The sequence below is a fragment of the Indicator indicator genome, chromosome 2 (genome assembly GCF_027791375.1).
Source record: "Indicator indicator isolate 239-I01 chromosome 2, UM_Iind_1.1, whole genome shotgun sequence".
NCBI lineage: Eukaryota > Metazoa > Chordata > Aves > Piciformes > Indicatoridae > Indicator > Indicator indicator.
The window spans coordinates 3,640,769-3,712,221 of NC_072011.1; the positions used below are offsets into that span (position 1 = coordinate 3,640,769).

The 71,453-nt window shown below is 46.8% G+C and overlaps 1 protein-coding gene across 1 annotated transcript; it reads left to right on the forward strand.

Moving 5' to 3' along the window:
- Window positions 1-14,292: 14,292 nt before the first annotated feature.
- On the forward strand, window positions 14,293-52,434 carry SH3BGRL2 (SH3 domain binding glutamate rich protein like 2). The gene is made up of 5 exons (XM_054393034.1): window positions 14,293-14,452; window positions 15,185-15,219; window positions 22,719-22,895; window positions 49,005-49,085; window positions 52,402-52,434. Exons 1-5 carry the CDS (start codon window positions 14,293-14,295, stop codon window positions 52,432-52,434), a joined length of 486 nt encoding a protein of 161 aa, XP_054249009.1.
- The last annotated feature ends 19,019 nt before the right edge of the window (window positions 52,435-71,453 follow it).

A 71,453-nucleotide genomic window follows, 5' to 3' on the forward strand; every position in this document is an offset into this window, starting at 1 on the left:
AAACAAGCTTATTTAGTCTAAATTTAATGTTGTACTTCACTATGAAAGAAATGAATTTGGCACAGAGGGAAGGGGAATAACTCTCTTGCTAGTTTATTTCTGAAGAGAAGCACTTAGGAGATGTATGGTGTTCAGTGACTCATGTTGCTCATCAATAACAGCATGCCCTTCTGTTGCTGCCCATCTCCCTTGGGTAGGACAGACCTTGTCTTGACAGTTAGGAGTTCCAGGAGTTGTTGCTGATGGTTTTGCTCTTTTACTTTTAGATAACTCATCCCCACCCTTCCTGTAAGACAATATGGAAAACTGCAATGAGATGTTTCTCATTTTACTGCAAGGAATTAATCTGCAGAAGTTAATGCCTGGGAGAGACCTTTGCATATGTATCAACCTACCTTTATGTTTGAATATGCATATGTAGATGTGTATTTTTGCATACACATATATTGATATATTTATGTATATAGTGCATGTATTATGTATATTATATCTGTACATATGTCACTGTGTGTATGTTTCTTAACCTTGGAATCACTGAGAGATGCTAATTATCACTTGGTAAAAATAAATCACTGAGTTTTGCATCTCCAGAAAAGAAATAAAGATAACATCCTGGTGCCTCACACTGGTTGCTCAAGATATGGCAGCATCTGTTGGGACCCTGTCAGAAACGACTGCTCCTACAGCAAGAGCTCCATTCACGCAATCACAGAATTGTCAGGGTTGGAAGGGACCTCAAGGATCATCCAGTTCCAACCCCCCTGCCATGGGCAGGGACACCTCACACTAGATCAGGTTGCCCAGAGCCACATCCAGCCTGTCCTTCAAAATTTCCAGGAATGAGGCCTCCACCACCTCCCTGGGCAACTTGTTCCAGTGTCTCACCACCCTTACGGTGAAGGACTTCCTAACATCCAAACTCAATCTCCCTCCTCTAGCTTGGATCCATTCCCCCTAGTCCTATCACTTCTGTGCATTACCACTGTCCTGAGAAGTCTACATTCCTATTTGACAAAATGCATGCTTGAAATGATGTTTCTGCTACAGATACAGGATCCTTCTTAGTCACAGGATTCTCTTGTGAGGACACTGGGAAGCTCTACTGGATTTTCGTCAGCTGTTTCTCTAACTAAAACAGAGGGCAGATTGGTAACCTGGTCTGTTTTAAAAACTAACAATGAGCCAAGAAGATTAAAAAATATTTGTTGGGACTTGTTTGAGATTTTTTTTCTTATTTTAAAGAAGTTTGGGGCCCCAGTGGCTAGCACAAAAGACAAGAAACGCTTTGGGCAGCCTGAAAGATCTCAGGTATTCACAAAGCATATTCTCAGCTACCAAAAACATTTGCTGATGGAACCATCCTGCAGAACCAGAATAATTCATTTCAAAACACTAACAATTCAAACCCAAGCTGGCAGCTAACTTCTTTCAATAGGTAGATGTCTTTGTTTGTAATTTACCACGTTTCAAGAGAGTGGTTAAAAAGAAAGTGTTATTTTCATGCATTTGTTTTTCCACAGGAAACTTCTCAAATATTTAAATCTCCTGTTTGGCATTCTACATTTAACTTCTCCTGATACTATTCTCTCTTTTGTCAAAGTGGCATATTTATAGCAAGTATTTTGCACGATGAAAGAAACCCTTTCAACAAGCAGCATCTATCTTTTTCAAAATGTATACCACACATAAAGACAAGTATGATAACTGCAACCCTTATTAATTCAGCTGCTTTTTAGTACCTCCTCATCAAATGCAGGTCATTCTCTGTTCTCCAGGCTGTGTTACAGTTATTCATATGTTTAATTATTTTGATTTCTCTGAGTTATTTAATTCTGAATAGTATCTTTTGCTTCCCAGTAAAACCCCAGTTCAGCAAGGTGGTTGAGAGCTGTCCAGTTCTAAACTATTGGAAACTCAGTACTCAGTCCTGCAGAGGTGATCAGAAAGTTGATCTTTGAATCAGAGATGGGAGAGCAGGAGATAGTTTATCTTGCACAGGGAAGTCTTATACTGCTGTAGCCAAAAAATTGTAGGAATTTAAGGATATCCCTTTGTTAGTATTGGTGAATCAGGCTTGCCTGGTAGAATTACGATTTTGTGGGGGGAAGAAAAACATGCTAACTATGTTTTGTTTCTTCAGAGGGCCATTGGCATCCTGGCCTGTATCAGGAATAGTGTGGCCAACAGGAGCAGGGAAGTCATGCTGCCCCTGTGATCTGCACTGGTTAGGCCACACCTTGAGTAGTGGAACCCTCAATTTGGGAAAGATGTTGAGATGCTGGAAGGTATCCAGAGAAGGGCACAAGGCTGAGGAGGGGTCTGGAGCACAGCCCTGGAGGAGAGGCTGAGGGAGCTGGGAGTGTTTAGCCTGGAGAAGAGGAGGCCCAGGGGAGACCTCATTGCTGTCTACAACTACCTGAAGGGAGGTTGTAGCCAGGTGGGGGTTGGTCTCTTCTCCCAGGCAACCAGCACCAGAACAAGAGGACACAGTCTCAAGCTGTGCAGGGGGAGGTCTAGGCTGGATGGTAGGAAGAAATTCTTCCCAGAAAGAGAGATTGCCCATTGGAATGTGCTGCCCAGGGAGGTGGTGGGGTCAACATCCCTGGAGGTGTTTAAGCAAAGCCTGGATGAGGCACTTGGAGACATGGTCTGGTTGATTAGTTAGGGTTGGGTGATCGGTTGGACTTGATGATGTTGGAGGTCTCTTCCAACCTGGTTGATTCTGTGGTTATCTTCAAATGTGTTAAACATTTGGTAATTGTTTAAACTTTACTGAAATAGCACTGAAGAGAGCAGTTTTAGAAGCAGATTCTGGAAAGCAAAGCAAATGCTGTAATACTTACATGAGTCAGCAGTGTGCCCTGGCAGCCAAGAGGGCAAAGAGCATCCTGGGATGCATGAAACACACCAGCTGGCCAGAAGAGGTGATTGTCCTGCTGTATTTAGTGCTGGTGTGGTCTCACCTTGGGTTGAGTACTGTGTGCGCTTCTGGGCCCCACAGTTGAAGAACGATGTGAAGGTCCTTGAATGTATTCAGAGGAGGGCAACAATGCTGGTGAAAGGGCTGGGAGGAATGTGCAGTGGGCAACAGCTGAGGAGTCTGGGCTTGTCTGGTTTGGAGAAAAGCCATCTGAGGGATGACCTCACTGCTCTCTGCAGCTTCCTCAGGAGGAGAAGTGGAGAGGGAGGTGCTGATCTCTTCTCCCTGTGTAGGGGAGGTTCAGACTTGGCGTTAAGGAAGTATTTCTTTAAAGGGTGGTCCCGCACTGGACTGGGCTTCCTAAAGAGGTGATTGATGTCCCAGGTCAGTCAGGTCATTTGGACAATGCCCTTAATAACATACTTGAACTTCTGGGGAGCCCTGAAGTGCTCAGGCAGTTAAACTAGATGATCATTGTAGGTTCCTTCCAAATGAAATATTGCATTCAAAATTCTGCAAAGAAAAAATAAAAACAACTTTAAATCCAAAACAGAACAAGAATCCCTAACAAAGTCACACAAATTTCCTATTATGTAACATGTTTATCACCTAAGCTTTTAAGATGATGCCACGCATCTTTTTTTTTGTGTGTGTGACACGGTGAGTTAGCAGAGCGCTGCAAGTGTTGTGAGCTAGTTCTGTGTGTTTATCATCACATTGTTTTGTCACAATGAATAAAGCATCCCTGGCTGCTTACTGCAAACAAGATATGAAAGCAGATTTCTTAATCACAGAATCAACCAGGTGGGAAAAGACCTCAGAGATCATCAAGTCCAACCTATTAGCTAATACCTAACACCTCCTGACAACTAAACCATGGCTCCAAGTGCCACATCCAAGCTTTTCCTGAACACCTCCAGGGACAGTGACTCCACCACCTCCCTGGGCAGCACATTCCAATGGCCAATCTCTCTTTCTGGGAAGAACTTTCTCCTCACCTTAGCCTAAACTTCCCCTGGCACAGCTTGAGACTGTGTCCTCTTGTTCTGTCCCTGGTTGCCTGAGTGAAGAGACCAATCCCCACCTGGCTACAACCTCCCTTCAGATAGTTGTAGAGAGCAATGAGGTCTCCCCTGAGCCTTCTCTTCTCCAGGCTAAACACCCCCAGCTCCCTCAGCCTCTCCTCACAGGGCTGTGCTCCAGACCCCTCCCCAGCCTTGTTGCCCTTCTCTGGACATGTTCAAGTATCTCAGTGTCCTTCTTAAATTGAGGAGGCCAGAACTGGACAATAATTTAAAAAACAAAAAAAAGTAGCTCATGTTTCTTCCTTCTCATTAGGTTTAAGCATCAAAACTCAGGGACACAGGAGTATTTATCTATTAGAATGGATAAAAACACCTAGCACAGGAAGTCATTAGCCTTATTTCGTCTGGGTGGGATCTCAGTTCTGTTACCTCAAGATGCTAAGTCCCACTGGCCACCTCCTACCTTTCATGGAGCTGCATCTCACTCAGGACCCAGTTACACCCAACTGGAGCTCCAGCTACTTGTGAAACAAGAGCTAGTTGATGGAGAATGTGGAGCCACAAGATGCCATGTGCAGCAGAGTCTTCTGACAGGACAAAGCTGGAAGTGGGTAGATTCAGGCTGGATGTAAGGAAAAAGTTCTTCACCATGAGGGTGGTGGTTGCCCGGAATGGTGGTTGAGGCCTCATCCCTGGAGGTGTTTAAGGCCAGGCTGGATGAGGCTCTGGCCAGCCTGATCTAGTGTGAGGTGTTCCTGCCCATGGCAGGGGGGTTGGAAATAGACGATCTTTGTGGTCCCTTCCAACCCTGATTCTATGACTCTAAGAGACATTAAGGCAAGCTCTAGGACTGCAGTTCTGCCTTGCCAAATAGTGGCATACTGTGTTTCATGGCGAGCCCTTTAGCCACACAGACACAAGGTCACATCCCTATTTCTCCCACACTGCCACTGATCCCTGTCCATGAATTTTAAGAGTAAAACCCCTTTGGACACTTGGAAAAAAGTTAATTTGACTTTACCCTAAGAAAGTCAATGCTTGCATTTATTTGTTTTCTCATCCTGAAGGATCAGAGATATTATGAGTCCAAAATGCTCCAAGGAATTTGAAAAAACAAGCTTGTGCAAAAAAAAAAAAAAAAAAAAAAAAAAAAAGTTGTCAATACTTTCATTATTTTCTCCTGACAGCTACTATCCACACAGCACAGATGTGTCATTCTGCCAGCTACAGATACACACATCTCCTGATAATGCCTTCTAAAATAACTGCAGTGACAGCCATGCCAGTCATTCAGAATCTGTTGTGATAAGTTTTTACAGATATTTACAGGTTTTCCCAGCAGTATAGGAAAGAACAACGGAAAAGTGCTTTTGTGGCTCTAGACAAATGTCATATTTGAGATAAAACTGGCCTGTATTACGGCAAAGTTCTGTCAGCATGTTTTTTTAAGGCTAGTGTGATGAATTTTGCTGTTCTCTAAACCAAGGCAAACTGCCACTGCTATTAGTCAGGTCAATAGCAAAATTACCTTGGACTCACCTGGGAGCAGAGCAAGGTTTCTAACTTTATTAACAAATGTCAACCTTACTTTTCTTTCAACAAATGCAACTACAGCCCCATAGTTCCTGTGAGAGTTGGGGTCATTTGGTCTGGAGAAGAGAAGGCTCCAAGGAGACCTTCTTGTGGCCTTCCAGGATCTGAAGGGGGCTACAAGAAAGCTGGGGAGGGACTTTTTAGGGTATCAGGGAGTGATAGGACTGGGGGGAATGGAACAAAACTAGAAATGGGTAGATTCAGATTGTATGTCAGGAAGAAATTCTTCCCCATGAGGGTGGTGAGACACTGGAACAGGTTGCCCAGGGAGGTGGTGGAAGCCTCATCCCTGGAGGTTTTTGCAGCCAGGCTGGATGTGGCTGTGAGCAACCTGCTGTAGTGTGAGGTGTCCCTGCCCATGGCAGGGGGTTTGGAACTGCATGATCTTTGAGGTCCCTTCCAGCTCTGACAGTTCTGTGATTCTTGCAACTTCCAAACAACCCTTTCTCTCCTGCAGGCCCGTTTCTGAGGGACTGGCTGCATCCCCAGGCAGCAGCCATCTCTTGTTGTCCCAGAAACTGCAGACTCATCTCCTGTAAGGTCAGAAGGAGTCACCTCCACATAGCCAAAGGCATTGCTGAATACCATGCTGAATCAAGCCAGGGATTTTCAGTCTCCCCTGAGGCCTGATGCTGGGAACCTTTACTAGAAAATAGAGCTTGCTGCAGGCAAGCCTGTTTCACTGAGTAGGAGAGGACTGCCTGCACATCAGGGCCTTCATGGCAGCTGTCTTCTCTGATCAAAGACTAGTTTTGTACCTCCTTTCTTACTAATTTTAGCTTCCTAGCAGGTTCCTACTGAAGAATGTGATGCTATCTAAATCCTTCAGATGCCAATCCTTTCTCTGCTTCTGTTTAAGCATATCAGATCACTCCATTAGAGATGCTTCAGGAAGATTGTGTGACCTTAGGAGATGCAGATCCAGATCAAAGGTTTCATGCATACTTGAATTGTGTTTCTTGAGATTAGACAGGGATGATAATTTCACTAACCCTGCAGCAAGGCAATGACAGGTTTCAGTTGCTGATGCTCTATTGTTTCTCAGATCAAAGGGAGCTTGCTTTCAACTGAAGACACAGAAAAATCCTCTTTGCTTTTCTCTGAAAAAATACAGACCCCAATTCCATGATTAAGAACCCAGTCTTTAATTGATTTGCAATGTTACTATTAAATTGTTCCAAACAATCACTCATAAAGGTTTTGATAGCCCTAATAATACTCAGTGTCATCCTCTGCAATATATGAATATGTCAGGAAAAGTTGTGATGGAATTTCCACCACTGAATTCTCTTTCCAGCTCACATTGTTCAACTCCCCAGTGAATTCAGGGGACTGGTGTTGCACAGCAGACAGGTGAAAAGGATCACAATGAGCCATATCTCCAAGCATGTGAAGAGAAACACCATTCTGTCTTTTTGTAAAAGCATGAACAGCCAGAAGTGAACCAGGAAAACATATCAGCTTGTGTGAAAGGAACATACACAAGCACGTTTTCACCTGCATTCAATCTGGAGCTCTAGTTCATGGTTGCAGGGCTCTGCCTACAAATAAAAAGCTCTGAGGGTAACCCTACTGATAGAATTTACAGCAGAACAGCCCCATAAGATGGCATGTTCAGAAAGACAGAAACTGTGGCTGTTCAAGGCCTTGTCACAAGCAGAAGTTTGCCAAAACTTAGTATCACCTCTGCAACAGTGGCAAAACTGGACATAGAGTCATAGAACAATAGAATGATAGAATCATAGAATGATAGAATGGTCCAGGCTGGAAGGGACCTCTGAAGGTCATCCAGTCCAACCTCCCTGCAGTCAGCAGGGACATCCCCAACTAGATCAGGCTGCCCAGGGCCTCATCGAGCCTCACCTGGAATATCTCCAGGGAAGGAGCCTCAACCACCTCCCTGGACAGCCTGTTCCAGTGTTCTGCCACCCTCATAGTGAAGAACTTCTTCCTGATATCCAATCTCAATCTGCTCTTCTCTAGTTTGAAGCCATTGTCCCTCATCCTGTCCCTGCAGCCCTTTGCAAACAGTCTCTCCCCATTCTTCTTGTAGCCCCCTTCAGGTCTTGGCAGGCTGCTCTTAGGTCTCCCCAGAGCCTTCTCTTCTCCAGGCTGAACACCCCCAGCTCCCTCAGCCTGTCCTCCTAGCAGAGCTGCTCCAACCCCCTGAGCATTTTCATGGCCCTCCTCTGGACCCTCTCCATCAGGTCCATATCCTCCCTGTATTGAGGACTCCAGAGCTGGAGACAGTACTCCAGGTGAGGTCTTTCCAGAGCAGATTAAAGTGGTAGAATCACCTCTCTGGACCTGCTGAGATCCATGTGCTAGTGCTGCAGATGCTGAGTTTCCCTGTGTAGTGTGTTACTGGCCCATCTTGCACCCACAAAGGCAAACACACAAGGCTGCAACCAAAAAGGCTAGAAGGCAACCATGCAGTGTCCTGAGGCTCTGCAACAGGCAGAAGAACAGCTTTGGAGTTAATAGCAGTAATGTCTTCAATTGCCATTGCTAGCCCTGTCAGAGCTCTCAGAGAAAAATCTTCATAACATCATTTATACACTGCTGTTATCATTTTCCTAGCAGAAAAGGAAATACTTGTGCCACTGTAAATCCCCACCAGCAAGCACAATTACATGGGTGGGTAACTTACATTGGGTTAACTATTTTTAACTTAACATCTTTGCTGGGAATGGAACAAAAATAGAATTGGGTAGATTCAGATTGGCTTTAGGAAGAAATTCTTCCCCATGAGGGTGGTGAGAGACTGGAAGAGGTTGCCCAGGGAGGTGATGGAAGCCTCATCCCTGGAGGCTTTTTAGACCAAGCTGGATGTGTCTCTGAGCAACCTGATCTAGTGTGATGTGTCACTGCCCATGGCAAGGGGGTTGGAACTGGATGATCCCTGAGGTCCCTTCCAACCCTAACAATTCTATGATTCTATGATTTTGAAGTTTAGAAGAGACATTAGGAAACATATTTTCACAGCAAGAGTGGTCAGGCTTTGGAATGTGCTTCCCAGCGAGGTGGTTGAGTCCCCAAGCCTGGCTGTGTTTAAAGGTGGTTTGGATGTAGTACTTGGGGATATGGTTTAGGGTTGAACTTTGTAGAGTAGGGTTGTGGGTTGGACTTGGTGCTCCTGAGGCTCTTTTCCAACCTGAGTGTTTCTGTGTGATTCTGTGTAAGCAGTTCGTTATCTGAAATCAGCTAAGGAAATAAAGTTCTTAAATACAGGCCAGACACCTGGGATAACTGAGCAAGCACCTTGGCTTTAACACTCTACCTTACACAGAGCTTACACATCCATGGTTACAGTTCCATAAGGTCCAGCCATTCAAACTGGCAGTAGGTTTTGCAAGCTCCCACAATCTAACAACCCACAGTGCATCCTGACCTTCAATCTGGCAGTCACCTGCTGCTTGCCAAGCAACGCTGAGAACTCTTTCTACGTTCCTCAGTCTGTACAGTCTGCTAGTCTGTCAAAGTGTCTCTGATTTGGAGCTGTCTGCCTATACACTCAGTGGGGCTTCCAAGTTCTGTTCCAGTTCCTGTTGCAAAGTGCTCAAGCTTCATTTAGTTGTAGCCATTTTTTATTTCCACAAGCAATGCTGGGTTTTTGTTTGTTTGTTTGTTTCACATTGATGCAATATAATGCAAATTCATGTCATTAGTTGGAAGATAGATACAGCTTCAGAGGTGTTCTTACTGTTCTGATGGGAAGTAATGAGCCAAAATCTGGATCTCACAACATCTGATTTCCTACAGTCCATCAGAGACTGAAGTGTAAGGAGACTCCACAACCTCTCTGGGCAGCCTGTTCCAGTGCTCTGTGACCCTCACAGTGAAGAAGTTCCTCCTCATGTTGAGGTGGAACATCCTGTGCTGCAGTTTCTATCCATTGCCCCTTGTCCTATCCCAGGGTGCAGCTGAACAGAGCCTGTCCCCTCCCTCTTGTCCCCCAGCCCTCAGATGTTTATAAACATTTATTAAATCCCCTCTCAGTCTTCTCTTTTCCAGACTTGTTACTTCACAGAGAACAATGGTTTCTTACAAAGCATCTTAAAAAGGAAGCTTTTCAGCTTGCAGTAATAGACAGACATACACAGAAACAGATTGAAATGCATTTTACTGTAGTGCTGCATCTGACAAGGAAAATACAAGGTTAGCAGGCAGTGGGCATGGAGCAGTTTTACTGTAGCTTTATAGAAAAATAAGAAATAAATATAGAATCATAGACCATAATATATATCTACAAAATATATATTAAAATATATAATATGGAATGTATATAGTATATGTATATAATATACATATATTATAATATATAATAAATACAGAAATACAGAAATGTATTTTCCTTTGCTGACTGCTTGTGACTGGGAGTTGTTACAGTGTGGGAGCTGAAATCCCTCTCCCACACCAACAATAACCAGGCTGGCTCAGTCTGGAAGCAAATGAAGCTGTATTTACAGGCAGAACTACAACCTAGGATGAAATGCACTGAATATGTACAAATAGACACAATTCACAACATTTACAAAGATGTACAGTCAACAGAAAGCACAACCAAGCCCCTTGGCTTCCCCCTAAGGGGCCAAGCCAGAAGGGCTCCCCCCAGCCCCCCTGGCAGAAGGCAGAGAGAGCCAAGAAGCAGAGAGGCTGTTAGCTTGTCAAGGTCAGTATGGGGGTGTGTGTTATCTTCAGCCAGAAAAGAAGCAGGCAGACTGAGAGAAGACTGAGAGACTGCCCCTCTGTCCTGTATCTTGTTTTGAGTACTGGCTCTTAAATGCTTCTCTCTCTCCAAAGGCAGTGTCTAGAATAATCATTATTTTGCTTTCTTACACCCAATAGTGGTTTATTTACATTCTTTCACTTTTCTGCTCGACCTTTGTGAGAAAAATTAATGACACAATCTTTAAAACCATCACAGGAGTCTTTTAAAAAACTCAAACCTGGCTCAGATTTATACTTGCATTTCTTAAATCCTGGGCTCTTTCACAGATACCAGACATACATATTGCACAGAGGGGGAAAGGTGTGCAGGCTGCCTGCCAAAGCAGTGTCTCAGCAGCATCCACGGAGCTGCAAACTTCTTTTAGATGAAGCTGAACAGATTGCCCTCCCAGTCCGATGGAGGATTGCATATGGCATGTCCTTAATTATATCTCTGTGTGCAAGCGGAAGGTTGCTGCTAGCAGGTGAGCAGGGCAGCACAGGCTGCCTGTGGCCTCTCTTCAGGGACTGTTCTGTTTCTTTTCAGGTGGAAAAGTTCTGTGGTCACGAAGCACTGCGTGGTAGTTTTAAGCTGTGCCTTTAAAAATTTTTTCACAGGTCCTGGACAGAAAAGAGTGAGGGGTAAACAAATCACTATTGTGTGTAAAAAGGAAAATAAAGATAGTTCTAACCAATCCCATTGGAATGATCACAGTCTCACAGTATATCAGAGGTTGGAAGGGACCTCCAGAGATCATCAGGTCCAATCCCCCTGCCAAAGCAGGATCACTTAGGGTAGTCTGCACAGGAATGTATGCAGGTGGGGTTTGGAAAGTCTCCAGAGAAGGAGACTCCACAACCCCCTGGGCAGCCGTTCCAGGGCTCTGTCACCTCACTGGAAAGAAGTTTCTCCTCATGTTGAGCTGAAATCTTCTCTGTTCAAGTTTGAACCAATTGTTCTTTGTCATTTTACTGTGAACCACTGAAAAGAGCCTGGCCCCCTCCACTTGACACCCACCCCTCAGCTATTGAGAGACATTGATCAGATCCCCTCTCAGTCTTCTCCACACTAAACAGCCCCAGGGCTCTCAGGCTCTCTTCACAGGGGAGATGCTCAAGTCCCCTAAGCATCTTCGTGGCTCTCCCTTGGATTCTCTCCAGCAGGTCTCTGTCTCTCTTGAGCTGGGGAGCCCCAAACTGGACACAGGATTGCAGCTGTGGTCTCAGCAGGGCAGAGTAGAGAGGTAGAACTTCCCTAGCCCTGCTGGACACACTTTTCTTGCTGCACCCCAGGATCCCATTGGCTTTCTTGGCCAGAAGAGCACATTGCTGTCCCATGCAGAACTTGCTGTCCACCAGCACTCCAAGGTCTTCACAAGAGACTTCAGCTAGTAATGTAAACAATTTCTTGCTCTTCTCGCTTCCTCGGGCTGGGAGATACTAACTTTGTGATTCTGCTGGCTTCTGCTTGACCATGGCTGCACTGTTTTGGCTAAGTCTAACATCCCTCTGCTCCTTTCTCTTGTGTACAGGAGGATAAGGGGGAGGCAGTGGGGGCAGAAGCTATTAGCTCCCCTGGTCTTTGGCCAGGGGGGGTCTTGTGCTGTTTATCAATCGTAAATACCTGTAAATATTGCACATATTGTATATTTTGTACATACTCGTTGCATCCCATTGTAGATTGTAGCTTTGCTTGTAAATACAGCTTTCATTTGCTTCCAACTGAGCTGGTCTGGCAAAGTTAATGTTGGGGGGGGGGGGAATTTTCAACCCACCGCACACTGAAGGTGTTTTTAGCTCTTTGGTTTTTTAGCTCTTTTTATTTTTAAAGTTTCCACTTTACTACTCTCCTTCACTTCACACAGCTTCTCATCTCCTTTTTCCCTAGGTGCATAGAATCATAGAACTGTCAGGGTTGGAAGGGACCTCAAGAATCATCCAGTTCCAACCCCCACTGCCATGGGTAGGGACACCTCACACTAGATCAGGTTGCCCAGAGCCACATCCAGCCTGGCCTTAAAAAACTTCAGGGATGAGGCTTTTACCACCTCCCCGGGCAACTTGTTCCAGTGTCTCACCACCCTCATTGTGTGTTTTCCAGCACCAAGAGCAATGACTTAACCTGAGGAGAAACTTCTTTACAGCGAGGGTGACAGATCAATGGAACAGGCTGCCCGGAGAGGGTGTGGAGTCTCCTTCTCTGGAGACTTTCCAAACCCACCTGGATGCATTCCTGTGCAGATTACCCTGGGTGATGCTGCTTTGGCAGGGGAGTTAGACTGAACGATCTCTTGAGGTCCCTTCACAACCTCTAATGTACTGTGAGACTGTGGTACTGTGATTTGAACCTTTGTAAAAGCCCTGCCGTGGCACTGCCACCTCTCTGCAGTAAAAGTTGCCAGAGTTCAGCTGTGCTTTCCTTCCCTAAACCAGGCAAAGAGAGAAATTTGGCAGAAAGTCTCTGTTGCTGCAGGTTGTCTATGTAACAAGACCTTGAGGGATTTGCATGTCAGCCTTGTGAAGGTGTGAGATTGTTTTTCATTGCTTCTGTGTGGAAGTACAAGCTCACTGGGAACAGAAGAATGCAGATGTTGCTTGGTGTGTTTGTAAGAGAGGTTGCCTCCTCCATGCTTCTCTAAGGCAGGCATGTGTGGGTTTGCAGTTAGCACTGTTTACATTTGATGTGGTTAGGGCTTGCATTCCTTTGTTAGAGCGTAGTATCTCATTTTCTGGGAGTGTGTTAAGCCTCATCTGTCTAAGAAGTCAAGATTAGTAATCCTCTGCAGTAACTATTTTACATCTGCCTTTTACACTGCAGAGTAAAAGCATCACCCTTTGGTGATGTTTGCATGACTGGTAAAGGCAGAGGCTCCCAGTTCATATTTTCAGCTGTGGGAGAGAGCTGAGCTTGTGCTGATGTAACACAAAGGCTGTTTGTGCAGTTCATACTTGAAATACCTGGAGCAGGTCATGCCTCTGCTTCTGCTGAGCCCTTTTCTTAGGGTGCGGTTTTGCTACTGATCGAAACTGATGTGGCTGTGGTGCTGGCATTACTGACGCTCTTTCCCTTGTTCCCCTAGTCCCTGCATGATGATTGTGCAAGGAAGGCTGCAGGAGCTGCTTGGCAGGAGGGAGGAACATTGTGTCATCTCAGAGACAGCCAGCAGTGAGATCTGCTTATCTGTATCTTCAAACTGCACTGTGAAGGTGTGCCCCTGCCAAGCGCAGTACATTCCGCTTTCAGCTGAGTCATCGAGTGGAGAGCCTGACTCCTGCAGTCCTGCAGACAGGGCACCTGTCAGGAGTAAGGAGGGCATCAGGGAAGAGTAACAGATTGAAAGGGAAGGGAGGGAACCAGCAATACCATCTCTGGCTTTAGGGGTGCAGGTCAGGACAGACATATGCCAGCCTCTGAAAAAAGTCTATGAGATGGCCTTAGACATGTGTTCTGTTTTGGTTTTTTAAATGTCAGACTTCTAAAATGTGTTTGTGGTCTGACTAGCCAGCCAAGAAGATGTTCATCATAGAACCATAGAATCATAGAATTGTTAGGGTTGGAAGGGACCTCAAGGATCATTGAGTTCCAACCCCTCTGCCAGGGGCAGGGACACCTCACACTAGATCAGGTTGCTCGGAGGCAGAAAAGATTTCATCTATAAACCAGGCTGTTGGGTAAGTGATTAGCTCATTTTAGCAGTTTTGGCTGTCAAAGTGGACACCCTATTTTTTTGCTGCTTTTTAATCCTTTTTTAATCCCAGCTCTAAATACTTCTTTCCTGTCTTGCTTTTGTGGATAGAAACATGGATTAAGAGCAAAACCATACCCAGAGAAATGATGGTCAGAAAACAATCACCCTGATAAAACTCTTGGGAGGCAAACACTGAATTACAGCAGCAGACTTTTAGCTCTGTTGGAGTTTTCTGCACCACAATAAAGATAGATTACGACCATATTATGTAAAGATTTTCCTCTGAAACTCCACAATGGGAATATTTTGATGGTGTGTCTCACAGTGCCTTCTGTATCTGGGGAGGAGTAACATCATGCACCAGTACAGACTGGGGGTGATCCTGCTGGAATACAGCTCCATGGAGAAAGACCTGGGAGTCCTGGTGGATTTCAAGTTCTCCATGAGACAGCAATGTCCCCTTGTGGCCAAGAGGGTCAATGGGATCCAGGGGTGCATTGAGAGGAGCGTGTCCAGCAGGTCTAGGGAGGTTCTCCTCCCCCTCTACTCTTCCTTGGTGAGACCTCACATGGAATGCCATGTCCAGTTTTGGGCTCCCCAATTCAAGAGAGACAGGAATCTGCTGGACAGAGTCCAATGGAGAGCTACAAGGATGACTGGGGGACTTGAAAATCTCTTCTGTGAAGAAAGACTGAGAGCTCTGGGGTTGTTTAGTCTGGAGAAGAGAAAGCTGAGATGGGATCTGATCAATGTCTAATAAATATCTGAGGGGTGGGAGTCAAAATGAAGGTGATGGTCTCTTTTCAGTGGTGCCCAGTGATAGGACAGGGAACAGTGGGTACAAGCTGGAACACCGGAGGTTCCGCCTCAACACGAGGAGACACTTCTTTATGGTGAGGGTCATGGAGTACTGGAACAGGCTGCCCAGGGAGGTTGTGGAGTCTCCTTCTCAGGAGACTTTCAAAATCCATCTGGATGCATTCCTGTGTGGCCTGCTCTAGGTGATCCTGCTTTGGCAGTGGGGTTGGACTTGATGGTCTGTGGAGGCCCCTTCCAACCCCTGACATTCTGTGATTCTGTGATTCTGGTGCGCTGAAATGTAATCAGAACAAAATGTTTTGGTGCTAAGGCAGTCAAGCCTGAAGGATACAGATGCTTTCCCAACATGGTGTGTGAATAGCCACAAACTCAGTTTCCTGGACACACTGCCTCTCATTATATGACTTCTCTTTTGAGGTTTCTTTCAGTTGCTTCAAGCTCTGGAAATCTTGGAAGCAGCAAGGTACAAGGCTAAGTTTCACAAATGGGTCTGAAGTGTCTACTACTCTGCATGGTTAGGCCACATAGAATCATAGACTCAACCAGGTTGGAAGAGACCTCCAAGATCCTCCAGTCCAAACAATCACCCAGCCCTATCCAATCAACCAGACCATGGCACTCAGTGCCTCATCCAGGCTTCTCTTGAACATCTCCAGGGTCAGTGACTCCACCACCTCCCCGGGCAACACATTCCAATGGGCAATCACTCTCTCTGTGAAGAACTTCCTCCTAACATCCAGCCTGTACCTCCCCTGGCACAGCTTGAGACTGTGTCCTCTTGTTCTGCTGCTGGTTGCCTGGGAGAAGAGACCAACCCCCACCTGGCTACAACCTCCCTTCAGGTAGTTGCAGACAGCAATGAGGTCTCCCCTGAGCCTCCTCTTCTCCAGGCTAAACACCCCCAGCTCCCTCAGCCTCTCCTCACAGGGCTGTGCTCCAGATCCCTCCCCAGCTTCATTGCCCTTCTAGATCTAGAATCCTGTGTCCAGTTCTGGGCATCTTCACTCGAGAAGAACACGGACTTGCTGGAGAGGGTACAGAAAAGGGCTACAAAGATGGTTAAGGGACTAGATCATCTTTCTTATGAGGAAAGACTGAGAGAATTAGGTCTTTTTAGTCTGGAAAAGAGAAGACTGAGGGGGGATCTCATAAATGCTTACAAATACTGAATGGGCAGGTGTCAGGAGGATGGGACCAGTCTTTTTTCAGTGGTGCCTGGTGATAGGACAAGGGGTAATGGGCACAGGCTTGAACATAAGGAGTTCCATGTAAACATGAGGAGGAGGAACTTCTGTAAACAACCTGAGCTAGTTGCAGATGTCCCTGCTGACTACAGGGGGGGTTGGACTAGATGACTTTTAGAAGTCCCTTCCAACCCCAACCATTTTACGATTCTACGATTCTGATTTAAGGTTGATGGAGCACTGGAACAGGCTGCCCAAAGAGGTGGTAGAGTCTCCATCTCTGCAGTCATTCAAAACCCACCTGAATATGTTCCTGTGTGACCTTCTCTAGGTGAACCTGCCTTGGCAGGGAGGGTTGAACTTGATGATCTCCAGACATCCTTCCATCCCTACCATTCTGTGATTCCATGAGTATAGAGCACATAATTAACTTTACTTATCTGCGTCCACCTCCATAGTTTGTCAACTGAAGATGGATTTTTCTCCACTGGCCTCTTGACAGGAGCTCAGATAGGCTAGTGAGGAAGGGAGAGCTGACAGCAGACTGCTCTTTGTGCCGTGTTGTCCTTGATCAGTGTTTCATGTGGAAGTTTTTAGAGTTCAGAGTAACCACAGAGGAAAGCTGCAGGCAGAATTGTGAGGCTGACGCACTCCTGCGGCACAGATCCAGTTGTGGAGGAAGACAAAGGTCCTGTGGTTTTCATGGGGAATAATCAGCTGGTTTCTGTTGTGGCAGATGCTCTGAGCATCCATCTTAAACAACAAGGCATAATTTGATAGGATTTTAAATGTAACTATTGCTCTTGTTTACAGGCTCGAATCAAGTCTCTTGTGGGAAGAGATGATGCTACGTTTTTTGGCTAAAAATTTCCAGGGCACTTTGTTTAAATTTATGCAGCTGGCACATCTACAGCTGACATCTCATGCAGATGTCATGTGGAGAATTGCAAGGCTTCTGGCTAAAAAACAAAAAAACCACACCACCCACAATTTGTTTCACTTCAACGTCTTAATTAGTTTTACAAAACTAAAAAGGAGAGGTTAGGAAGTGTGGGTTTGTGGGAGAATTCTCATGGTGCAGACAGGGAAATATTAAGGATCTGGTTAAGTGTAAGTTGCAGTTAAACTTGTGCCTGGTGTAGAAACTACTGGGAGCCAGCAGGTGAAAATGGGTATGTGTAGGCACATGAGTACTGGTACATGGGCTGGGCCTGAGCATGGGAATGCTATGGTGTGGTGAAGCTGTTAGAAGAATGGTTGCCAGCACAGCCAGCTTTGGCCAGGGCTAACCTAGTCTCACAAACAGTTCATGACCATGGTTTAGATATTACAGCAGGCCAGAGATCATTCCCAATGTAAGGTGGTCCTTCAGTTCAAGAAAGACCTTGAGTTGCTTGAACGTTTCCAGAGAAGGGCAACAACCTGGGGAGAGGTCTGGAGCACAGCCCTGTGAGGAGAGGCTGAGGGAGCTGGGGGTGTTCAGCCTGGAGAAGAGGAGGCTCAGGGGAGACCTCATTGCTGTCTACAACTCCCTGAAGGGAGGTTGTAGCCAGGAGGGGGTTGGTCTCTTCTCCCAGGCAACCAGTGACAGAACAAGAGGACACAGTCTCAAGCTGTGCAGGGGGAAGTTTAGGCTTGATCTTAGAAAGAAATCCACCCCAGAAAGAGAGATTGGCCATGGGAATGTGCTGCCCAGGGTGGTGGTGGGGTCAACATCCCTGGAGGTGCTTAAGAAGAGACTGAATAAGGCACTTAGTGCCATGGTCTGGTTGATTAGTTAGGGTTGGGTGATCTGTTGGACTTGATGATTTTGGAAGTCTCTTCCAACCTGGCTGATTCTGTGATTCTGTGTACATGCAGCCATTCTGACACTGCAGGTTTCATGAACTTAGCCAGATGATGCCATTTGCTCTCATGGCAGGTGGCTGGGCCCAGGCACTGTGTAGTTTACTAATTGCTCTGACCAGTGCAGGAGGGGATTCATGTGGGTTTTAGCAGTACTGAACTATAAGGAATTGACCTCTCCCACAAATCATTTTAGATATCTCATTTCTGTTTGAACAAATATCACAGAATCACAGAATGTTAGAGGCTGGAAGGGACCTCCAGTCCAACCCCCCTGCCAGAGCAGGATCACTTAGGGTAGTCTGCACAGGAATGCATCCAGGTGGTGTTGAATGTCTCCAGAGAAGGAGACTCCACAACCCCCCTGGGCAGCCTGCTCCAGTGTTCTGTGACCCTCACAGGAAAAAATGTTTCCTCCTGTTTCCATGGAACTTCCTATGCCTCAGTTTCCACCATTGCCCCTTGTGCTGTCATTGGGCATCACCCAGCAGAGCCTGGCTCCAGCCTCTGGGCACTAAGCCTTTACATATTTATCAACATGAATGAGGTCACCTCTCAGTCTCCTCCTCTCCAAGCTCCAGAGCCCTCAGCTCCCTCAGGCTCTCCTCATAAGGAAGATGTTCCACTGCCTTCAGCATTTTTGTGGCTCTGTGCTGGACTCTTTCAAGCAGTTTCCTGAGGTCCTTCTTGACCTGAGGAATCCAGAACTGGACACAATATTCCAGGTGTAATAGTCATGCTCAGAAACTCTCAGTCTCTGTCTCCTTGGGCCTCTCTTGCATCTGCTTGTGGTGAAAGACAGTGGATGAGTTTGTCTTTGCAGTTTTTAGGGAGGTAGTGAAAGGCTGTGATGCCAGCAGTGACGATGGTGCAGTCATTTTGCTGTTGTTGGTGATGCCTGGCTTGCTGACAACTGTAGGTGCTACCTTCTGCCTGAAAACCCCCACCACTATATCATAGAATCACAGAATCAGTCAGGGTTGGAAGGGACCACAAGGATCATCCAGTTCCAACCCTCCTGCCATGGGCAGGGACATCTCACACTACATCAGGCTGGCCAGAGCCAGATGTAAGAAAAAGAAAATAGACTAAGACACTGAAAAACAAAGGTACTATGCAGCCCACTTCTTTAGAAAGAAAGTAATAATTTAGAGAGTTTTATCTTTGCAGTATCTTGGGATGGCTACCATCTTATTTCAAAGCAGCAACTATTCCATCAGCTTTGCCTCCAAAAACTGTGGGCTGTTTTTTGTGGCTCTAAACAACCTGATCTAGTTGGGGATGTCCCTGCTTACTGCAGGGCAGTTGGACTAGATGACTTTTAAATGTCCCTTCCAACCCAATGCATTCTATGATTCTATGAACTAGCACATGCATGTTAAAAATCCTCCAATTTCCAAAGTGTATCTGGGTCATATGATCCCCACAGGCATGATTCATCCACCTGGGCTTTATGCCAGTCAGCAACTGTGTGGATCTGACACTTCAGGAATAATGTAGGATTATTCAAACTATATAACTATATATTTTTTTTTGATAGCATTGTTTATGATAGCTATAAAAAATGCAGCATATAATTTACAGTTCCTTTGAAAATACAGCATAGAACTTATGGTTCCTTTCTGAAAGAATTAAGTAGAATCATCCTTGGATCACAGGATGGCATAGGCAGGAAAGGACCTTAGAGATCATCTACTCCAAACTCCCTGCCATGGGGAGGGATGCTTTTCAACTAGACTTGCTTGCTCCAGGTCTCATCCAGCCTGGTCTTGAACACCTCCAGGGAGGAGGCATCCACAACCTCCCTGGCAGGAGTCCCATCACCCTCATACTGAAGAACTTCTTCCCAAGATCCAGTCTAAACTTACTCTCCATCAGCTTAAAACCATTCCCCCTTGACCTATCTCTGGACACTCTTATGAGAAGTCCCTCTCCAGCACTCCTGTAGGATCCTTTCAAGTATTGGAAGGCAACTACAAGGTCACTTTGGAGTATTCTCCAGGCTGAACAACCTCAGCTCCCTCAGCCTATGCTCACAGCAGAGGTGTTCAAGCCTTTGGATCATCCTTGTGGCCCTCTCCTGGACTTACTGCAACATTTCGATGTCCTTCTTATGATGGGGACAGCAGAACTGGATGCAATATTTCAGGTGGGATCTCACAAGAGCAGAGTAAAGGTGAAGAATCACCTCTCTTGGCCTGCTGGCCACACTCCTCTTGATTTCATTAAGTAGATGCATCAAGTACAGTATGGAGTGAAGAGAATGCAGAGCTGAACCCAGGCAGCTTTCCTCAGCCCTACAAACTTTCATTTCCAAAGCTGCTATCTTGATGCAAGGTTCTGTTGGGGCAGAAGTCCTCTTCACCTGAGTGTATCTGCTTGAAGCACAGCTAGTTGTTAAGGGTTCATAGGATCATAGGGGTTGGAAGGGACCTTGGAAGATCATCGAGTCCAAGCCCCCTGCCAGAGCAGGACCATAGAATCCAGCACAGGTCACACAGGAACACATCCAGATGGGGCTGGAAAGTCTCCAGAGAAGGAGAATCCACAACCTCTCTGGGCAGCCTGTTCCAGTGCTCTGTGACCCTCACAGTGAAGAAGTTAATCCTCATGTTGAAGTGGAACCTTCTGTGCTGTAGTTTATGTACTTGTCCTATCCCAGGGTGCAAGTGAGCAGAGCCTGTCCCCTCCCTCTTGACCCCCAGCCCTCAGATATTTATATTAAACATGTATTAAATCCCCTCTCAGTCTTCTCTTCTCCAGACTGCACAGCCCCAGGGCTCTCAGCCTCTCCTCGTAGGGCATATGCTCCAGTCCCTGCAGCATCCTGGTTGATCTTAGCTACAATGAGCTAAAACCTGCCAGTGTTCTGCCTCTGTTAGTCTTTTGAATGAAGATGGTTAATCTCTTTGAGAGGCAGAATCTCCATAGGTTCAGCACACACCTCACACATTTTGGGCAGGGAAGTTAATTTTCAAGAGATGAGCTTGTGGTTAGGCACATGTATTCTGCAGACAAGACACTCTTAATTAAAAATTCAACCAGCCTTGCTCAGGGAGCTGTTGAGCTACGTTTTAAAAGATGGGTGGGTGTCTAGGAAAACAAAAGTGTGTGTAGCTGAGGTGTCTTTTTTTTTTTTTTTTTTCAGTTATACTGACGTGTTTGTCTCAATGAACACTTGCAGGAGTTGTTTGTTTCTTTTTTATGGGAGTCGCCAGGTTGCTTACCTTGCACTTCCACCTGCCTGTATACTTCAAAAATGTAGTGCCTAATGTCTCTGAGAAGCAGCTGTCTCCTTTGAAGTGTCTCATCAGATTTGTTTTTTTAATGTGTATTTAGAGGGTAAAGGCTCACCTTGCAGAATCATAGAATCACAGAATCATTGCGGTTGGAAAAAACTTCATCAAATCTTTACCATGAGGGTGGTGGAACACTGGAACAGGTTGCCCAGGGAGGTAGTTGAGGCCCCATCCCCGGAGATATTCAAGTGGAGGCTGGACAGGGCTCTGACCAACCTGATCTAGTTGAGGATTTTCCTGCTTACTGCAGAGGGGGGTTGGACTGGATGACCTTCAGAGGTCCCTTCCAACCCAGGCCATTCTATAATTCTATGAAATCCAACCATTATCTAACTCTACCAGGGCCACTGCTACTCCATATCCTCGAGCACCGTATCTACATGGCTTTTAAATACATCCAGGAATGGTGATTCAACCACTTCCCTAGTCAGCCTGTTCCAGTCTTTGAGAACCCTTTTGGTATAGAAGCTTTTCCTAATGTTTAAACTAAACCTTCCCTGGTGCAATGCCATTTCCTCTTGTCCTATCAGTTGTGATTTGTGAGATGAGACCAATACCCACCTCACTACAGCTTCCTTTCAGGTAGTTGTAGAGAGCAATGAGGTCTCTCCTCAGCCTCCTCTTCTCCAGACTAAACTTTCCCAGTTCCCTCAGCCGCTTCTCATAAGACTTGTTCTCCAGACCCTTCACCAGTTCATTCCACTTCTCTGGACACACTCCAGCACTGCTAAAGGAAAGAGACAGCCAAGTGAAGAGGCTCCCACAGCAGAAGAGACAGCCTTCTGGAAATGAATAAGTAGAACCCTTGCCAACTGAGAATCATAGAATCACAGAATAGTCTGGGTTGGAAGGGACCTTCAAAGGTCATTTAGTCCAACCCCTGCTGCAGTCAGCAGGGACATCCCCAACTAGATCAGGTTGCCCAGAGCCCTGTCCAACCTCACCTTGAATATCTCCAGGAATGGAGCCTCAACCACCTCCCTGGGCAACCTGTTCAAGTGTTCCACCACCATTATAGTAAAGAACCTGTTCCTGACATCCAATCTCAATCTACTCTTCTCTAGTCTGAAGCCATTGCCCCTCGTCCTATCACTTATAAAGGAACAACAGTGTTTAACTTACATGAGATTAAAATTGAAAAATTATTTTCTCCTTTGTCTTCCTGAGTTTCACAGAATCACAGAAACATTCAGGTTGGAAAAGCCCCTCAGGAGCACCAAGTCCAACCCAGAACCCTACCCTACAAGGGTCACCCCTAAATCAGATCCCCAAGCACCACATCCAAATCACCTTGAAACACATCCAGCCTTGGGGACTCAACCGCCTCCCTGGGCAGCACATTCCAAAGCCTGACCCCTCTTGCTGTAAAAAAATGTTTCTTAATGTCCAGTCTAAACCTACCCAGTCACAGCTTGAGACTATTCTCTCTGTTCTGTCACTAATTCCCTGGGAGAAGAGACCAGCACCAGCCTCTCCACAACCTCCTTTCAGGTAGTTTGTGACTTTCCATCCCATAAAAGTGGGATAGGAGAAGAGGAATGTTCTTGGGTTTTGTCTGGGTTATGGTGGACTTGCTCTGAGTATTGGGTTGATTTTTGTGGTTTTTTTGTTTTCCTTTCCTCCAGATAAAGAAGAGGCAGCAAGATGTGGTGAGGTTTCTGGAAGCCAATCGCATCGAGTTTGAAGAAGTGGATATCACAATGTCAGAGGAGAAAAGACAATGGATGTACAGAAACATTCCTGAGGACAAACAGCCTGCAGAAGGCAACCCACTGCCACCCCAGATATTCAGTGATGATCGGTACTGTGGAGTAAGTAGCTGTTGTCAATGATACATCAGTATACAATGGGGGCCTTTAAAAAGCTGGGACTTGCTGTTGAGCTTTCTCTAGGAGTATCTGAATCAATGGTAACAATTTGGGCTGATAGGATCAGGTGATGATCATACAGTGAAAATTCAGGATGTTCATCTCATTCATAGAATGTTCTGGGTTGGAAGGGACCTCCAAAGCTCATCCAGTCCAACCTTCCTGCAGTCAGCAGGGACATCCCCAACTAGATCAGGTTGCCCAGGGCCTCATCAAGCCTCATCTTGAATATCTCCAGGGAATAGGGCCTCAACCACCTCCCTGGGTGACCTGTTCCAGTGTTCTACCACCCTCATAGTAAAGAACTTGTTCCTAACATCCAATCTAAATCTACCCTTCTCTGGTTTGAAGCCATTGTCCCTCATCCTGTCCCTGCAGGCCTTTGCAAACAATCTCTCTCCATTCTTCTTGTAGCCCCCTTCAGGCACTGGCAGGCTGCTATTAGGTCTCCCTGGAGCCTCCTCTTCTCCAGGCTGAACACCCCCAGCTCCCTCAGCCTGTCCTCAGAGCAGAGCTGCTCCAATGGCCCTCCTCTGGACCCTCTCCATCAGGTCCATGTTCTTCCTATATTGAAGGCTCTAGAGGTGTACACAGTACTCCAGGTGAGGTCTCTCCTTCATCCTTAGGTTGTCTTCAGCTACTGGACTTCCTCCATGAATGTAGAAGTTTGCAATGTCATCACAGAATCATAGAATGGCTTGGGTCAGAAGGGAACTTAAAGATTCCTACCCCCTGCTATGGACAGAGACATCTTCCACTAGACCAGATTGCTCAAGGCCTCATCCAACCTGGTCTTGAATACCCTCTAGGGAGGGAGCATCCATCACCTCCCTGGGCAACTCTCTCAGTGTCTCACCACCCTTACATTAAAGAATTTCTTCCTAATCTCCAGGTTAAATCTTCCCTCCTCAAGGTTCAGGCCATTCCCTCTCAGCCCTTGTAAAAAGTCCCTTCCCAGCTTTCTTGTAGGCTGCCTGCAGGTACTGGAAGGCCACATTCTTGCAGCCTGTCCCTCTAGGGGAGGTTCCCCATCCCTGTTTGTGGCTTCCTCTGGACCTGCTCCAACAGTTCAATGTCCTTCTTTTGTTGGGGGCCCAGAACTGGAGGCAGTGCTCCAGGTGGGGTCTCTTGAGAGCAGAGTAGAGGGAGAGAATCACCTCACTGCTCCTGCTGGTCTCATTACTTCTGATGCAGCCCAGGATGCAGTTGGCCTTTTGGATTGCAAGTGCAGACTGCCAGCTGATGTTGAGTTTTTCATCAGCTGTGCTCAGGTACAGCTCTTTGATGGTAAAGTCACTTATGAGGCCACTCTAAGCTGGGAATTTGTGGTTCTCTTCCTACCTGGGCCTCATCCAAGCATAAAAATTCATTAGGAAATCTTAGCACAGTAAATGAAAACCTTGGCTAGATTGAGTCATATTGTCATTGTAATTAAGCTCCTACTCTGCTGCTGTCATAGTACAAATTTCATTTATACCCAGAGAGCCTTTATGCAGTCAGAGGCTCTAGGATAAATGGAAACTATTTGCTGCTTGAATTGTAGAACAACTTTATTTTTCTCTATCAGAAAGCAGCTTGAGATTTGTCTTCCTCTGCTGAAAGACTGCTAAGCACGAGAGTCTGTGAATCTGACAACAGACTGACAGCTGGACTGATTTCTCTGATGGTGTGAGCTGCAATAACTTCCCATCTGCCAGTGCAAGCTGAAGCTGTAGCCTTTTGATATGTTAAGAATGGCACCATGTGAGAGTTTTACTCTCCTGCTTAGCCAGCATGGTATGCTGCAGCTCTGAGTCCTGTGCTCTGTAGTTGTCTGGGAACCTCTTCATAGAACTTTTACTCACCTTTGAACAAAATGTGGTAAAAAGACCACTGCTAGGTCCTTTTTGTCTTGCTGTGTCTTTCCATACTTCAACTGTGTAACTTCTACCTCCTTTAAGAGGCAGTTTTGAGGTACCTGCTAAACTAGCTGATGGGAAAAGGAGGTTTGATGGCTGTTGTCAGAAAGCAACTGGGTAAAGCTGCTCTGTGAATTCAGCAGGAGAATGAAGTGGGGGAAAGGGTCTCTGTGGTTATAATAGATGGGTCAGTGTAAACATGGATAGTGTGTGGGTTTCTGACTACAGTGTGGTGAAGATACACTCAGGCTAGTTCTAACTTAGTCCCTGCCAGCCTCACCAGTGCTGCTGCTGGCTGATGGACCATTCAGATCTGCTCAGAACCTGTCAAATACAATGCAATTGTTAGCTGAGTGCAAGAAGTGCTTAAGAAGTGATTGAGGATCTTCTGAAACACACTGAGCATGATGCAGCAGGCTAACTGGCTTCTTGAAGTGAGGTACTAAACATCCCTTCTTTGAGCAATCTGATCTAGTTGAGGATGTCCCTGCAGGGGGCCTGGATTAGATGATCTTTGTAACTCTTTTCCAACCCAGATCATTCTATGATTCTTTGCTTCTATGGTTCTTTGTTTCTATGCTTCTTTGATTCTATGATTCCTTGCTTCTAATATTCTTTGATTCTGTGATTCTTTGATTCTATGATTCTTTGATTCTATGATTCTTTGATTCTAAGATTCTTTGATTCTATGATTCTTTGATTCTAAGATTCTTTGATTCTTTGATTCTATGATTCTTTGATCCTATGATTCTTTGCTTCTAATATTCTTTGATTCTGTGATTCTTTAATTCTTTGATTCTTTGATCCTATGATTCTTTGATTCTTTGATTCTATGATTCTTTGATTCTATGATTCTTTGATTCTAAGATTCTTTGATTCTTTGATTCTTTGATTCTTTGATTCTTTGATCCTATGATTCTTTGATTCTTTGATTCTTGTTGATTCTTTGATTCTATGATTCTTTGATTCTAAGATTCTTTGATTCTTTGATTCTATGATTCTGTGATTCTTTGATCCTATGATTCTTTGATTCTATGATTCTTTGATTCTGTGATTCTTTGATTCTGTGATTCTATGATTCTGTGATTCTTTGATCCTATGATTCTTTGCTTCTAAGATTCTTTGATTCTGTGATTCTTTGATTCTATGATTCTATGATTCTGTGATTCTGCAGTTCTATGCTTTGTATTGGCCTTGCTTACCTCAGCAGTGTAGTTTACATCTCCCTACTTCCAGTTAAGAAATGTCATCTGGGACATGGGATTGATTTGGACCTCACTTATGGAGCAGCCCATCACTTATAAATAATATTTTCATTGCTCTGTGTGATTTTCCTTTGCCTGGGAAATCCAGTGTTTTAAGCTGTAGTTTCTTACCCTTCCAGCTTGTCTTTGTAGCACCTAGCCTTGGAAATTGCTGTTTGGAATTAGCAAGGAAAAAGATGTCATGCAACATGTGAGATGATCCTGTTAATCTGTCTGCTCGGCTGATAGCTGTTTTGGTTGAGCAGGGTTAATCCTATTACCAGACCTCACTCTCTGCAGGAACATTTTTAAAGAGAAAACATGCTTTGAAAGAAGCTGTGGTTTGTGAGGTGCAAGCAGAAGTATGTGCAAGACCTCCAACTGCTGCATTAGTTAATGAAGTTCTTGGGCAGTAGAGTGGAGGCAAAACATTATGCAGGAGGCAAAGTTCAGTGTGGGAAAGGGGATTAAAGGGAGTTCAAGAGTTTCAAGCAGATGTTGAGGATTTTTCAGGCAGTGTTCAGCCTTTTGAAGCATTTTTGAAGGATGTGGAAGACTGCAAGGAGCCAGAACCTGACTGAGACCTCTGCAGCATCAGTTTGCAGGAGACTGGCAGAGGTTTTAATTGTTTTTCCTTTTGGAGAGATTCTTATTAATTTTCGGTGCTTTTAATGATTTTTGAAGATAGTCTTGATTATTTTCAGGCCCTTTTACTTCCTTTTGAAGATATCTTCATTATTTTGGGGCATTATCAATGTTTTATGAAGAGATTTATGCTTCTTTTAAGGCATTTTTAATGACTTTTGAAGATATTTTGAGTATTTTACTATTCTTTAATGACTATTGAAGAGATGTTGATCACTTTCAGACCTTTTAAATGATTTTTGAAGATATTTTGATGATTTTCAGGCCATTTAGTGATTTTTGAATGGATTTGGATCATTTCCAAGCCTTTTAAATGATTTTTTTTTTGAGCTCTTTTGATCATTTTCAGGACTTTTTAATTATTTTTTGAAGGTATTTTTATTATTTCCAGGCCCTTCTAATGATTTTTGAAGAGATTTTGATTATTTTGAGGCATTTTTAATAGTTCTTTTTAGAGATTTTTGATTCTTTTCAGGTATTTTGAATGATTTTTGAGGAGATTTTGATTATTTTTAAGCAGTTTTTACAAAGAATTTTGAGTGCCAAAAACTCCTTAAGATCTTCAAGTCTTTAAAAAGAGATTTTTAAAGCATCTTTAGGTGGTTTTGGGTAGTTCTAAGACTTTTGAAAAATTTTCAATCATTTTAAAGTGGGTTTAAGAGTTTTAAAGAGATGTTGATGAATTTTAGGGCAAGAAAGCTGTGGCCATGGCACTTTGGGACACAGTTTAATGGCTGTGGTGTTAGGTTGCTCAATGATCTTAGGGATCTTTTCCAGCTGAAACAATTCTGTGATTCTAAAATGCCACAATTAGATGAAGTCAGCAGACATTACACATCTCCTCTGTCATTTCCACAGTGTTTTCATCTGTTTATCTTGACATAAATAACAACAACAACATCACTCTTAAATAACTTAAACTGAAAAAAATAACCTGCTGAGTTTTCTGTTAGTTGAGTTATAATTCCTGATTCCTGTCCAGGCAATTTCTAATCCAATTTGCTATGTTAACAAACAGTTTCCCTGTCAGTTCTATAGTCTCACCAGGAAACTGCCTATGTACTTACTCTGGTTTGTGCATTCTTACTGACAACACAGACTTAGAATCATAAAATCATAGAATTGTCAGGGTTGGTAAGGATCTTTTGCTAGGTTCAGCCCAGCCCAGGAGCTGGGTGGGCTGAAAAGAACCTAGCCCCAGGTAGACAAAGAAACCTGACCCAGGTGGGCAGAGAGAATTGGCCCCCTCACAGGGGGAGGGGTCCCTGGGTCAAAGTCTATTGCACTCCCAGTTCTGGTCCACAACCCTTTTTAAGGGAGGGCCATTTAGCCAGGTTGGAAAAGACCTTCAAGATCAAGTCCAACCTGTCACCCAACACCAGCTAATCAACTAAACCATGGCACTAATGGTCTCATCCAGTCTTATTTTAAACAATGCCTGCCTTGCTCTCTCTTCTCCTGCCCCTTGGCTTGCTGATATCCTCTTGCTGCTGTTGCTGTTAGCCATGTGGTTGGGCCTCTTCTACGCTGTTCCAGAACTTCTATGGAACTGCATCTAAAGAGAATCCAACTTACAGCCAGAGAATGCTTTGCCAGCTGCATCTGGGTTTGTGTATGTTTTTATACACCCTTTTTCCTTACACCTTTGTAACCTTCCTTTTCCTCAAATGCCTTTTATATTTTGTTAAACACGTTTTTACTTCCAAACCGATTCAGGACTGTTCTTTTGTAGATTTACCTCTCTCTTCTTCTTCTGCCTAATTTTGTTTTTCCCTACTGGGAAAAGGGGAGAGGGGAAGCAGCCTAAATCTGTTACGTTTTAGGCTAGCAGAAAAGCTTAAACCACAACAGATCTCAAGGATCATCCAGTTCCAACACCACTGCCATGGGCAGGGACATCTCACACAACATCAGGTTGCTCAGGGCCACATCCAGCCTGGCCTTAAAAACCTCCAGGGATGAGGCTTCTACCACCTCCCTGGGCAACCTGTTCAAGTTCACTCTCACAGTGAAGAACTTCCTAACATCCAATCTGAATCTACCCACTTCTAGCTTGGATCCATTCCCCCCAGTCCTATCACTACCTGACACCCTAAAAAGTCCCTCACCAGCTTTGTAACCAGCCCCAGGGCTCTCAGCCTCTCCTTATCAGGCAGTGCTCCAGTCCCTTATTCATCCTTGTAACCTTCCATTGGACTCTCTCCAGCAGATCTCTGTCCCTCCTGAACTGGGGAGCCCAGAACTGGATGCAATATTCCAGGTGAGGTCTCACCAGGGTGGAGCTGAAGGGAAGGAGAACCTCCCTGGATCTGCTGGACACACTCCTCTGGATGTACCCCAGGACCCCATTGTCCTTCTTGGCCCCTAGGGCACATTGCTGTCCCAGTCAGAACTTGTTGCCCACCAGCACTCCCAGGTCCTTCTCCTTGGGGCTGCTCTCCAGCAGATCCCCTCCCAACCTGTCCTGCTGCAGTTTATTCTTCCTTCCCAGGTGCAGGACTCTGCACTGATCCTTGTTGAACCTCATTAGGTTCCTCTCTGCCCAGCTCTCAGCCTGTCCAAGTCTCTCTGAATGGCCTCACAGCCTTCAGGTGTCTCAGCCAAGCCTCCCAATTTGGTATCACCAGCATAAAACAAAACATCTTGTACCTCAGGGGGAGGGATCCTTCTGATACTAACACACAAAGTGTGAGCAAGACCTTGAAAAGTGATGTAATCACAAATATGATTATTAATCTGTCTTCTGCTTTTCTCAGTGTCCTGAGATGCACTCCCCAATTTTTCAGTAGCAAGTTCTGCTCATGGATTTTGAAATAAATAAAGCACTCAGCAAGAACCATTTTTATTTCCTGTGAGGAGGAAGATAGGAGCTATGAGCACACAGGAACACAAATCACTTTACTGATAACCTAGTACTATGTCATAGCACTGACACTATGGTAATTTGTGTATTTTTATGACTTTACAATCTATTGTTTGATCTTAGTGACATTGCTGTAACATTGTAAGTGTGTAGGGAAGAAAGTCTGAACATTTCAGACAAATAAGCACTGGAATGCCTAAATTGTGTGTGTGTGACTTCCACAATGGAATTTGCAGCCCTCAGCTAGGGTTCTAGCTTGTTCCAGTGGTAGGTGAGGAGACATAGGTACATTTATTGCCTGAAGGCTGTGCAGCCATTCAGTGAGACTTGGACAGACTGAGAGCTGGGCTGAGAGGAACCTAATGAGGTTCAACAAGGATCAGTGCAGAGTCCTGCACCTGGGAAGGAAGAATAAACTGCAGCAGGACAGGTTGGGAGGGGATCTGCTGGAGAGCAGCCCCAAGGAGAAGGACCTGGGAGTGCTGGTGGGCAACAAGTTCTGACTGGGACAGCAATGTGCCCTAGGGGCCAAGAAGGCCAATGGGGTCCTGGGGTGCATCCAGAGGAGTGTGTCCAGCAGAGCCAGGGAGGTTCTCCTCCCCCTCTACTCTGCCCTGCTGAGACCACAGCTGGAATATCACATCCAGTTCTGGGCTTCCCAGTTCTGGAGGGACAGGGATCTGCTGGAGAGAGTCCAAGGGAGGGCTACAAGGATAAATAAGGGACTGGAGCACTGCCTTGGGAAGAAAGGCTGAGAGCCCTGGGGCTGGTTAGTCTGGAAAAGAGAAGACTGAGAGAGGATTTAATAAATGTTTCTAAATATCTGAGGGCTTGGGGGTCAAGAGGGAGGGGACAGGCTCTGCTCACTTGCACCCTGGGATAGGACAAAGGGCAGTGGATATAAACTCCAGCACAGGAGGAGGATCTTCTTCACTGTGAGGGTCCCAGAGCACTGGAGCAGGCTGCCCAGAGAGGTTGTGGAGTCTCCTTCTCTGGAGACTTTCAAGCCCTGTCTGGATGTGTTCCTGTGTGACCTGTGCTGGATTCTATGGTCCTGCTCTGGCAGGGGGGTTGGACTCAATGATCTTCAGAAGTCCCTTCCAGCTCCTAATGTTCTGTGATCCTGTGATATCCAAATGGGATCTGCAGTGTCCAGAGCATTGGACGTGGAGTGCTCTTAAAGCAGAACGAAAGAATTGCTGGAAAAGTGATATCTGAAGTTAGAGCTGTGCCTCACACCCTCCTCTCCTGCTTTCTGTGACCTTTCCACAACTGAATGCACAACCCTGCTGAGAATAGAAGTGACTCCTGCATCTTTCAAGAGCTTGCAAATCTCCATTTCTCAGGGAAACTAATTTTAACCTTACCAAGCTGCAAGGCAGTGCTTTGAAATAGTGACAGCTTCATATGCAGAAATCTGCCACTGATGTGAGATTGCCTGAAATTTAGGCCAACCAAAATTTAAAGCAAATCTGTTTCCAGGTGGGAGTTGGAGGAGAAGGGGAAATATTTACATAGCAGGCTGAGGTTTGCTTTTTTTTTTTTTTTCTTTCTGTTTTTTTGTTTATCCTTTTTTTTTCCCCTCTTGGCAGCTGCTCCTATGGTTTAGTGTCAGGGTAAGTCCCGGTAGAGTGCCTGTTGGGCAGGAGTAGAGACAGAGATATGTGATATTTATTGTACTCCCCTGAAATGTAATATATGGATATCAACTGCATCAAAACAGTGGAGCCTATAGACAAGAAAGAAATAAAAAAGAGGCTGCTGAAAGAGGTGCAGTGTTCTTGAGAAACTATTCAGTGCATAGGGAATTATTGTGGCACCGATTTCTTTGCACTGCTAAGTATCAATCTCTTCGGTTTTGTTTTCTTTTAAAGATCTCACAATGATTCATCCACATTTCTTTTTCTTCCCTTTTTTTTTTTTTTTTGTATGTGTCAAGTAACAAGTCAGTAGCTACTCAATGATAAGAGAAAGAAGAGGAAAGAGAGGAATGATTATTGCAATCAAATGGATAATTCCTCAGCCAAAATACGATCAGAAGACATAAGCAATAGGGGAAAAAGCCTTTTGGTTTTGATGTTGTTGTTAGACTGGAAACATTTTGTCATGGAAAGAGTGGTCAGGGATTGGAATGTGCTGCCCAGGGAGGTGGTTGAGTCCCCAAGCCTGGATGTGTTTCAAGGTGGTTTGGCTGTGGTGTTTGGGGTGACCCTTGTAGAGTAGGGTTGTGGGTTGGACTTGGTGATCCTGAGGCTCTTTTCCAACCTGAATGTTTCTGTGATTTCTGTGGTTTGAGAAAGCTGGCTACAGGACAGCTCAGAGTTTTTGCCCTGGCCTGTCGCTGGGGAGTCTGTTATCATTCTTGTGCCTACAGAGGGCTTGAACTGTGTCTTTCTAGATCCTCAAGCAATGTGGCAGAATTCACCTTATGACATCTGTTACAGTGTGTTCACTTCAGGAGCTGGGGCAGTTGTGACTCTAATTTGGTATTCAGCAAATACTCAGCAGGGTTCCCTGCACCCGTGGAGATGTCTTACCTGACACACTTAGCATCTTGGTGGTCTAGGTCTGTCTTTAGAAGAGGGATAATCTTGCTGTGTAGAGATTAGTGTGAACTGCTCAAATATTATATCACAGCTGTTAATGATTGATGATGCTGAAACTTTCTTGATTACTTTTCCCATCAGAGACAGAATTTCCTGTATGGCCAGTTTAAGCCAGCTGTTTGAAATCATTCTTAATTACCTTTTGCAGTTACATTGGACTAGTTTGTGGCTCCAAGGCACCCACAGATCCTAGGCTGAATGTCAGTGACTTGAGGCCAGTGACACAGCACTATTTATCTTCCTGATTATCTTCCTTTTCTCAAGCAAGGAACAGAGAAGGCAGAGCTAGTGTTGGAAAGTAACCCCTGCCCCTGTGTCTTCTCTGTGTTGGCAAGATGCTGTTCAGACCATTCACAGGATCACATCATCACAGAAACATTCAGGCTGGGAAAGCCCCTCAGGATCACCAAGTCCAACCCAGAATCCTACTCTACATGGTTCACCCCTAAACCATAGCCCCAGGCACATCCAAATGACCTTTAAACGTATCCAGGGTTGGTGACTCAGTCACCTCTCTAGGCAGCATATTCAAATGCCTGACCACTCTTGCCATGAAAAAATGTGTCCTCATGTCCAGTCTAAACCTTCCCAGTTGCAGCTTGAGTCCACAGGGTCTGGATAGTTACAGACTGTGCTTTGCCTTTGCCATCCACTTCTCCACTGCATTTCCTTGTCCTGAGGCAAAGAGCTTTAGCTCTGTGTGCTATGCACTTAACAAAGAGGAGTGTGGTACCAGAGGCAAAGTGTACTGCAGTCAACCTGCCCAGTGGTTAGGGCTTAAAAAACTAAGCTCAGCAACTCATTAAAAATAAAATAATCCAAGAATTTCATCCTCCTTGGAGCAGTTGGAACTGATATGTACAGTGCACTACAGTGCTGCTCTTTACCCTGCAGTGGAGAGAGTGCATTCCTGTTGAGCATGGCAGGTTTTTTTATTTGGATTTATTTTTTATTAATCAGAGATGCAAAGTAATAAATGATGGACTTGATGATCCCAGGGCTCTTTTCCAACCTGAATGTTTCTGTGATTCTGTGATGTGTGCATGCAGAGCATCTGTGCAGCACAGTCAGTTTATGTCTTTTAACCATGAGCTCATAGCTCCCTGATGTTACCATCCCTCTCTCTGCTCAAATTCCCTGTCCTGCTCTGTCTTGATAATGTTTTTATCCAAACAATTTGTAGAATAACTTGATGGGCTCAAAGGTGCACAAAGGGAGGAGCTGACACTTGTTATCATCTACAGTATTTACTGATACTGACACTGACTTCCCTGAGTAGTCCCCTGCCCCAAATGGCCTTTCTGTCACTTTGAGGTCTTCAGCGCTTGGCTGGGGGAAGCCTTCTTTGCTTGGGCTCCCAATCTTAGAGGTGAAGGATATTGGCTCTTACTTGATGTCTGCGTACCCTGCCATGGTTGTTGAATGAATGGCAAACATCACATCAGTCTGAGTTTGAGATGTACTCAGCTCTGGGGAGGCCACACCTGGAGTGTTGTGTCCAGTTTTGGGCACCTCAGTGCAAGAGAGATGTGGAGGTGCTGGAGCCAGGGCAGAGGAGGGCAAGGAAGCTGGGAAGGGCCTGGAGAATAAATCTGATGAGGAGCAACTGAAGGAGCTGGGGATGGTTAGTTTGGAAAGGAGGAGGCTGAGGGGAGACCTCATTGCTTTCTACAGCTACCTGAAAGGAGGTTGTGGAGAGGTTGGTGGTGGTCTCCTCTCCCAGGGAATTAGTGACAGAACAGGAGGGAATGGCCTCAAGCTGCCACTGGTAGAGACTGGACATGTTTCTGTGATTCTGTATACAAACCAGAGCTGTAGCTGACATCTGCTCCCTTTTATTAAAGTCTTTGTTTCTGGAAGCCAACCACTGAAGAGATCACAGAAATAAAGATCTGGCCCTTAGGAGAGGAGTAGCAGGTTGCTTTGCAGAGTCATTTGTGTAAGCTCTTTAAAAATCCTATGCAGAGATCTTATCAAGAGGTAAGAGAATTGAAAACTGGCATGTTTAGATTGTCCTGTGTTGTGCAGACAAGATCTTCTTATTTCTGTGTGTTTATATAATATTAAAAAAATCTCCCACATGCTCTCACACACACACTCATTCTCTCAGGAGAGCTGTGCTGAGTAAGAGTTTTCCATTGTAAATCCTAATCAGATCAGTAAATGAATGTCATCTGTTGTGGAGAACTGAACTGCCCTTTTCAGGAAGGATGCTAGCAGCTCATTCTCAATGGCATACAGTATTAACTGAGTGCTGATGCAGTGCATTTGAATTAGGAGCTCCCCACTAGTACTTGGAAGAGCAATTTTGTAAGAACAGAGAGATCATAGTCACATATTAAAAAATATATATACATTGACAGAGAGAAACAAATTCAAACAGCATGGCAATAGACTAACATTGTAAGTGCTGTCTAAAAGATCACAGGATCACAGCATGTTAGGGGTTGGAAGGGACCTCTGGAGATCACAGAATCACAGAATCGACCAGGTTGGAAAAGACCTTTGAGATCATCAAGTCCAACCTTGGTGACATGGTTTAATAGTCATGAGGTCTTGGGTGACAGGCTGGATTTTGATGATCCTTGAGGTCTTTTCCAACCTTATTGATTCTGTGATTCTATTACCTGATACCACCTCACAAGTAAACCATGGCTCCAAGTGCCACATCCAATCTTTTTTTGGACACCCACAGGAATGGAGACGCCACCACCTCCCTGAGATGCCCATTCCCATGGCCAATCTCTCTTTCTGGGAAGAACGTCTTTCTAAGATCAAGCCTAAACTTCCCCCTGCACAGCTTGAGACTGTGTCCTCTTGTTCTGGTGCTGCTTGCCTGGGAGAAGAGACCAACCCCCACCTGGCCACAACCTCCCTTCAGGTAGTTGTAGAGAGCAATGAGGTCTCCCCTGAGCCTCCTCTTCTCCAGGCTAAACACCCCCAGCTCCCTCAGCCTCTCCTCACAGGGCTGTGCTCCAGACTCCTCCCCAGCCTTCTTGCCCTTCTCTGGACACCTTCCAGCATCTCAACATCTTTCTTGAACTGAGGAGCCCAGAACTGGACACAGCACTCAAGGTGTGGTCTAACCAGTGCTGAGCACAGGGCAGGATGACCTCCCTGCTCCTGCTGGCCACACTAGTCCTGCTGCAGGCCAGGATGCCATTGGCCTTCTTGGCCACCTGGGCACACTGCTGGCTCCTGTTCAGCTGCTGTCAACCACTCCCCAGCCCCCCAGTCCCGTTCTGCCTGGCTGCTCTCCAGCCTCTCTGCCCACAGCCAAATATCCAGCCATGTAACATCCACCCATCTATGTGTAAAGCAGTGCAAGCTACAGTTGGGTGGGTTCTTTTTTTTCTTTTTTTTCTGATTTTTGGTGTGCTAAGGAATTGGGGTTTTGCTTCTTGATGTGCTAAGCAATAAGGATTTGTTCGAGGTGTTTAACAAGCTCAGTCTTGCTCTTGCAAACTGAAAGCAAACAGCAGCAAAGCCAATTTGCTCCTTCAAAGAAACTTCCTGGGAGGGATTTTAGTCGCAGTTACAGCCTTTGAAACGTTGTTAGATGTAATGTTCTCATAATCTGAGTTGCAATAAAGGATAGAGAAGAGGAGGCTCAGGGGAGACCTTACTGCTCTCTACAACTACCTGAAGGGAGGTTGTAGCCAGGTGGGGGTTGGTCTCTTCTCCCAGGCAAGCAGCACCAGAACAAGAGGACACAGTCTCAAGCTGCAGGGGGAAGTTTAGGCTTGATCTTAGAAAGAAGTTCTTCACAGACAGAGAAATTGGCCTTTGGGATGGGCTGCCCAGGGAGGTGTTTAAGAAGAGCCTGGAGGAGGCACTTGGTGCCATGGTCTGGTTGATTAGTTGGGTTGGGTGATCAGTTGGACTTGATGATCTTGGAGGTCTCTTCCAACCTGGTTGATTCTGTGACTTTGTGATAGGCAGTGTCTGTATAATTGCTGATTGTAAATGAAATCTCCTTTGTGTTAATGTTTTACTTTAACCCAGTGCCGTCAGGTTTGTATTCTGCTCCTTGGAGCACAAGTAATTGTTTGTGCTGATCTGCAGCACTGCCAGTTCTGACTCTGGTTAAAAGAGTAAAGAGTTGCTGCCAGCAGTGCCAGTGTTTATTTAAACAAGCCTCAGTGTACCTGCTTAACAAAATGCTGAGCCAAATTAATTCTGGCAGTGTCTGTAATCACATCACTGCAGTGAGCTGGGTTCCCAGCACGGGGGATACAGCACACTAAGGGCTCCACATCACAGCTGGAACAGAGCTAGTTGAGCTTTGTGATCTTGGCAATTGCTACTGAGAGAAAGAGAAGATGCCCTGGAAGTTGGATTTCTAGAAAGAGAATTCCCACAGACCAACAGTTTCCCTAGTAAGCTCAACTGGCATAAACCCCACATGAATACCAGAAGGAATTAGGACATTTGTGTGATAATAAAGGAGTTAAATCACAGAACTGTAGAGTGCTTTGGGTTAGGAGGGACCTTTAAGTTCACCTAGTTCCAGCTCCCCTGCTGTGGGCAAGGACACCTTCTACTAGCCCAGGCTGCTCAAGGCCCCATCCAGCCTGGCTCTGAACACCTCCAGGGAGAGGGCATCTACAACCACCTTGAGCAACCTGTTCCAGTGTCTCACAGTGATACTGTGATACTACCTTTATTGTAAAGATTTTTTTTCTAATCTCCAGTCTAAATCTACCCTCCCCAAGCTTCAATTCATTCCCTCTCATCCTATCACTACAAGCCCTTGAAAAAGTCCCTCCCCAGCTTTCCTGTAGCCCCCTTCAGGTACTGGAGGGCTGCTATAAGGTCTCCCATGAGCCTTCTTTTCTCCAGTCTGAACAGCCCCTACTCTCATAGCCTGTCCCCACAGGGCACCTGTCACCACAGGGGAGGTGCTCCAGCCCTCCAACCATCTTTGTGTCCTCCTCCAGACCTGCCCCGACAGTTTGATGTCCTTCTTCTTCTGGGAGCTTGTCCACTATCTCAAAGACTAAGCTGCTCTTAGTTGCAGCAGCACTTGGACAGTAGATGGCTGTGGGGATTTCTGTGTAGTTTTCTAGCCACTGAGTTCTCCTGCCTTTGATTAATCTGGTTTTAAAGAGGTGTGGAACAACCACAGCACTTTGTAGTTTCAGGATAAACTGCAAGGATTCAATCTAGAGAAGAGCAGATTTAGACTGGGTGTTAGGAACAAGTTCTTTACCATGAGGGTGGTGGAACACTGGAACAGGTTGCCCAGGGAGGTGGTTGAAGCCTCTTCCCTGGAGATATTCAGAGTGAGGCTTGATGAGGCCCTGGGCAGCCTGATCTAGTTGGGGATGTCCCTGCTGACTGCAGGGAGGTTGGACTGGATGAGCTTTGGAGGTCCCTTCCAGCCTGGACCATTCTGTGATTCTATGATTCAATGATTCAGATGTTGAAAGCAAAGCTCTGTAAGTGTGAGACTTACAGGGGTTTGGTTTGGTTGGTTTATTTGCTTGTTTTTTTCCTTTTGCCAGTGGACAGTATCACAGGAACTTGCTGATTATTTTAAAACCTTGTGTAAGATGCAACAGAAGATAACATAAGTAGTTTGAAAGTGTGGACTGAAGGTCCCTCTAGCCTTAGTTTTGTCCCAGCAGTATCCATAAGCAGATACCTAGGAATGACCACAAGCAAGTCAAGCATCTAAAATACTTCTGTTGAGTATTTTCCCTGTCTCTAGCTATTTTTTTTTCTGAAACAAATATCACTTTAGTGTTTTAGTAATTATTACATTTCTTTTCCATGAACTTCAGCCTTCTGGTGAAGCCATGAAAATGTTTAGTATCTTTAGAATCACAGAATCACAGAATTAAGCAGGTTGGAAAAGACCTTCAAGATCATCAAGTCCAACCTATCACCCATCTAATCAACTAAACCATGGCACTAGGCCCTCAAAGGCACTAAGTGCAGTGTGCTTCATGGGTCCACTGAGCTATACATCCACTCCCAACTCTCCTGCCACCACAGTGAGCTTCACAGCCTTCCTCCCATTACCACCTGGGGTAGCTTTGCTCCTGAAGACCTTTGCAGCTACGGCCTGCCTCTCTGTCCCAGTTGAGAGTCCCTCAGCAGGACCAGGGAAAGCAAAGAAAAAGCCTTATGCCATGCAAGACTAACAGGGTTTTGTTGGTTTGTAGGCAAGCTGTTGAAACTTCTGTAGAGTTATCTTTGATGGTTTTCAACAAAACAAGAGCTTCTTAGGTCAGATGCTCCATTCCCCACTAAGTCTTGGAGCATCTTTAATGCTGTAACCATTCCAGTGGTTAAACAGAGGGGCTGTAGCTGGCTTAAACTACTTGGTGCTGCCATTGACTTTTCAGTGAGGGTGAGGAGCCAGGCCTAAAGCAGTCAGATGGCTGTTATCCTGCTAAGAAACCTTTTCTGACTTGAAATAGCTTTTCACTTACCTTATTTATACTCCTGTCACTTCTCTATCCCCTCAAACCATCCTGAGAGACATTTTTTCCTCCTAAGTGGCATTTGTTGTTCTTAGTAACCTTTCATTCCCCTGTCATTGTGATTTATCACCTGTATTTTTGGCTTTTCAGCTTTTCCAGACCGATTGAGCATCCCTGTGTCACTGATGATTCATTTTCACTGTCTCTATGTCCCCTTAGTTTTAGTAGCCTTAACCAGCTACTGATGTTGCCAGATTTTTTTGCATTAATAATGTACAATTAGCAGCTGTGGAAAGCACCAAGGATCATAATTTAAAGGGATGGAGTCAAAATGATATTTGTGCACAGAATTGCCTTTTGAAGCGGGGCAGTGGGTGGCAGGTTGCCCTGCTGGTATATTTTTAGGTTAACAGCTGCTTTCTGAATGCCTGCAGGGCATCAGTGGGAGCCACTTCCTTGCACAGGGACAGGACAGCACAGCTCAGCTCAGCTCAGCAAAGCTGCAGTGCTCTCTGGCTTGGTAGAGCTGCTTGGAACAGTGACAAAGGGATTGTAATAACTTGCTGGGGGTGGTGAAGCCTGGTGTAGAAGCAGGGAACTACTTATGTGCCAAAACCAGTCTATGGTGGCGTCCTTCTTCAGGGAAGGCAGAGTCCCATGGAGTTTTTCCAAGTGTATCCTGTTGTCTTGCAAGCAAGCTGGGATCTTGCCTGTGTATGAGGCTGAGCTTGGCACTGATTCCCTCCTTCATCCTCTGCATCTACTGCTGGTAGCAGTGGGATGTTTCTAACAAGAATTTTCATGTCCTCAGCCGTGGACTTAGTGTCTTTACACATGGCCCAAACTGCCAAAAATGGGTCACCCCTAAACCAGAGCCCCAAGCACCACATCCAAACCACCTGGAAACCCAATCCAGGCTTGGGGACTCAACCACCTCCCTGGGCAGCACATTCCAATGCCTGACCACTCTTGCTGGGAAAAAATGTTTCAGCTCCTCAGGGTGCCATTGGTTTGATTCATGGATGTTGTTGTTTGGTGGTGGTGGTTTTGAGTTTTCTTTCCTGTAAAAATCAAAAAGTTTAGTGTTTTCCATCAGAAACTGTTTGTGCCTTGCCTGTGGGTTAAGGAGAAAGTTCCTTAGCATCTCTCCCCCATGCTAGTGGAATCATTAATCAGAGCAGCCTCCCCTGACCTGGAAGGATGGGAGCTCTGCTGGGATATGCTGCATGTGCATGGCTCAGTTGCTCCACCTGCTCATTTGTGTCTGTATTACTTTGCTGCCTGCCTTGCACCTCCTTTCAACAGACCTCTCCTGGCCTTTTCTTCTCACTTCCCTTTTCCTCCTCCCACCCATTTGGGTGAGAGGGCTGTGTGGAAAGCTCATGTGCCAATCCAGGGCAGCCTGCAGTGCTGTAGGGTGGCTCAGCCAGCCAGCAGATCACAGAATCAAGAAACATTCAGGCTGGAAAAGAGCCTCAGGAGCACCAAGTCCAACCCACAACCCTACTCTACATTCCAATGCCTGACCACTCTTGCCACGAAAAAATGTTTCCTACTGTTCAGTCTAAACCTACCCAGTCACAGCTTGAGGCCATTCCCTCTTGTTCTATCACTAATTCCCTGGGAGAAGAGACCAGCACCAACCTCTCCACAGTGTTCTTTCAGGTAGTTGTAGACAGCAATGAGGTCTCACCTCAGCCTCCTCTTTTCCAAACTAACCATCCCCAGCTCCTTCAGTCTCTCTTCATCAGATTTATTCTCCAGGCCCTTCCCTCTCTGAAGGTATGGTCAAAAGCAGGATCTTTTTGGAACAGCTGTTTTCTTGCCTGCATTTCAGGGAAAGCATATATCAAAACACAACTAATGAATCCTTGAATCACAGAATCAGGTTGAAAGAGACCTCCGAGATCATCAAGTCAAAGTGATCAACCAGACCATGGCACTAAGTGCCTCATCCAGGCTTTTCTTACACACCTCCAGGGATGTTGACCCCACCACCTCCCTGGGCAGCACATTCCAATGGGCAGTCATTGAGATCCCTGAGATCATAGTTCCCAAAAACCTCTTAAGAAACTATGACACTGAAGTGTTTTCTTTCAACTTTTATAGGGCAGTTCTGTATTATCAGAACTTTTTGTCTCTTTTCACATTGGAACATTTTGGGGTGATGATTTTCATTGTAGAGATTAGTAGGAAAATTCTCCTATTTATAATTTCACTGCTACTTTATATAGAAGTGTGATGCTCCTTTCCCCCATTCCCCATCACATTATCACAGTCTCACAGTACATTAGAGGTTGGAAGGACCTCAAGAGATCATTGGGTCCAACCCCCCTGCCAGAGCAGGATCACTTAGGGTAGTCCCCACAGGAATGCATCCAGGTGGGGTTGGAAAGTCTCCAGGGAAGGAGACTCCACAACCCCCTGGGCAGCCTGTGCCAGTGCTCTGTCACCCTCACTGGAAAGAAGTTTCTCCTCATGTTGAGCTGAAATCTTCTATGTTCAAGTTTAAACCCATTGTTCCTTGTCTTATCACTGTGAACCACCCAGAAGAGCCTGGCCCCCTCCACTTGACACCCACCCCTTGGATATTTATAGACATTGATCAGATCCCCTCTCAGTCTTCTCTTCTCCACACTAAACAGCCCCAGGGCTCTCAGTCTCTCTTCCCAAGGGAGATGCTCAAGTCCCCTAAGCATCCTCATGGCTCTCCCTTGGACTCTCTCCAGCACGTCTCTGTCTCTCTTCAACTGGGGAGCCCCAAACTGGACACAGGATTGCAGCTGTGGTCTCAGCAGGGCAGAATAGAGAGGCAGAAGAACCTCCCTAGCCCTGCTGGCCACACTTTTTTTGCTGCACCCCAGGATCCCATTGGCTCTCTTGGCCACAAGGGCACATTGCTGTCCCATGCAGAACTTGCTGCCCACCAGCACTCCAAGCTCTTTCTCCATGGAGCTGCTCTCCAGCAGGGCAGCCTCTAACCTGTCCTGGTGCCTGTTGTTATTCCTCCCCAGATGCAGGACCCTGCACTTGTCCTTATTGCACTCCCTGAGGTTTGCCTGCAGCCAGCTCTCAGCCTGTCCAGCTCTGGTTGGATGCCAGCACAGCCTGACAGGTGTCAGCCACCCCCCAGTTTTGTATCATCAGAACTTGCTGAGGGTACTCTCAATGCCCCATGAAAATAAGAAAGTCTCAGCAGCATTTTAATGTGTTTTGCAATGCATATATTTCAAAACATCAGGGAGATTGCTTCTGATGGGTAATCTCTGGTGGTTATTAAACTGTCTGCTCCTTTTAAAATGAATCAGCCCACAGGGGTTTGTGATCTTTCAAACACAGACTGAGTTTTGCTCATTGTTTTAACCTTCATGATTTTTTCAGTAAGTGAATCCAGGTTGATAATCTGTGAAAAAGGGGCAAAAAGCATAGTAAATCAGAAGTATTTCTGGAAGGAAATTTGGAAACTAGTACTGGCAGAAAGCTTTTCTTGATTAAGTCTTAAATTACTTAACAGAGGTGAAGGTAAACAGATGTTCAAGGTGTCGGTGGATTAGCTGAGTCACAGTCATTGCCAGAGCCAAGAATGCAGCCTTATTCCTTATGACATCTTTTCCAGGCTGGAAATCCTTCCTTGTGCTGTTTTGCACAGATTCACAGAATGTCAGGGGTTGGAAGGGACCTTCAGAGACCATCAAGCCCAACCCCCCTGCCAAAGCAGGATCACCCAGGGCAGGCTGCACAGGAACACATCCAGGTGTGTTTTGAAAGTCTTCTGTGAAGGAGACTCCACAACCTCTCTGGGCAGCCTGTTCCAGTGCTCTGTCACCCTCACCATAAAGAAGTGTCTCCTCCTGTTGAGCTGGAACTTGCTGTGTTCCAGCTTGTGCCCATTGCTCCTTGTCCTATCACTGGACACCACTGAAAGGAGACCATCACCTTCATCTTGGCACCCACCCCTCAGCTGTTGATAGACACTGATCAGATCCCCTCTCAGCCTTCTCTTCTCCAGACTAAACAGCCCCAGGGCTCTCAGTGTTTCTTCACAGGAGAGATGTTCCAGTGCCCCTGTCATCCTTAGACTCTCTCCAGTATATCCCTATCTCCCTTGACCTGGGGAGCACAAAAACTCTGCATAGTATTCCAGAACACAGGGGAAGAAGAACCTCCCTAGACCTGCTGGACACACTATTCTTGATGCACCCCAGGATATTTCTTTCCAGCTTATTAAAAAGAGAATGAAGAGTCCACCAGGAGTGATTTTAGGGTAGCAGTGGCATTGCCAAGGTTGTTTTCAATATTGTTTCGTCTTATGCCATGGCCTACTTGTGAGATCTGTCTAATTTATTTGGATTTACCTTCTGGCTATTAACTGTAAGCTTATGTTAATTCAGAAATTAGCATCAGTTCATCACCTGTAATTATTTGAAAATTAGTGTAACAGTGTCTGTTTCCTCTGTCTAATTGTATGTTTAATTTCAAACTTAGCTAGAACAGACCACACCTAAAATTAACAGTGAGGGAACTTCAAACTGTGTCTAATACATTCATATGTTAGCATTTTAAACAGTGATGGTAATAGTTCTGTGCTCATAATGATAAGCAACATCTGTCTGAAAATTCTGTGTTCCAGTCTGTGATGCTGATCATTGCAGGAGATTTTACCTTCCTTTGCCCCAGAACTCCTTTATTTCTTAATCTGCTTCATCAAGTTGTGCCCTGGTGGCCAAGAAGGCCAATGGTATCCCGGGGTGAGTAAAAGAGTGATCCAGCAAGTCAAGGGAGGTTCTTCTTCCCCTCTGCTCTGCCCTGGTGAGACCACATTTGGAGTATCGCATCCAGTTCTGGGCTCCCCAGTTCAAGGTGGACAGGGAAATACTGAGAGTGTCCAACAGAGGGCTGTGAGGATGATTAAGGGACTGGAACATCAGTCTGATGAAGAAAGGCTGAGAGACCTGGTGCTGTTTTGTCTGGAGAAGAGAAGACTGAGAGGGGATCTTATCAATGTTTACAAATATCTGAAGGGTGGGTGTCAAGAAGGGGCCAGTTTATTTTCAGTGGTGCCCTGTGATAAGACAAAGGTGAGCAGACACAAACTGGAGTGCAAGAATTTCCTTCTCTGCATGAGGAAAAACTCCTTTGCTGTAAAGGTGTCAGAGCACTGGAACAGGCTGCCCGGAGAGGTTGTGGAGTCTCCTTCCATAGAGACTTTCTAAACTCCCCTGGATGCATTCCTGTGTGGCCTGCTCTAGGTGATCCTGCTTTGCAGGAGGGTTGGACTTGATGGTCTCCAGAGGTCCCTTCCAGCCCCTACAATTCTGTGATGCAAATAAATTTGACTCTTCCCATACAGTGAAGTGAGCAGATGGTGTACACTGGAAGTTATGTATCACACAGAAAAAAATGTGTTGACCATCTCTCTGGACATACAGTATCACAGCAGCACAGTACATAGAGGTTGGGAGGGACCTCCAGAGATCATCAGGTCCAACCCCCCTGCCAGAGCAGCATCACCCAGGGGAGTCTGCACAGGAATGCATCCAGGTGGGGTTGGAAAGTCTCTAGAGAAGGAGACTCCACAACCTCTCTGGGCAGCCAGTTCCAGTGCTCTGTCACCTTCAATGTAAGAAGTTTCTCCTCATGTTAAGGTGAAACCTTCTATATTCAAGCCTGTACCTGTTGTTCCTTATCTTATTCCTGTGCACCACTGAAAAGAGCCTGGCCCCCTCCACTTGACACCCACCCCTCAGCTATTGAGAGACATTGATCAGATCCCCTCTCAGCCTTCTCTTCTCCACACTAACCACCCCCAGGGCTCTCAGTCTCTCTTCACAGGGGAGATGCTCAAGTCCCCTGAGCATCCTCATTGCGTTTCTTATTTCTAGATTGTAGCTCTGCTTGCAAATCAAGCTTCATTTACTTTCCAGTTGAGCTGGTCTGGCAATTTTATTTTTGGGGTAATTCCAACCCACCACAGACAGTTGTGTTCACATCAGTACAGCAGGAGATCATTATGGGAAGGCTAGGAAAGCATCCTTGTCTAGTGTACCATAAAGCTTTTAAGAGAAATTCTGCACATCTGCAGGATGATTTTGGATCTTGGGGGAGCTATATTATCCTTGCTATGGTGACTGTGTATTTTCTGTCCAAGCAATCTTTTCTTTTACATTGGTGGAGAGACAAAAAAAAAAAAAAAAAAGGACAAACAGAAGTAAAAGTCTTCATTTTCAAGCACACCCTTTCCTTACAAACTTCTTTTACAAAATACTAACTACCCTTCTGCAAGGATGCAATTTGGTATTAGCTTATAATTGGGTCTGGCAGGTGGGATGAGAGGCTGGTCAGGGATTCACTCTGTGTTGTGAAGACTCAGAGAAATACTGGGAAGCAGAATGCTTGCCCAAAACATTTTTTTGCTTCCTGCTTGGGATCTGCAGAAGCTGGATGGAGAGCAGTGACAAGTGGTGTCCCTCAGGGGTCCATACTGGGATCTGTGCTGTTTAATATGTTTATCAATGACATAGTGGGATCAAGTGCACATTAGCAAGTTTGTAGATGGCACCAAGCTGAGTGGTGCTGTGGACACACCAGAGGGACAGGATGGCACCCAGAGGGACCTGGACAAGCTGGAGAGGTGGGGCCAGGTGAACCTCATGAGGTGCAACAAGAGCAAGTGCTGTACCTGGACAATCCTCACTATCAATACAGACTGGGGAGGAGGTGATAGAAAGCAGCCCTGAGGAAAAGGACTTGGGGGTGCTGATGGGTGAGAAGCTGGACAGGAGCAGGCAGTGTGAGCTTGCAGCACAGAAGGCAAATCACAGCCTGGGCTGCATCCAAAGCAGCATTGCCAGCAGAGCCAGAGAGGTGATTCTGACACTTTGCTCTAGCAAGACCTCACCTGGAGTACTGTGTGCAGGTCTGGAGCCCTCAATATAGAAAGGACATGGAAGTGATGGGGCAGGTCCATGAAAATGCTCAGGGGGTTGGAGCAGCTCTGCTATGAGGACAGGCTGAGGGAGCTGGGGGTGTTCAGCCTGGAGAGGAGGCTCTGGGGAGACCTAAGAGCAGCCTGCCAGGACCTGAAGGGGGCTACAGGAAGGATGGAGAGAGACTGTTTGCAAAGGGCTGCAGGGACAGGATGAGGGACAATGGCTTCAAACTAGAGAAGAGCAGATTGAGATTGGATGTTAAGAAGAAGTTCCTCACTATGAGGGTGGTAGAACACTGGAACAGGTCACCCAGGAAGGTGGTTGGGGCCCCATTCCTGGAGATGTTCAAGGTGAGGCTCAATGAGGCTCTGGGCAGCCTGATCTAGTTGGGGATGTCCCTGCTGAGTGCAGGGAGGTTGGACTGGATGAGTTTTGGAGGTCCCTTCAAGCCTGGACCATTCTATGATTCTATGAAAATGTAAGCAGGAGTGGATATTGGCTAGGCAGGAGGAGATGCTGGCTGGAAGATAGAAGAAGGTTCATAATCTTTGTGTATCCTGTGACAGCCTTCCAACAACAGCCAGGTCAGAGGAAGATTTCTGCTTTTCAATTACAGCTTCATTTGTTTATCTTATATGGTCCCCCATGAATGCAGCATGGTTTGTGAGGCTCCACGAAGGCAGAAGTGGGCAAAGCAGCTGCTGTGGGGGAAAAGTTGAGGTCCAATTTCAGGTAGAACACCTGGAACTGTAACAGTGAGAGATAAGCTGTCAAAAAGTAGTAAGATTAGAGCCAGAGAGTGCTGTGTGATCTGCTCTAGGTGATGCTGCTCTGGCAAGGGGGTTGGACTGGATGATCTTTGGAGGTCCCTCCCAGCCCCTAATGTTCTGTGATTCTGTGAGTTTAGGGGTCAGGTGCATTGGGAATGTCTGTTACACAGATGGGAAGCTTGGGGAGGCAAGGAGACTGCCTGTTACTCTTCTGTTGAGAGCATCTATGTGCAGAGTCAATATTTAAAGGGATTTCTCATGTGGAGTGCTTTCAAGTTAAGCATAACCACTAATTTCAGATATTTAGAGGTAATTGCTATATAGTGATGAGCCCATGCCTGAAATTTCCTGACATTTACAGAGTATTTTAGGTGTCAGAAATGGTTAAGTAAGAATTAATATTTCCATTTTGCACCTATGTGGTAGAAGAAAAGAGTCTGAACTGGATGCTCTATTGTTTGCTAGTGGCCATACAGGAAATCTTTGCCAAACCACAGAGAGAACCTGAAACTTCCTGGCTTCTTGCCATGTGCCAGCTCCATTCACTAAACTGCTCCCTCTGTTTTTTCCCTTTTTTCCCTTGAAAACTGAGTACTGTCAGCTCATCTGATACTAGAAGAGTAGCAGGTGCCTAATGCAAGGAACAAATCAGTAAAAGCAGTAACACCAAGATCAGAACTTGATCTTGAGCAGCTGAAACATAAAAGGATTTTAATCATGATAATGAAGCCTGCTTTTTTTTTCTTTCTTTCTTTCTATGCAATAAGTCTCTTTATGGTAACATTTTATATTTAACTATGTGGTTGTCCAAAGCTGAGTTCAACCAGGATAATTGTAGAGTCCTGCACTTGGGGAGGATTAACACTGTGCACCAGTACAGGTTAGGGGTTGACCTGCTGAAGAGTAGCTCCACAGAGGAGGACCTCGGAGTCCTTGTTGATAATAAGTTCTCCGTGGGGCAGCAATGTGCCATGGTGGCCAAAAAGGCCAGTGGGATCCTGGGGTGCATTAAGAAGAGTGTGTCCAGCAGGTCAAGGGAGGTTCTCCTCCCTATTTTCTCAGCCCTAGTTAGACCACATGTGGAATACTGTGCCCAGTTCTAGGCTCCCAGCTCAAGATGGACAAGGAGAGAGATCAGTGGAGAGCTACAAGGATGATGAAGGAACTGAAGCATCTCTCTTATAAGGAAAGACTGAGAGACCTGCAGCTGCTTAGGCTTGAGAAGGCTGAGAGGGGAAGAGGGGACCTTATCAATGTCTGCAAATACCTGAAGGGTGGCTGTCAGGAGGATGAAGCCAGTCTCTTCAGTGATACCCAGTGACAGGACTGGGGCAATGGACATAAACTCCATCACAGGAAATTCCACCTCAATGTGAGAAAAAATGTTTTTATTGTGAGGGTGACAGAGCACTGGAGCAGGCTGCCCAGAGAGCTTGTGGAGCCTCCTTCTCTGGAGACCTTAAAACCCATACCTGGACAGGTTTCTGCATGTCCTGCCCTGGGTGATCCTGCTTTGTAGGGGGATTGGACTGGATGATCTCTGGAGGTCCCTTCCACCCTCTAGCGTTCTGTGATTCTCTGATTTTATAGGATTGCTGATTTCAAAGGATACAATGATCCCATCTGGATGCATTCCTGTGTGACCTGTGCTAGACTCTATGGCCCTGCTCTGGCAAGGGGTTGGACTCGATGACCTTTGGAGGTCCCTCCCAACCCCTAACATCCTGTGATCTGTGATCCTGTGCTGATAATGAGGTTTTATTGCACCACAGAAGAAATAAGGAGTTACTTGCCTTAGGACTTCTTCTTAGGGGCTTCTATATTAGGAATCATTTTGTTTGCTAAAATGCACATTGGAAACCCAGTCAGGAATTTATTTGTATTGTTAGGGACTTAGATACCTCTGAAACACACCCACAATAGATTTCCTTATTATGCAAGTCCCTGTTTGTATTCTCCTGTCAGATAAAGCAGTGAAAGCTGTTGCAGTTGGAGGTTTCTTTGCCATTGTATTTAGTGATATCATTGCACTTTAGAACAGCTTTCAGGTTTGCATAGGACTAGAGGGAATGAAACAAAAGTAGAGGTGGGTAGACTCAGATTGGATGTTAGGAAGAAATTCTTCCCCATGAGACAGACTGAGAGAGTTGGGATTGTTTCAGTCTGAAGAAGAGAAGGCTCTGAGGAGACCTTCTTGTGGCCTTACAGTACCTGAAGGGGGCTACAAGAAAGCTGGGGAGGGACTTTTGAGGGTGTCAGGGAGTGATAGGACTGGGGGGAATGGAACAAAACTAGAAATGGGGAGATTCAGATTGGATGTTAGGAAGAAATTCTTCCCCAGGAGGGTGGTGAGACACTGGCACAGGTTGCCCAGCGAGGTGGTGGAAGCCTCATCCCTGGAGGTTTTTGCAGCCAGGCTGGATGTGGCTGTGAGCAACCTGCTGTAGTGTGAGGTGTCCCTGCCCATGGCAGGGAGTTGGAACTGGATGATCCTTGAAGTCCCTTCCAACCCTGACAATTCTATGATTCTATAAGATGGGTAAGTATCATTATTTTCCTGGGCTTTATCACTTACCACCCTTTAGTCTAACACATGGTGTGCTGAGCTCAATCAGGAAAACAGGAACGTAAATGCTGACTCCTCTTCTTGTTTTCTCTCTCTCTAGGATTACGATAGCTTCTTCGAATCAAAGGAGAGCAACACTGTCTTCTCCTTTCTCAGACTGAAACCTACTTTGGCATCAAAGGTCAGTGTAGTATTGCAGACTTTTCATTGAATTGTTTGGGTTGGAAAAGACCTCCAAGATCATTGAGTCCAACCATCAACCCATGGCCATTCAACACCACCATGTCCATTAAATCATGTCCACCTGTTTCTTGAACACCTCCAGGGATGGTGACTCTCTGGGCAGCTTGTTCCAGCTCTGCATATTCCAGTGACAGTCCTTAGCACACTACTTCCCTTGCTCCACCATTTGTGTTGTTTCCATGGCATTCTTCAAGTTCTGAGGTTGACTTTTCTCTGAACTGAAGCATTCTGTGTGTTTGGATGCACCACTGCCCTGAGCCATACCATAACCCCTTGTGCAGTCAAGGGGTTTTGATCCTGTGGCAGTCACAAAGACCTGGTGGGACAGCTCACATGACTGGAATGTGGTCATGGATGGCTGTGTCCTTTCTAGGAAGGACAAGTTAACAAGGTGAGGTGGTGGAGTTGCTCTTTACAAGAGAGAGAACCTAGAATGTGCTGAGTTCTGTTAAGGGGCAGAGGAGGGGCAAGTTGAGAGCTTGTGGGTGCAAATTAAGGGGCAGGCTAGGATGACTGGTACAGTTTTGGGTGTCTAGTACAGGTCACCTGATCAGGATGAAGAAGCTGCTGAGGCCTTCTACAGGCAGCTGATGGCAGCCTCTCAATCACAGGCCCTGGTTCTCATGGGGGATTTTAACTACCCAGATATTTGCTGGAAGGCCTCCTCAGCCAGCCAGCCACAGTCCAGGAGGTTCCTCCAGTGCATTGATGATAACTTCTTGAAGCAAAGGGTGAATGAGCCAACTAGGAGAGGAGCACTGCTGGGTCTTACACTCACTAACAAGGAGGGTCTGGTTCAAGCAGTGAAGGCTGAGGGTGGCCTTGGCTGCAGTGCCCATGAGATGGTGGAGTTCAGGATCTTTTGTGGTAGGAAAGGAATACCCAGCAGGATCACAATCCTGAGCTTCAGCAGGGCCAACTTTTGCCCTTTCAAGCAATTGCTAGGGGAAATATATTGGGACAAGGAACTAGAAGGTAAAGGGGTCCAAGACAATTGGTTAACATTCAAGGACCACTTCTTCCAAGCTCAGGATCAGAGCATTTGACGTGAAACCAGGCATATACCTGGGACTACTATATGGCTCTGTAGCTGAGGCAGCAAATAAATCACAGAATCACAGACTCAGGTTGGAAAAGAGTCTCAGGAGCACCAAGTCCAACCCAGAACCCTACTCTACAAGGGTCACCCCTAAACCATAGTCCCAAGCACCACATCCAAACCACCTTCAAACACATCCAGGGGTTGGGGACTCAACCACCTCCTTGGGCAGCACATTCCAATGTCTGACCACTCTTGCTGGGAATTTCTTTTTCCTAATGTCCAGTCTAAACCTATCCAAATGAAGTTTAAAGCATAAATTCTCCTTCACATTATCAATCTAAATTGAAAGTAACTGACTTAATTGTAGTGGGAGACAGAACTAGGATCTTAATCACTGGAATATCTGCAGCCTATGTAAGCAAAACATCATCTTCCTGGGCCAGCCTGGTATAATGGCTCCAGCAGGACAACATTTATTCATTGGGCATGAATTTATTTCTTCTAAATGCTGAAGTGCTGGAGCAGTCAGGACTTCCATGAACTTTTTGGATAAGAATTCAGCTCTTAACAACTACTTTTATACAGGTCAGAACACAAGGCCAGATAACATCCTTCTGTTGAGGGCAGTATAATAGAGGAGATTTTTATTGCCATATGGAGTATGGTCAAAGAGGCTGCGCTGCACCTTTTGGCAGCAGATCAGACACAGCAGAGGGTTTTTCTTCTCTGGACTACTACAGATATCTGTGTTTGGCAGTAGTACTGTTTCAGGCCCGAACATTAGGTCTTGGGTATCTGTGGAGTTCCTTTTCTGCCAGGAATTCATTTATTTCTGGGCCCCATGAGGGACAGGAGTGGGAGGGAAGCTCAGCAAGGGCTGCTTATTTTGGCAGCCTGTCTCGCTTCGTAACTCGAAGAGCTCCTCTTAGGAAAAAGAGGATGTCCTACTGCACTCAAAAATAGCAGCTTCTACACAGCTCTGTTCCTGGGAAACAAACTGTTGTAGACATGGAGGAGTGTCTCTGTAAATTTGGCCAGATCACTGCTTCAGTTTGGTAGCACATCAGAGTAAGGCATCCTAGCTGCTGTGCGGACCAGGGTCAGGGGCACCTTATATGTGAAGGTCACTGACACAGGAGGTGAGAATGTATTCATAGCATTAATAATCTCTTTTTTCTCTCTCTCTTTTATTTTAAATAGGAATCAGAACCCTAGAAAGCCTACCTGAAGTGTTGACAAGCACCTCTCCTGGATGAATGACTCTGTTCTTCAGCACACAACAACTTCCCTGAAGGATCACTGTGATAGAGCAAACATGCATCAGTAGTAGTAGTCTGCTTGGTGCTCTCCCATAATGTGGAGTTAATTGCACACGCATATGAAATAGGGTTAAGGCTGGGCTACTCCTCTTCCTTTTCAAAAACACTCCTTGTTGATGTTTCACTTTTGTCTTTGGGTTGCTTTGGCAGCTGGCACTCACATTCTAACAGGCACCTAGGTCTGGGAATAAGTATATGGCTTCTGTCCTTCACAGATGTACTTATCTAATCAGCTTCCTTACCTTATTTAGTTCTCCTAGCTACTGTAGTTGAAATCAGCTCCTCATGATAGTTAAAGTGCTGATGGTTATTAGAATGTTTGTGCTGGCTATGATCCACAAGGTAAAAATCACCAACCCTAAGCTCTCAGTCTAAGCCAACAGCTGCCCTGGTTTTGCTCTACATGTATTGTCATGTCTGTGTTAGGTCATGTTCACTGCAAGACACATGGGCTGCTAAACTTGTTCATGAGAGCTTGATTTGTCCAGTGATGCACAGTGCAACTTTGCTGCTTAAAAACAGTTGTTATGGAGGAGGTGCCAAAGAGAAATGTTTTAAAGTGGTTCCTGCTCCAAATACAGGTGAAATGTGCAGGGAAAGGCTTGGTGGAAAACCTTGGGGAGTTCAGAAGCAGAGATCTGATAGCTGGTGATAGCATTATCTCTTAACTGAGAAAGACTTTAACACCCAGCCTTGGAGCTCTGTGGCTGAACTGTCTTAAAGTGAGATTTTGCCAAATCCTTGAGTTTACCTTCAGTAACACACAGCTCCACCACTAGCCACACGGGGGATACTTGGAGAGCCAGGGCTCAGTCCCACAGCTGGTTAAGCACTCTGCCATGCTCCAAGAGCACATCTAACTCACCCAGCTGTTGTCTTGCTTATATCCCCAGATGTGGAATGTGGAGGTGCCTCAAAGACAGTGAGAAAACTAAGTGTGTGCTTTGCTGGATTGAGGCCACAGTGGCCAGCTCAGCAGAGGGACAAGAGCCAAGTGAAGGAAGTGGAGATTGTTCCAGTGGGACTGCAGTGATGCACATGGCACAACTTGCCAACAACCATTACAAAATGCACCCTGGACAGAAGTCAAATTGTGTTATGCATTTTGAATCAAGTCTGGCTGTGAGGATCACAACTGTGCTGTAATGCAGCTTTCACTCCAGTGATTTCATAATGACAGGGTAGTGCTGTTCCCATAAACATCCTTATGTCTTTGGGTGAGTGAAAGACAACCATTATGTGGGAAAGCTTCTTTGCAATCACAGCATCACCCAGACTGTGTGGCTTGAAGGAAGCCAAACCTGCAAAACCTGCAAAAAGGGTCAGAAAGCAACACTGTCTGTGCTACAAATGGCATGTTCTGTTCAAATCAGTAACCATGGCATCTGAGACAAGCTGGTTGGAAGGGGTCATCTGGTCCAGCACAGTCAAAATAAGAGGTAACACCAACACTAGCTCAGATCAGCTGTGGGTTGGTCTAACAGAGTGTTAAAAAGACCCAAAGATGAAGTTCTCATAACCCTCTGGGGTAACCTGTGCCACTGCTGCAGTGCTCTCCTAGTGAAACCTTTCTTTTAATGTCCAGCCTCAACTCCTAGGCTGTACTTTGTGGCTGTTGCCTTTGCTACATTTTCTGGCACTCACAGGAAGAGATTTGGCACCATCCTTTACCTAGATAGCATTGAGATAGTTGTAGGCTACCATTAGATCACCTCTTAGCCACCTTCTTACCAAACTAAACAAACTTGGCTTCTTCAACCTCTCTTCCCAGGCTGTGTGCTTGAGGCCTCTGGTTGCTTTGCTTTGGTGGAGGGCTGCCCAGTTTGTGCACATCCCTCTGGAACTAGGAGAAGATCCCAAACCAACATTGTGGATGTGGCCTCACCAGGGCTGAATAGAGGGGGTAGTAACTTTCCTCAGCCCTCAGGCCACTCTTCTCCTGAAGCAGCACACTGGATGCTTTGCCCTGTTTGCAGCAAGGATCCCCAGGTCCCTTCAGCAGGGCTCTTACTCTGTCAGTCACTTCCCAGCCCATCCTGACGTTTTGCCACCCCCAAGGGCAGAACTTTCTGCTTGCCCTTGTTATACTTTCTAAGGCTTCTGTTAGCCCAGTCCTCAAGGTTATTGAGATGCCCCTGGACTGAAGCTCTGCCAGCTATTGCCAGCCACTGAACCAGGTTCAGGTGACATTCACAGATTTGCTGAGGGTGCTAGATCATCATCCAAGTCCCTGCTGAAGATGCTGAACTCTCAGATTTTGAACAGGGTCTTACTCACAACGACAGAGGCATGAGATGGACAATGTTCATGACTACCATTTGATGGAGTAAAGGACAGGTTAGCTTCCTGCCAGTCTTCAGCATCTTTGTTGGTGCCATGGACAGAGGCATTGAGTGCACCCTCAGCAGGTTTGCTGATGACACCAAGCTGTGTGGTGCAGCAGACAGGCTGGAGGGAAGGGATCCATCCAGAGGGACCTGGACAGGCTGCAGAGGTGGGACCAAGCCAACCTCATGAGCTTCAACAAGACCAAGTGCAGGGTCCTGCAGCTGGGTCGAGGCAATCCCAAGCACAAATCCAGGCTGGGCAGGGACTGGCTGGAAAGCAGCCCTGAGGAGAGGGACTTGGGGGTGCTGGTGGATGAGAAGCTCAACAGGAGCTAGCAGTGAGCACTTGCAGCCCAGAAAGCCAACCAGAGCCTGGGCTGCAGCAAGAGAAGTGTGGCCAGCAGGTCAAGGGAGGTGATTCTCCCCCTCTGCTCTGCTCTGGTGAGACCCCACCTGGAGTACTGCATCCAGTTCTGGAGCCTCTTATAGAAAGGTTCTGGAGGTGCTGGAATCTGTCCAGAGAAGGGCCACCAGGATGATCAGAGGACTGGAGCTTCTCTTCTATGAGGACAGGCACTGGAACAGGTTGCCCAGGGTGGTAATGGAAGTCTCATCCCTGGAGGTTTTTGCAGCCAGGCTGAATGTGGCTCTGAGCAGCCTGATGTAGTGTGAGGTGTCCCTGCCCATGGCAGGGGGGTTGGAACTGGATGATCCTTGTGGTGCCTTCAAACCCTAAGAATTCTGTGATTCTAAGATTCCTATTTGTGTTGTCACAGCTGCAAACTTCTTACAGCTGTATGACTTTTCCCTCTAGTACAAAAGCAAAAAAAAAAAAAAAAAAAAAAAAAAGGTTTAAAAATGGAGATGTTGAAGGAGTCCTTTCTCTTTGGATCTTCTGGTGCCTCCTCAGCTTAGTTAAAGGGCTAGATGGATCAAGAGCACTGCACTCACAGATTTCAAGTGCATGGTTACTGAGAGAGGTAAAATGCTAGAACAGGTTGCCCAGAGATGTGGTTGAGGTTCCATCCCTGGACACACTGAAGATCAGACTTAATGTCACCCTGGGCAGCCTGATCTAGCTGGAGGTGTGCCTGCTGACTGCAGGGGGGTTGGATAAGTTGACCTTCAAGGGTCCCTTCCAACCCAATGCAATCTGTGAATCTGTATTTACAGCACCTTCTCTGTCGAGAGGGATTCCAGATGGGAGTAGCTAACACACACAGATACATATCTGTAAGAATTCTGGTGTCTGTGGTATGTTGTTATGGTGACATTTAGTCACCAGTCCCCTATTTTTATGACACTTGAACCTCACTGTAGGAAGGGAACAGGACAGGAGGTGGAGCTGTACATTGTTGACTTCACCAATAACTATTCCTAAAAAGAAAAAAAAAAGAGTTAAAGAAAAATATTTAACTTCACAGATGAATAGATCTGAATTTACATCACGACTCACTTGCTTACAGAGAAGCCATCCTGGATTTATCAGGTACTTGAGATGTTGTAAACTTTGAGAACTGCCTAAAGTCCCTCTTGCTGAAAGCTTCCTCCCTCAGTGTCTAAGTGTATCCACAGCAATAACCCTGGGTGAAATCCCAGGCTTGCTGATGTGAAAGGCACCTTCCCCCTCCATCCCCCCTCACTGATTTCTCCAGGGATGAAATTAGTTTGCACAGGACTCCTCTTGACTTTAGCTCACTGTAGACTAGAAGCCTCCTGTTGAGTGGAGAGCTTGGGCCTGTTAAAGCCATTAGGTAGAACCCAGCTTATTTCAGAGCACAGGCGTGGGCATCATCAACTGCCTGGAGGACACCACTAGCTCCAAAGGTACCCTGCCTGCCTGCATGGATTGGCAGCGTAAGTCCCTTAGAAAATGTGCTTTTGAATTATAAATGGCTAGTATTAAAAAAGAAAAAAAAAAAAAAGAAAAGGTGGAAAAAAAGAGAAATATCTATATTGCTTGTGTGTATCTGGACAGCCTTATTTTTGTAATCCAAACCAGCAGAGTTCTAGTTTGTTACAGGAGGTGATTTGGAACTTTTGTTTGTTTCTTTTATAGCCAGTTTTGTAATCATGAAAAGTAGCTGCCAGGTAAACTGAAAAGGTTGGTGGGAAGTAGAGCCACTGACTGAAAGAAAATAGCAAATTCTTAGTTCTGTTTGAAACAAAACAAAACAAAACAAGACAAAACCAAACCAAACCAAACGAACCCCACCAAACCTGGGTGGACAAAGGTAATGCTTGAGAACCAAATGACCTCCATTTGTAGCTACCCCTTGTAACTAACCCACTGTTTTTAAAACCAAAAAGGCAGAGGGGTGGGAATTTTAACTCTTTGTACTTAGCTGATGTTGCTGTGTGAGCTGAGATGTGCAGCCCAGGTTTCACTGTATCAGTGGCTTGCAGAGGAGGTGGTGGTTGTCTGTGCCACACACTGCTGGATAGTGCCTTGCCAGAAAGAGGACTGTTTCTGTAGGGTCTTCTTAGATGTGCTGGAAAATTTGAAGTGAGAAATGGGGAGTTTCTCTATAGCTATTTTTTTAAAATAACACAGGAAATTGATCTTGAGGCCTGCTTCAGAAGCTTTGTAAGGTTGAAGCAGTTTTGGGGGAGTCTTCTGCTTTGTCTCAGTGTGGCTTTCTCTTTTCTTTTCCTTTCTGTTGACTGTCTAGAATCAAACCTTCCAAGGGGAGTGCACCTGGAGTAAAGCCCCTAAATGCATGTTTACACTTGAAAATAATTGTCTGATTTAAGTGTTTAGCAGTCCAAGTGCTGTCACTGAAACAAAGAGGACTTACCATACTCTTAGTGGATTTCTTGGTAGGCCCTCCCTGCCCTGTCCTTCCAATTGTTTAGCCAGTCCTGTTCTGGGAATACCATGAGTCAGAAGCAGAACACTGAGAGCTTAGGCAGTGCCTTGTGGCACTTCACAGGACTGCACGAGTGGGGACACCACCTGGAAAGTGCCAAATCTCAGTAGTCATCAGTGACCTGTTGACTGATTTCATCACTAGACCTTGGTGTGAGCAGTGGCAGGAGGAGGGAGCATGTTCACCCTGCACAGGGAGCAGAAGGCACAGTGCCCCAGAGCTTGTTGATGGCACCTGAGCAGTGGATCTCAATGGCTCATGGCTTGTTGATGGCACCTGAGCAGTGGATCTCAGAATGGTTCATGGCTTGTTGATGGCACCTGAGCAGTGGATCTCAGAATGGTTCATGGCTTGTTGATGGCACCTGAGCAGTGGATCTCAATGGCTCATGGCTTGTTGATGGCACCAGAGCAGTGGATCTCAATGGCTCATGGCTTGTTGATGGCACCTGAGCAGTGGATCTCAGAATGGCTCATGGCTTGTTGATGGCACCTGAGCAGTGGATCTCAATGGCTCATGGCTTGTTGATGGCACCTGAGCAGTGGATCTCAGAATGGCTCATGGCTTGTTGATGGCACCTGAGCAGTGGATCTCAGAATGGTTCATGGCTTGTTGATGGCACCTGAGCAGTGGATCTCAGAATGGCTCATGGCTTGTTGATGGCACCTGAGCAGTGGATCTCAATGGCTCATGGCTTGTTGATGGCACCTGAGCAGTGGATCTCAATGGCTCATGGCTTGTTGATGGCACCTGAGCAGTGGATCTCAGAATGGCTCATGGCTTGTTGATGGCACCTGAGCAGTGGATCTCAGAATGGCTCATGGCTTGTTGATGGCACCTGAGCAGTGGATCTCAATGGCTCATGGCTTGTTGATGGCACCTGAGCAGTGGATCTCAGAATGGCTCATGGCTTGTTGATGGCACCTGAGCAGTGGATCTCAGAATGGCTCATGGCTTGTTGATGGCACCTGAGCAGTGGATCTCAATGGCTCATGGCTTGTTGATGGCACCTGAGCAGTGGATCTCAGAATGGCTCATGGCTTGTTGATGGCACCTGAGCAGTGGATCTCAGAATGGTTCATGGCTTGTTGATGGCACCTGAGCAGTGGATCTCAGAATGGCTCATGGCTTGTTGATGGCACCTGAGCAGTGGATCTCAATGGCTCATGGCTTGTTGATGGCACCTGAGCAGTGGATCTCAATGGCTCATGGCTTGTTGATGGCACCTGAGCAGTGGATCTCAGAATGGCTCATGGCTTGTTGATGGCACCTGAGCAGTGGATCTCAGAATGGCTCATGGCTTGTTGATGGCACCTGAGCAGTGGATCTCAATGGCTCATGGCTTGTTGATGGCACCTGAGCAGTGGATCTCAGAATGGCTCATGGCTTGTTGATGGCACCTGAGCAGTGGATCTCAGAATGGCTCATGGCTTGTTGATGGCACCTGAGCAGTGGATCTCAATGGCTCATGGCTTGTTGATGGCACCTGAGCAGTGGATCTCAGAATGGCTCATGGCTTGTTGATGGCACCAGAGCAGTGGATCTCAGAATGGCTCATGGCTTGTTGATGGCACTAGAGCAGTGGATCTCAGAATGGTTCATGGCTTGTTGATGGCACCTGAGCAGTGGATCTCAGAATGGTTCATGGCTTGTTGATGGCACCTGAGCAGTGGATCTCAGAATGGCTCATGGCTTGTTGATGGCACCTGAGCAGTGGATCTCAGAATGGCTCATGGCTTGTTGATGGCACCTGAGCAGTGGATCTCAGAATGGTTCATGGCTTGTTGATGGCACCAGAGCAGTGGATCTCAGAATGGCTCATGGCTTGTTGATGGCACCTGAGCAGTGGATCTCAGAATGGCTCATGGCTTGTTGATGGCACCTGAGCAGTGGATCTCAGAATGGTTCATGGCTTGTTGATGGCACCTGAGCAGTGGATCTCAGAATGGCTCATGGCTTGTTGATGGCACCTGAGCAGTGGATCTCAGAATGGCTCATGGCTTGTTGATGGCACCTGAGCAGTGGATCTCAGAATGGTTCATGGCTTGTTGATGGCACCTGAGCAGTGGATCTCAGAATGGCTCATGGCTTGTTGATGGCACCTGAGCAGTGGATCTCAATGGCTCATGGCTTGTTGATGGCACCTGAGCAGTGGATCTCAGAATGGCTCATGGCTTGTTGATGGCACCAGAGCAGTGGATCTCAGAATGGCTCATGGCTTGTTGATGGCACTAGAGCAGTGGATCTCAGAATGGTTCATGGCTTGTTGATGGCACCTGAGCAGTGGATCTCAGAATGGTTCATGGCTTGTTGATGGCACCTGAGCAGTGGATCTCAGAATGGCTCATGGCTTGTTGATGGCACCTGAGCAGTGGATCTCAGAATGGCTCATGGCTTGTTGATGGCACCTGAGCAGTGGATCTCAGAATGGTTCATGGCTTGTTGATGGCACCAGAGCAGTGGATCTCAGAATGGCTCATGGCTTGTTGATGGCACCTGAGCAGTGGATCTCAGAATGGCTCATGGCTTGTTGATGGCACCTGAGCAGTGGATCTCAGAATGGTTCATGGCTTGTTGATGGCACCTGAGCAGTGGATCTCAGAATGGCTCATGGCTTGTTGATGGCACCTGAGCAGTGGATCTCAGAATGGTTCATGGCTTGTTGATGGCACCTGAGCAGTGGATCTCAGAATGGCTCATGGCTTGTTGATGGCACCTGAGCAGTGGATCTCAGAATGGCTCATGGCTTGTTGATGGCACCAGAGCAGTGGATCTCAGAATGGCTCATGGCTTGTTGATGGCACCAGAGCAGTGGATCTCAGAATGGCTCATGGCTTGTTGATGGCACCTGAGCAGTGGATCTCAGAATGGTTCATGGCTTGTTGATGGCACCAGAGCAGTGGATCTCAGAATGGCTCATGGCTTGTTGATGGCACCAGAGCAGTGGATCTCAGAATGGTTCATGGCTTGTTGATGGCACCTGAGCAGTGGATCTCAATGGCTCATGGCTTGTTGATGGCACTAGAGCAGTGGATCTCAGAATGGCTCATGGCTTGTTGATGGCACCTGAGCAGTGGATCTCAGAATGGCTCATGGCTTGTTGATGGCACCTGAGCAGTGGATCTCAGAATGGCTCATGGCTTGTTGATGGCACTAGAGCAGTGGATCTCAATGGCTCATGGCTTGTTGATGGCACCAGAGCAGTGGATCTCAGAATGGCTTATGGCTTGTTGATGGCACCTGAGCAGTGGATCTCAGAATGGTTCATGGCTTGTTGATGGCACCTGAGCAGTGGATCTCAGAATGGTTCATGGCTTGTTGATGGCACCAGAGCAGTGGATCTCAATGGCTCATGGCTTGTTGATGGCACCTGAGCAGTGGATCTCAGAATGGTTCATGGCTTGTTGATGGCACCAGAGCAGTGGATCTCAATGGCTCATGGCTTGTTGATGGCACCAGAGCAGTGGATCTCAGAATGGTTCATGGCTTGTTGATGGCACCTGAGCAGTGGATCTCAGAATGGTTCATGGCTTGTTGATGGCACCAGAGCAGTGGATCTCAATGGCTCATGGCTTGTTGATGGCACCTGAGCAGTGGATCTCAGAATGGTTCATGGCTTGTTGATGGCACCTGAGCAGTGGATCTCAGAATGGCTCATGGCTTGTTGATGGCACCTGAGCAGTGGATCTCAGAATGGCTCATGGCTTGTTGATGGCACCTGAGCAGTGGATCTCAGAATGGTTCATGGCTTGTTGATGGCACCTGAGCAGTGGATCTCAGAATGGTTCATGGCTTGTTGATGGCACCTGAGCAGTGGATCTCAGAATGGCTCATGGCTTGTTGATGGCACCTGAGCAGTGGATCTCAATGGCTCATGGCTTGTTGATGGCACCTGAGCAGTGGATCTCAGAATGGTTCATGGCTTGTTGATGGCACCTGAGCAGTGGATCTCAATGGCTCATGGCTTGTTGATGGCACCTGAGCAGTGGATCTCAATGGCTCATGGCTTGTTGATGGCACCTGAGCAGTGGATCTCAGAATGGTTCATGGCTTGTTGATGGCACCTGAGCAGTGGATCTCAGAATGGTTCATGGCTTGTTGATGGCACCTGAGCAGTGGATCTCAGAATGGTTCATGGCTTGTTGATGGCACCTGAGCAGTGGATCTCAGAATGGCTCATGGCTTGTTGATGGCACCTGAGCAGTGGATCTCAATGGCTCATGGCTTGTTGATGGCACCTGAGCAGTGGATCTCAGAATGGCTCATGGCTTGTTGATGGCACCTGAGCAGTGGATCTCAGAATGGTTCATGGCTTGTTGATGGCACCTGAGCAGTGGATCTCAGAATGGTTCATGGCTTGTTGATGGCACCTGAGCAGTGGATCTCAGAATGGCTCATGGCTTGTTGATGGCACCTGAGCAGTGGATCTCAATGGCTCATGGCTTGTTGATGGCACCAGAGCAGTGGATCTCATAGAGGCCCTTGGCTGGCAGTGCTGCTGCTCTCCACTGGACCCAACTGCATCATGACCTGTCCTTCCCCCTCTTGCTTCCTCAGGAATTTGGGAGGGGAAGTGGAGAACAGCTTCTTGAGAGCAGTCCTTCAGCCAGGGCAGGGCTGGCTTACTCCCTTCTTGTTGATCTTTACCTCTTCCTAACATGCTTTGTCCTGTCTTGTGCAGACCTACCTGTGTGCAAACCTTCCACCCCTGGCCTTCTGTAAGGTCCCTGTGAGGTCTCAAAAGCAGAGCTCTTGTTCACCTTCATGGTGTCTCTGTTTCCAAACTGGGTGGGGGAGGGAGCACGTTGCATCCTAGGTTGTGTACCTGTGGAGTTGTAAATGATACATTAAAACTGTATTCATCTAATTAAAAATGTAATTAAAATAAATAAATTTTAAAAAAGTAAAAAAAGACATTTGTCCTGTTTTTTGTGTGCCAGAGGGAAGGATGGAGCCTTTCCCTTGCTGCAGCTTCCTCTGGTTACAAGCTTGTGCTTTGGGTTGGGCAGCCCCTGCAGATGACAGCACTGAAGAGTTCTTCTCTACTCTGCCCTGGTGAGACCTCACCTGGAAGATTGCATCCAGTTTTGGGCTCCCTGGTTCAAGAGGAACAGGGATCTGCTGGAGAGAGTCCAACAGAGAGCTGCCTGGAGCATGTGCCTTATGAGGAGGGGCTGAAAGCCCTGGGGCTGTGTAGTGTGGAGAAGAGAAGACTGAGAGGGGATTTAATAAATGTTCATAAATATCTGAGGTCTGGGGGTCAAGAGGGAGGGGACAGGCTCTGCTCACTTGCACCCTGGGATAGGACAAGGGGCAATGGATAGAAACTCCAGCACAGGAGGTTCCACCTCAACATGAGGAGGAACTTCTTCACTGTGAGGGTGACAGAGCACTGGAGCAGGCTGCCCAGAGAGGTTGTGGAGTCTCCTTCTCCGGAGAGTTTCCAGCCTCATCTGGATGTGTTCCTGTGTTGGATTCTATGGTCCTGCTCTGGCAGGGGGGTTGGACTCGATGATCTCTGGAGGTCCCTTCCAACCCCTCACATCCTGTGAGCCTGTGAGCCCCCTGAGCACCACCTGTGGCTGGCACTGTGACCCATGAAGGGTGGGTGTCCTGCTGCCATCCCCCCATGCTGTGCCCCATGGTGGCTGGTAAAGGCTTTCACTGCTGCCCCCCAAGCTAATGGTCTTCCTGCTACCAGGCTTTTAGCATCACTGGCACCACTGCTGCAATGATGTTCTTCAACATGTTGTCTTCTCGGGGTTTTCACAGCTTTAAACCCTTCCATTTTTCTTGCTGGCTCCGTTGGAGGTGCTTTTTTTTCCTTTTAGATGTCTTCCCTGAGTGGCATAAATTTCAGTTTCAGCCATGAGAGGGCTTTTAGGGTCAGAAGAGCTGTAAAGCATTGCCGTGAAAGAGGCTCTCGAGTCATTAAGGGAAATTGCTGTAGCATCACCAGGGCTCCAGCTGGGCTGTAACACTTAAGCCCTTAAGTGGTCATTTCATGTCCTTTGAAGCGTTCTGGCTCTCAGCAAAGTGTGGATATCCATCAAACCCACTCACACCTGCAGAAACCTACAGAGGTGCTGGCATTTCAGTGCAACAAAACTTCATGTTCTCTCTTAACCAGCCAACCTGAAGATCTCTTGGGTTACAGAGCCAAACCCTCTGCTGTTTCTGTTGCCACAGTCTCTTTCATAAAACCACCAAGCTCTAGGGAAAAGCAACAGTCTGGGTCAATATTTTTTTCCTGCTTCCCCCCCCCCCCCCCCCCCCCTCTGTTTTTCAATTGGTTCCACTATGCCAGTTGGATGGTTGTTTTAAAACCCCATCTTTCTTGCACCAACCCCCCTTCTCCCCCCCCAAAGCTTCCAAATTCCAGATGAAGTTTATTCATGTCCAGCTTACTCCATCCTCCTTGTTGTCTTTTCACTTAGAACAGGCTGCCCAGGGGAGTTGTGGAGTCTCCTTCTCTGGAGACATTCAAAACCCCCCTGGATGCATGCCAGTGTGATCTGCTCTAGGTGATGCTGCTCTGGCAGGGGGGTTGCACTGGATGAGCTTTCAAGGTCCCTTTCAGCCCTTAACATTCTGTGATTCTGTGCTTAGTGTAATATCCAACCTAAACCTCCTCTGGTGCAACTTGAGGCCATTTCCCCTTGTACCTGTATGTTAAAATAGGGTTGTAGAGGTCAATCCTAATTCCCCACTAACTTGAACCAGGAAGAGGGCTCTCCATGGCAGACAGCATTTACCCAGGCATAAAAACCCCTAAGCATCCTCATGGCTCTCCCTTGGACTCTCTCCAGCAGGTCTCTGTCTTTCTTGGACTGGGGAGCCCAGAACTGGACACAGGATTGCAGCTGTGGTCTCAGCAGGACAGAGCAGAGAGGCAGAAGAACCTCCCCAGCCCTGCTGGCCACACTTTTCCTGCTACACTCCAGGATCCCATTGGCTCTCTTGGCCACAAGGGCACATTGCTGTCCCATGCAGAACTTGCTGCCCACCAGCACTCCAAGGTCTTGCTCTGTGGAGCTGCTTTCCAGCAGGGCAGCCTCTAACCTGTCCTGGTGCCTGTTGTTATTCCTCCCCAGATGCAGGACCCTGCACTTGTCCTTATTGAACTCCCTGAGGTTTGCCTGCAGCCAGCTCTCAGCCTGTCCAGCTCTGGTTGGATGCCAGCACAGCCTGACAGGTGTCAGCCACCCCCAGTTTTGTACCATCAGAACTTGCTGAGGGTACTCTCAATGCCCTCAGCCAGGTCATTGATAAAGATATTGAACAAAACTGGACCCAGAACTGATCCCTGGGGGACACCACTGGCCACAGGCCTCCAAGCTGACTCTGTGCCACTGATGACAACCCTCTGAGCTCCATTGTGGAGCCAGTTTGCAATCCACCTCCAGATGGTACCCCTCTGGTTGGTTCCAGATTTGCAGCTGGAAGCATTATGAGATCCAGCTGCCATCCATTTATATCAGATGCATTTGGTGCCTGTCTATACAGACCATGTTGTTCAAGCCTCTGTTAAAGCAAGGTGAGTCAGCTTTATAAATGAAAGAACTGAGGAGGGAGGCTCCTGGGAAATTAGCTTTAACATTAGAGATGTATTTGCACAGTAGGCTTCTCTTCCTGGCACAGCTAAAGAGGGTGAAAATGGAAGCTATTATAGTCAGGCTAACTTCTGTATGTCTTTATGCCAGCACCAAGCTTTTGCAGATGTAGGAAACAGCTGAAGATGTTGAAACAGCATCTCATACCATTGCCAGAAAGCTTTTGTGGGGTTATTATTTCACAGAATTAACCAGGTTGGAAAAGACCTCAGAGATCATCAAGTCCAACCTATCACCCAACACCATCCAATCAACTAACCCATGGCACTAAGTACCTCATCCAGGCTTTGTTTAAACACTTCCAGGGATGGTGACTCCACAACCTCCCTGGGCAGCACATCCCAATGGCCAATCTCACTTTCTGGGAAGAATTCCTTCATTCCATCCAGCGTAAACCTCCCCTGGTGCATCTTGAGACTGTGTCCTCTTGTTCTGTCCCTGGTTGTCTGGGAGAAGAGACCAATCCCCACCTGGCTACAACCTCCCTTCAGGTTGTGGAGAGCAGTAAGGTCTCCCCTGAGCCTCCTCTTCTCCAGGCTGAACACCCCCAGCTCCCTCAGCCTCTCCTCCTAGGGCTTGTGCTCCAGACCCCTCCCCAGCCTTGGTGCCCTTTGCAGCTCTTTGGGCTGAGAGGGTTTCTTTTGTCCCAGGAGGTGATCAAGAATCACACCAAGCCAAGGAGCTGCTTCTTCATCACAAGGGGGCTGAGCATGCCCACAGCAGCTCATGGCCCTGCTCAGACCATGTCAATGGGGCAGCTCCCCAGAATCAGTGGATTACCTCACACTGTGGTTTGCAGCACTTCTGAACAGGCTGTCCTCATAAAGAGAGCACAAGCAGAATAGTAAGAGGATGAGCAAACTGCTTTGCATAAAACTAATAAACAATTTTAAGAGCACATTTTAATTGAGCACTGCATTTAATTAGCTTTTCCCATGCCTTCAGCTTTGCTTCCTGGTTTTTGATTTACAGGGTTGAGGTCAGGAAGGACAGAAAATGTGGTAGGTGTAACCCTTGCTACTTGCATGTTGGCTGAGCAGTATTCAGAGAATCACAGAATCAACCAGGTTGGAAAAGACCTCAGAGATCATCAAGTCCAACTTATTACCTAATCCCTAACACCTCCTGACAACTAAGCCATGGCTCCAAGTGCCACATCCAAGCTTTTTTTGAACACCTCCAGGGATGTCAACCCCACCACCTCCCTGGGCAGCACATTCCCATGGCCAATCTCTCTTTCTGAGAAGAACTTCTTTCTAAGATCAAGCCTAAACTTCCCCCTGCACAGCTTGAGACTGTGTCCTCTTGTTCTGGTGCTGCTTGCCTGGGAGAAGAGACCAACCCCCACCTGGCTACAACCTCCCTGAAGGGAGGTTGTAGACAGCAATGAGGTCTCCTCTGAGCCTCCTCTTCTCCAGGCTAAACACCCCCAGCTCCTTCTCCTTACAGGGCAGTGCTCCAGACCTCTCCCCAGCCTTGTTCCTCCTCACCTCCAAGCCTAATCTTCCCCAGCCATTCTCATTGCTCCCTACTTTGCAACCAGTACCCTTTGGAACCTGAAAAGAGTGGGCCTCAGCATCTGGCATCTCCAGGGGCTGATTTTATTTCACTGCATTAATGAAGGGCCTCCAGTAGCAAGAGGTCATCAGTGAGCATGGACCCCATGCCTGTGGTGCTAGAGATGGACTTTCTGCTGCCCCTCCACTCTGTGCCAGGAACAGCAGACAAACACAAGGAGAAGAAAAGGGGAAATCTGGGATGCAAGCATGTTGTGTGTGTGGAAATTGAAAAGGACAGTGGACACCTGATGGTATCACAGTCTCACAGTCTCACAGTATATCAGAGGTTGGAAAGGACCTCAAGAGATCATCAGCTCCAACCCCCCTGCCAGAGCAGCATCACTTAGGGTAGTCTGCACAGGAATGCATCCAGGTGGGGTTGGAAAGTCTCCAGAGAAGGAGACTCCACAACCCCCCTGGGCAGCCTGTTCCAGGGCTCTGTCACCCTCACTGCAAAGAAGTTTCTCCTCATGTTGAGCTGAAATCTTCTCTTTTCAAGCTTGTACCTGTTGTTTCTTGTCCTGTGCACCACCCAAAAGAGCCTGGTCCCCTCCACTTGACCCCCACCCCTCAGCTATTGAGAGACATTGATCAGATCCCCTCTCAGCCTTCTCTTCTCCACACTAAACAGCCCCAGGACTCTCAGTCTCTTTTCACAGGGGAGATGCTCAAGTCCCCTAAGCATCCTCATGGCTCTCCCTTGGATTCTCTCCAGCAGGTCTCTGTCTCTCTTGAACTAAGGAGCCCAGAACTGGACACAGGATTGCAGCTGTGGTCTCAGCAGGGCAGAGCAGAGAGGTAGAAGAACCTCCCTAGCCCTGCTGGCCACACTTTTCTTGCTGCACCCCAGGATCCCATTGGCTCTCTTGGCCACAAGGGCACATTGCTGTCCCATGCAGAACTTGCTGCCCACCAGCACTCCAAGCTCTTTCTCTGTGGAGCTGCTCTCCAGCAGGGCAGCCTCTAACCTGTCCTGGTGCCTGTTGTTATTCCTCCCCAGATGCAGGACCCTGCACTTGTCCTTATTGCACTCCCTGAGGTTTGCCTGCAGCCAGCTCTCAGCCTGTCCAGCTCTGGTTGGATGCCAGCACAGCCTGACAGGTGTCAGCCACCCCCCAGTTTTGTACCATCAGAACTTGCTGAGGGTACTCTCAATGCCCTCAGCCAGGTGGTTGGTAAAGATACTGAACAAAATGGACCCAGTACTGATCCCTGGGGGAATGGTGTTTGAGCAGAGCTGGAGGACTGCCCAGACTGGGTTCTTCACACAAAGCTTAAGGATCACCACGTTCTTCCAGCTGGGCCCTGGGGACAAACCCCACAGATCAGTTTACAAACCAGCCCCCAGCCACTGGCTTCAGGCCCAAGGAAGTTCTGGTAGTGGCTGGAAGACAAAGGTTACTTCATGCCTCCTCCCTGCTCCTGCAAATGTGGGGCTGCAAGGTAGAGTTTCAGCATAAACCCCGGTGAAGGAGATGCATGGATGAGGCAGAAATGCCCTCAGCTGAGGGCACAACACTCCTCTGGACAGACTAGAGAGCAGGGCAAAGATTTTCAAGCCCTGTCCTGATGCATTCCTGTGTGACCTGTGCTGGATTCTATGGTCCTGCTCTCACAGGGGTATTAGACTCAATGATCTTCAGGGGTCCCTCCCAACCTCTAACATCCTGTGATTGTGTGATCTCTGGAGGTCCCTTCCAACCCCTAACATGATCCAGTGATCCTGGGGTAGACAGAGCTGTAAATGGTGCATTGGATTTAAGATTTCAAAGTTTTGATTCCGAAGAATGAATGCACTTGGAAAACGGAGAAGATTTCTCCCGATGTCAGGAAAGTGAAGCACAGGAATACAAAGATCAGTAAAATCAAGCAGGAAACACAAATCTGATAAGCAGTCTGATGAAACCTAGAAGAGAAGTGCAAACACTGGTAGTATGGAAGTAACAGCACAGATGCATATCTATGTCATCACACAAACAAGGTCATCACTTATGTGAAGTGCATGAAAACCAGAAACCAGTGTGTAGCCTGAATTAGAAACCAGAAATTATAAATTATTGAAATGAAACTATTAGCATTCAAATCAACCAGGCTGGCAGCTGTATAATCCTTTGTTCCCAGCAGATATTTAGGAAGAACATCCCCAAGCAAGTCAGAACTGTGAGCTGTCTGCAAGCAAAGGCCTATTTATTATCACACAATCACAGAATTGTCAGGGTTGGAAGGGACCTCAAGGCTCAGCCAGTTCCAACCCCCCTGCCACAGGCAGGGACACCTCACACTTGATCAGGCTGCTTACAGCCACATCCAGCCTGGCTGCAAAAACCTCCAGGGATGAGGCTTCCACCACCACCCTGGGCAACCTGTGCCAGTGTCTCACCACCCTCATGCGGAAGAATTTCTTCCTAACACCTAATTAAAATCACAGAATCACAGACCTCCAAGATCCTCCAGTCCAAACAATCACCCAGCCCTATCCAATCAACCAGACCATGGCACTGAGGGCCTCATCCAGTCTTCTCTTGAACATCTCCAGGGACAGAGACTCCACCACCTCCCTGGGTGGAGGCAGTGCTCCGGTCCCTTCATCATCCTCATAGCCCTCTGTGGGACTCAGATTTCTTCTAAAAGCAGGCAAGACAACAGCACATCTGTGACTGATGCAGCAGCAATGATTCTGAGTGGGGCCAGCGCCACAGAATCCTAGAATCATAGAATCAGTCAGGGTTGGAAGGGACCACAAGGATCATCCAGTTCCAACCCCCTGCCATGGGCAGGGACACCTCACACTACAGCAGGCTGGCCAGAGCCTCATCCAGCCTGGCCTTAAACACCTCCAGGGATGGGGCCTCAACTACCTAGCCACCATCTGAGACCCTTCAACATTTGTGTGGACTGAGATGACCCAGTGGGCAAGGTCAGCAGGATCTCAGCTGCTTTCTTCCCAACCAGCTTAACCAGTAAGCAGATTATGAGCGTGCTTGGAGAGTGCCTGATTGCTTAACCCAGTGAGAGCCTTTCCTTGTTCTGCATTCCCTGGCCCATGCTGATGTGTGAGACTTCAAAGTCCATCATATTCTTGACAAGAGGGTGCTCAGCCCTGAACCATTACCTGTCAGAACAGATGCTTCACAGGGAGCAGTCCCACGTTATTAGTCTGCCATCCAGCCCATCAATGATGGATGCCACTCTGTCACTTCCTAAACATGCTCTTCTTCCATCATCATCATCATTCATCAGAAAGAGGAAAAGCCAAGTTAAGCATCAATCTGTCAACAAATATTTCACCCTAACTGTGCAGGTATTAAGAAAATGCCTGTTGAGTGCAGAGATGTTTTCAGCACCAAAAAGGCTTTTCAGAGCTTCATGTGCTGGGTTGAAAAATTCCCCCCCCCCACCCCAACATTAAATTTGCCAGCCCAGCCCAGCTGAAATCTGGAATGGGAACCTGCAATAGTGTGGAAGATGACACCTTGGTCATTTCCAAAGGATCCCAGCTCTGCCACCCCCCACCTCTGTCCTCCCACACCATGTTCCTGCAGAGCAGTTCCACCTCTCTTGTGCTACCCTCCCACACAAGTCTTGTGGAAATAGGTCTGATGGAGAGTCACAAATCATCAGCCTGGACATGTTCTTGGGACACTGTCCCACTTCCCAGAGACTCCATCCAGATTCTGTGTACCCTGTGGTGATGCTTTCCTGGTCTGGTCTGAATGCAGCATCAGCCTGGGCACCACAGCAGGGGTAAGGCAAGAGGGCAGGTACAATAAAACTCCTCTTGACTGGAGGCTACACAAAATGTTGCTGGGGCTCAGGTCTGCCTGGCTGTGTCACTGCTGAAGGATGTTGGTTGCGCTTGAGTAGATGCAAATCATAGAATCACAGAATCACCCAGGTTGGAAGAGACCTCCAAGGTCATCAAGAACAACTGATCACCCAACCCTAACTAATCAACCAGACCATGGCACTAAGTGCCTCCTCCAGGCTCTTCTTAAACACCTCCAGGGACATCGACCCAACCACCTCCCTGGGCAGCACATTCCCATGGCCAATCTCTCTTTCTGGGAAGAACTTCTTTCTAAGATCAAGCCTAAACTTCCCCCTGCACAGCTTGAGACTGTGTCCTCTTGTTCTGGTGCTGCTTGCCTGGGAGAAGAGCCCAACCCCCCTTCAGATACTGGAAGAACACAATCAGAGCCTTCTCTTCTCCAGACTGAACAACCCCAACTCTCTGAGCCTGTGCTCACAGGAGAGGAGCTCCAGCCCTCTGCTCCTCCTCTGTGAGTGCCTCTTTGAACCTGACAATGAGGAGGGCTAATCTGACCCCATTAATTTAGGTGACCTTCTGTCACTGTAGAATTTGGGTTTGACTGCTCAGAAACCTCTCTAGCAGAAGCAACACATTTTAACAGGGCCCTGTCTAATCTCAGCCTAATATGCTGACTGACAACAGCAGCACTGAAATTCCCTGAGAGGTTTTTTTTCCCCTCATTTCTGTGCAAGGAGAATCACTTCACTCCAGCTCTCTCCTGGCAGCACACAGATCCTATCAGCCTCAGTGGCTTCCCTGGAGACACCAGGTAAGGTAGGCAGATACCACTGCAGAGCATCAGCTCCTGTAAAACTGGGTTTAGATTGATTTTTTTTTTTCTCTTAGAAATGGATGTGGTAAATATTTGGCTCCAAATATCAGCATTAATCTGTATTTTCAGCTTGTCTGTAGTCTATTTCTAGGTAAAGTAGGGATGAAAATAGGGTTTTATATAACCCTGATGAAAGCCTCTGTCAAGTAAAGGGAAAGAAATAAGTACAAGAGACTTGTTAATGACACAGTAAAAAAAACATCTGGAGACAGAGAATTGTGATGAGGGAGCCTGGTGCTCTAATTAAACCGTCTGCTTCTAAAACTGATTTCCTTTAGCAACTGCTTTAAGCACTGGGGCAACCCTGCATGGCACTGAGCTGAACCCCCTTGGACCCACCTCATTCAGCCTTCCCCTGGGCACCCAGTCACAGAATCACAGAATCACAGTCACCTTCTTCCACACTGCCTGTCTCAGGTGGTGCAAAGCAGCTCCCAAAGCCATGATTCTCAGGCTCCAGAGAGGTGGCTCCAGCACCAGAGGCTCACAGGATTGCAGGGGCTGGAAGGGACCTCTGGAGATCATTGAGTCCAACCCCATTGGCAGAGCAGGATCATAGATTGGATGTTAGGAAGTTCTTCCCCATGAGGGTGGTGAGACACTGGCACAGGTTGCCCAGGGAGGTGGTGGAAGCCTCATCCCTGGAGGTTTTTGCAGCCAGGCTGGATGTGGCTGTGAGCAACCTGCTGTAGTGGGAGGTGTCCCTGCCCATGGCAGAGGGGTTGGAACTGGATGAGCCTTCCATCCCTAACAATTCTATGACTCTATGATGCCTCATTGCTCCACCCAGGAGCTCCCTGTCATGATTTCCAGCCTGTCCTTGGATGCCCTAGGTTGGAAGCTGAGGCTATTCCAAAACCTGAAGGCTATTGGCAGATTGATTTTTTTTTCCTTGCAGGTTATTTTTTTTGCCCTTGCACACATCTGCTAGCT

Excerpts from the sequence above, each read along its gene's own strand:
- SH3BGRL2 (XM_054393034.1), top strand. The coding sequence starts at position 14,293 with ATGCACCAGTACAGACTGGGGGTGATCCTGCTGGAATACAGCTCCATG. Across the intron at positions 14,453-15,184 it reads CATTGAGAGGAGCGTGTCCA|TTGCTTCAAGCTCTGGAAAT; the intron begins GCAGGTCTAGGG and ends GGTTTCTTTCAG. Across the intron at positions 15,220-22,718 it reads GAAATCTTGGAAGCAGCAAG|AGGCAGCAAGATGTGGTGAG; the intron begins GTACAAGGCTAA and ends CAGATAAAGAAG.